Here is a 72,089-nt window from a genome sequence, read left to right on the forward strand (position 1 = left end):
TGACATATCCCGCAGAATCGCTAAAATAAAGTGGCAGTGGGCGGGGCACATAGCTCGTAGAGCTGATGGCTGCTGGGGCAGGAAAGTTTTTGAGTGGCGACCACGAGCCGGAAGACGTAGCGTGGTCAGGCCTCCCACTAGGTGGACCGACGATCTGGTGAAGGTCGCGGGAGGTGCCTGGATGCGAGCGGCGCAGGATCGGTCTTCGTGGAAATCCTTGGGGGAGGCCTTTGTCCAGCAGTGGACGTCTTTCGGCTGAAACGAACGAACGAACGAACGAAATTCAAATTAAGCAACAAAGTATAATAATGTAGTGTACCCCAGCTTTATCTGTAATATTTGAGTTTAGAGAGCACCCTCCAAGATTTATGTGCTCAACCTTGAAATTGGTATAAGATACCCCGAGTCATGGAAGAGTAATAGATTTTAACTTTGTACGGCTAGCAAAATAAATGAAGTTGGTTCTTTTTAAATAGTAAAAAAATTAACTATTGCACAATTTTTTCTGCCACAAACTAGGCAGAACTTTTCTATATTATACAGCACATAAGATTTTACAAATATGTTTGTTTTTCTTCATCGTCATCATTTCAGCCACAGGACGTCCACTGCTTAACATAGGCTTCTTCCAATGATTTCCATTGCCCGCCTGCATCCAGCGCCTTTTTTTTGTAAATAGTTGTATATTTTTACTGCTGGATACCCTCCCTTAGAATTTCCACAACAATTGGTCCCGCAATTGGTTCATCGGTCTACCAATTCGGATAATCTCCTTTGCTATAGGACTATTCACACAACTTGTTCCTACCGCTGCAACTCCTGTGTAGCCAGTAGGGTAATTCAAGTGCAATCTGTCATTTCAATCTATTCTATTTGTCATTTAGCTTGTTTAATCTGTGCTGAATAAAGTGCACAATATTTAGCAGGATATGGTTGCACGCGGATTTTTAGAGAGTTAAATCTTTTGGCCAATAGAAAACGTCATAATAGTTATTATATGAACTGGGATTGGTCAATGACTTTTGAAATTAAAATCCGATGGCCTGAAAAAATCGGTTTTCCAACAAACGTCAGTTACGCGCAAGGAGGTTTAGCTATTTATCCATCGAAGTTAATAAGGGAGAAGACAAAAGACTAATTTTATTATTTGCCTGCCGCGACCCGGTTTTTACGAACAATGACGATGACGAACGATGAACCAGTAACGAGGAGCACACTTAGCAATGCTTCCAGGTTGCGCCTCGGTATCAATTAAGTAACATTTTCCGTTAAGTTTACTTTATGGCCAACTAAAGGACTTTTGCCGTCTCCATGGACAAACTCGAAGTATGATAACTACAGTCATTGTCAAAATTTTGCACTGCCATTGCCGCTGGATACCATATATCGCTACTATATTCATAGATAATAGACTTTCAGTTAATCGTCAAAATTGACATTGTTTTTTAAATAACAACAAATGGTATGAATTTTTAAATGTGATATTTTTATAAAGGTAAGTCCCCAAAACAACATTTGATAGCCTATTTTCTTTCGTTGGCATCTAAGTTCCTGTTTTCTACATATATGTTACTACTACCTATTGGATAAGTAACTAAGAACTTTGTCGTTTATTCCATGTGAACAAAATCCCTAAAAGCCCATTTGTAATAATATTCTTACTAAACACTGCTGAAAAAGGACTAAACTTCTGAGCTATGAACGTATAATCCAGTAGCATTAAGTAGGTAGGTACGTATAGCGANAGTGTGGACAGCCAGGCCCGATTCGATTGTAAGAAACTAGTCGATGGTACAGCGCAATGGAGGCATGAGCGAAACAACAATTATGTTGACAATCCAGCTGGTTTTGGTGTAAATCTAAGGAATTATTTACTTTGACACTATCTCCCTGCTCTCAATGAAAGCTTGTTTTGTTTTGTTTTTTGGAACTAAGACTACTAGATTATTATTTTTTGTAACTAAGTTTGTAACACGTCATAATTAATTATTATAACAACAATGCTTATTTACTAAAGCTGTTTAACCCTACCCACATAATATTGAACATAATATTGAATTATCATTTTTTTTATGGTTTGCGGCTCAATTTATTCAACGCACAGGAGTATGTGTGGCATGGCATGCAATGAATCTATTTATTTTTACAGGTTACAGCTCATGATCTTATATGCACAACATGTTGGACCCAAGCCCAAGATACAACACAAATGCATCTACTTCAAATCTTAGCAGAAAATGTGTGCTTTGCAGTAGAACACTAGAGCCTAGTAGGCCACGCGCGCGAAGCCGCGAGCGAAAAGCTAGTGGAGTATAAGGTGACAATCGTTAAGTAATTTCACATATAAAAATCATTATTTCATTGCTTGGGGGTCTTGGGGCGAACGATGTATGGACGCAGAACAATATCCTTTATTTTCAAATTTAAGCAAAAAGCATTCTGTGGTTATAAAATACCTATGCTTATTTGCACCTAGTTTATCAATCACCATGTTAATTCCATGCTTTCTATCCAGTCGACTGCTCTAACGACAAGGGTGGGCTGTCGTTGAGATGACAGCGCGAAAATCGTCGGCATCCACTAATTATGACCCTTATGTACCACTATATTGACAAAGTTCTCCGGCTTCGTACGCGATATTGGAAATTTGGCATCTACCATCGGCTGATCTGACATTAGGCGTAGTCTGGCTTTGTTATTCAATTTTCAACTGTATTACCTTGACAATCAGTTCAAAATTGATTACTAGAAAATTATTTGACAGACGATTTCTACTCTCGACAAATGCATTTGAATTAGCCCACAGGATCTACAGCTTAACCGCCAATAAAAACCTAACCAGTGAAGATCAAGTTTGTCCCGGGGAAAATTGAACTGTCATTGGACCCGCAACGAAATTAATCAGAAGAACAGAGGAGGTTCAACTTCCTTCCAGTGTAATATGACAAGTGACAAAACAAAGGTTTTGTTTGCTAGCTGTAAGAAGCTATGTAAGTGTTAGACAGAAGATATTCAATATCGAACTTAAGCTAAACTAATAAAGACGACAGCACGTCAAGCTAAAGACCTGGAATCATGGATCATGAAGTGGCCTTATGTACTTGAGATAAGGGCTATTTTCCAACAAAAATGTACAACCTGACGTACTGTCGACAGTACATTGTAAGACACTAGACTCAAGGGTGAAGTTTGCCTAAATCTCTTTATCTAAAGTAGTTTGGAACTTGCAACTTAGTTTGTTGGCTATTTGGCTGTAAACGTACAAGGTTTCAAATCTTGGGAAAAAATGGATAATCGTTATGATGAAGAGAGAAGTTTTTGTTGTTACAGAAACTAACAAAATAAGTAAAATATCTTGCGAATTTAATGCGATAAAAAATTACAGATTTATAGTGTTAAATTCATTATTGTTTTGGCAGTTGCAGCCTGGGGAAACGTACTTATTTATTATTTACTAGCTTTCCGCCCGCGGCTTCGCCCGCGTGGAATTTTGTCTGTCACAGAAAAACAATATCGCGCGCGTATTTGCTCACCGTTTAGACCTACCCCGGATTACGACAAACATTTTAAAACCAAAATCAGCTCAATCAGCCCAGCCGTTCTCGAGTTTTAATCAGACTAACGAACATCAATTCATTTTTATTTAAATAGATTTTATTTTTTTATTCAGAAAACAAACAGCTTACAAATACATAGATACAGTGTAGTTACTTACCTACTTAACTTCTGCCTGATGGCCACTTTCCATCATGTGAGATGCAGGCCAATTGTGCCCAGAGTTTCCCCGTTATAGTTGAAATTCGTAGTTAAGTTTTTTAATGCCATAGTCATAGTTAAATATAAGTTATCCCAATACAATAATTAGAACAATGACTATACTATGCTGGGTAAAGTACCCAATCATAGACACTTCAAGAGTTAAACGTGACTAATTAAGATGAAATTGATTGTGTTCATCATACACACTCACATTAATTTGTCATGATATAAATTATTTACAACTTTCAGCCTACAGCCTAACAGCTGTTGAGCAAATTGATCCATCATCTTAAAACGTAACACGTTCAAACAAATCCCAACTTCAGATTCAGAAATCACAACATGTGTATCATGTTTAGCACTTAACTTAAGAACATAAGAAGCATCTCAAGCATCACATCTCGACTTGAGCGTTTTCAAAGTCATTCTCAGTTTTCAATCAACAAAGCGCTTTAAAAATAAAGACTCATTCCGTGGGGGGGCGCTGGAGTGTCGGACGAGCCACGAATGTCTGGAGACGTGAAAATTGGAGCAGGGACGGTGGTGTAAGTCACGAGAAAAAGCAACGTTACGCCATATTGTCTCCTTGTAATTATTTTTTGTTCATTCCCAACGAGGAAGCTCTTGGCCTGTATCTCACCTGATGGTAAGTGATGATCAGGCCGGAGGTGGAAGCGAGCTTCACCCGGATTCTTCAACCACGGAGGAACTGGCTATCTTACCTCTAACTTAGCTATGTTCAAGCCAAGAAATGAGAACGAAAGCCGCATCCATGTTTTTTTATCCACAAAGAGTAAGCTTTTGGCCAGCATCTCACCTGATGGAAAGTGATGATCAGAGGTTGGAAGCGAGCTTCAACCGGAATCTTCAACCACAGTCAGCAAATTCCAGAACACAACAATGCTGTGAACATTGTTATTATGGCGAATGGCGATAGACTAGACTAGGTAAGACGGTGGCAGCTAGCCAGATGGACAAAGAACAAGCCCTACCACCAGCTTAACAAAGAAGAAAAATTTGCCCCCACTGGAAAATGCACCAGGGGCCTCTGGGTCTGAAGCAGGCGATTTTACCATTTAAATCTTCACAAATGGTATTGGTAAATCAAACCATTTACTTCTAAAACACATTTTTTTTATCCACAACGAGGAAGCTCATGGCCTGTATCTCACCTGATGGTAAGTGTCGATTAGGCCGAAGGTGGAGGCGAGCTTCACCCGGAATCCTCAACCACGGAGGAACTGGCTATCTTAGCTCTGCCTGTAACTGCCGGAACACAACAATGCTGTTAACATTGTTGTTATGGCGACAGACTTAGGTAAGATGGTGGTAGCTAGCCAGGCAGACTTAGAATTTAGCACATATTTAAAACAATGAAAATAATGTGCTTCAAAAGTTTATAACTTACGCTGTGCCCTTCAGCGAGACGTCGTGAAAGTGCTAAGTCCCCTACTCCTACATATCTATACACGCGACATCTGTGTGGTCTTATTTACGAATGTAGGTGCTTCACTCTTGAATGAATTCCAGTTCTATTTCAGTGACAGGTGCTCTAATTGTTCATTCATATTGTGCTAAAGCAATTTCCAGTAACCAAGATCATTTACATGAGGAGATCCGTAAACGAACTAAAGTCGCCGAATTAGCAAGCTGAAGTGGCAGTGGGCAGGGCACATAGTACGCAGAACTGACGGCCGATGGGGCAGCAAGGTTCTGGAATGGAGGCCGCATACCGGAAAACGCAGCGTGGGACGTCCACCCACAAGGTGGACCGACGACCTGATAAAGGTAGCAGGAAGGCGCTGGATGCAGGCCGCTACCAACCGTGCGATGTGGAAGTCATTGGGGGACGCCTATGTTCAGCAGTGGACGTCCTGTGGCTGAAATGATGATGATGATGATGAGATCATTTACTCCATGAAATAACGATCTAGTGAAGATGGGAAGCACTTGGATGCGGGCAGAGCAGGACCGGTCGTTGTGAAAATCTTTGGGGGAAGCCTTTGTCTAGCAGTGGAGGTCCTTTAGCTAAAACGAACAAACGAGAATGGACAATTTTAAGATAGGTATGATGTCCTAAGAGTTTAGGGCTTCTAGGACTAGAAGCTTGGCTCAAAATGAAATCTGATAACTTTTTGACATCTGCCATACAGAAGAAGAAACGGCCATGCATGTTCTTTGCTCATGCGGCCCGCTTATGAGCAAAATAAGTATCCACCTCGGGCGACACATGCACCCGGATGAGATAGCAGATATCACGCTCCAAAGAATCTAGATAGACTCAACGGGACTAAGCAGTGAACTCTAAAGACAAGGGCTGCCACAATAGATCAAACCTGGTCGAGCTGGCGCAAATGAAGGCCCAAAAAAAAACAATAATAATAAATAACTTTTTGACAGTGCGAGTCATAATAAAATTGGATCAGGTAGTGCGGTGACTTGTGCAGTGGAATGAAAGAATGACGGTTTTAGTGCATATAATTCAATGCTACGAGTACCTGTTTGTATGTGAGAAGATTTGGAATATTATCATTACCAAGGAAGGAATGACTGTAATATTGATGTCACTATTACTAGTGTCAGGGCCGCTTTATGGCCTCTTACTAACATTTTGACTGACTTTTCTCGAAAGACAATATCTTCGTAAGTACGCAACCACATCGCATACAAGTGACTATATAAACTTTTATTCCACCGTTCCAACTCTTTCAAAGCTTGCTATTATCATAAGTATTATTGCACTTTGAGTGAAATCGCCCATTCCATGAAACGCACCGTTATAGGTGTGTGTTTTGAATAGGTAAACTTTATGGTTGAATATGATCGTAGGTTTTCATCCAGCTAATATTATAAATGTGAAAGTTTGGATCTTTGTTACTCTTTCACGTAAAACTAGAGAACAGATTTTGATGAAACTTTACAATATTATTGTTACATCAGTATAACATAAAGTAATTTATAACGACAAACTTAATTTCACGCGGGTAAAGCCGCGGGCAAAAGCAAGTTGATTTTATACCTTTAAAATGTAGCCAAATTTTTGGTATCCATTATGATGATAAGAATAAGTACCTAACAAAGATTTGTTTTTAGTGTCGAATTATTTACGAATTCAGTAACAAAAATCACTCAGTAAAAAAAAACTACAAATTACTTAGAGTCGAACATAGAACCTCCTGCTTTTTTAACTCGGCAAAAAATTTAATAAACCTATTTCATGGCGGGACTTCAACCTTCTAAAAACATATTTTCAATAAACAATCTCTATAGACTAACGGGAAGAAAAAATATTTTTTCATACACATCCAACTACATAAATGCGAAGCATTTGAATTCGCAAAACTTCTGCAGAACGTTTTGATGAAAGAGAAAAAAACATGTAAAATAAACAAGGAAGTTGGAGAATTCGCAAAATTACCTGCACGTTCGTAAAGGTTCGTCTACATTCTACGAACATGTTTTAGACGAGTTCTGAGAAACATTTTTATTAACGGTGACAGGTTCAAAGAAATAAAACATGTTTCATCAGTTAAAGCTTCCTGGAACTGGTAATAATAATCTTATAATGTAGGTTAAATTATTTTTCTCTATAAGTCATTCGTTCGTTCGTTTCAGTCGAAAGACGTCCACTGCTGGACAAAGGCCTCCCCCAAGGATTTCCACAAAGACCGGTCCTGCGCCGCTCGCATCCAGGCACCTCCCGCGACCTTCCCCAGATCGTCGGTCCACCTAGCCCACGCTACGTCTTCCGGCTCGTGGTCGCCATTCAAGAACTTTCCTGCCCCAGCGGCCATCAGCTCTTCGAGCTATGTGCCCCGCCCACTGCCACTTGATTTTAGCGATTCTGCAGGCTATGTCAGTCACTCTGGTTCTCCTACGGATCTCCTCATTCCTGATTAGATCATTATTATTATCTGGTTATTAAATACTAGCTTTCCGCCCGCGGCTTCGCCCGCGTGGAATTTTGTCTGCCACAGAAAAATATTATCGCGCGCGTCCCTGTTTCAAAAACCGGGATAAAAACTAACCTGTTTCAAAGACCTATGTCCTTTCCCGGGACCCAAACTATCTCTATGCTAAATTTCATCAAAATCGGTTCAGTGGTTTAGGCGTGATAACAATACAGACGGACAGACAGAGTTACTTTCGCATTTAAATATTAGTATAGATATTAGTTTAGATTTATAGATTTAGTCTCCAATACAGGAGAGAGACTCTCTCTAATTTACCAAAAGCAAATAAAGGATTTGGTCTACACTCCCCGTGCTGGTCAGACGAATTGGGAAAACCCGACACACACTGTCATTTAATCAATTCTTATGATATCCATGGAAGTAATGGGGTAGTCATAATATACTTATCAGAACTACAAAGAGAGTGGTATTGTTGGTAATAAAAATGGTTAATAGAACAGAGATTCCTTACAATTTTTTCCCCCAGTGGAAAACCAACCTGGGACCTCTGGGTCTAAGACAGGTACCTAGCTATTGGACCACAATCTTCTAGACTACAGAATCTTTTCTTTTTAAGGTTCCGTATTCCTGACAAGGAACCCTTATATTTTCGATATGTCTGTCTGTCCGAGGTTTTGCTTAGAAACTATTGGCACTAGAGAGCTGTAATTTTTTTCTTCTTCTCTCACATCTTTTGTTTTAATTTTTTTATCACCAGTGAGTCCCAAGCCTACTCACGTAATCTCACGACATATTAGCACACAGCATTTTCCCTTGAATGTAGTTGGGCATCGCATCGCTCGTTTGCTCAAGTATGTACCAGGCATATCAAGATTAACACTATACGATCTTATCTCGTTGCAATAGGAGTGAATTTGCAACAAAAATTACTAGTCTGATGTTATGTAATGTGTCCCGGTAAGGGTTTATTTTTGGCAGACCTCGGGGGCATCACTTAAGGTAATTCCTGAGGTAAGAAGGTCTGCTATTGTCTGGATTAACAAACCCTTACCCTATTATGATTTTCACATGGAAATTGAACCCACTCTCTGAGACGAGAGAGTCCAATTTTCTAAACTACTCCAACGCCCGTATTCACAAACGATGCTTGCTTAAGTGAAGCAGCAAATCGAACGCACAGCGTTGAATAGAGCTCTGTGATTAGTTCGTGTGTGATCCTGTGCGTCCACGCGCACTGTGAGACCTCATAGTAATGTTTGTGAATACGGGCGTAAGTAATTCAGAAGCGGCTAAGTACCTATTGTACTTCTATGTCTGAATGGATGCAACTCAAAACTTACAAAAATGATTTAAAACATCCACAATATCGCACTAGTTATTTTAAAATAAAATGAACGTTTTAATAAGTGACAAAAACGTTAGGTATTGTTATTAAATTTTAAGAGTAGGTGACAACAAGACATAAGTGATCCAATTATAAACAAGCCTAACTAGTTACTCCTCACAAAATAAAGCAACGATAGTTTCAGTAGTCATGTACCTTTAACCACACCTATAGTATCTTGAACGATATATTATCACAAACACGTGTAAACAAACCTCAGAACTCTGGCCATTCAAACACAACTCCTAAGTATCAGAGCCAAAGCACACGATGCGTTGCGGCCGCGGTGCGATGCCGGAGCGGTGTCGCTGCGTCGTCTTACATACAACGTGAAATATTAGTGGTTGTTTTCCCGCGGCAGAATGATTTACCTCTAGTATTACTATCGAATCGTGCGAGTCATTTTTGAAAAACTGAAGAACATTTGTTCTCAACTTATCAAAATAATATAATCAATTCGAAAGCGTAAGAAACAATATTCTTTTTAAAAAATGTGACGTATTTGGATACTGCCTGCCTCACAAAATCAATATTTAAAGTAAAAGAAGCTCTCGCACTAAGTAATACCATAATACTTACAGCATAAACTGAATCGCACACGCTCCGTACAGGCTAATTTTTTATTTGAATTAAAAAACTTCCTTAATCTATTGTACTAGTAAGATAGAATCATTTTACTGCGGGAAAACAACCACTAAAATTTCACGGTGTAGAAATATCTGTGGCGGGCACACGAGCGGTGCGGCGCCGCGTCGCGCAATACGGCGAAATCTTTGCGGTGCGGCGCCGCAACGCATCATGTGCTTTGGCTCTTATCTTGTGTCTTAGGTACACGAAATCCCAAGCCATAACTTAACTAATCTAAGTAGTTAAACCGTGTGTGTTTAAATTTTAAAACGTCGGACCATATTAAGCTTAAAACTGGCTCTGAAGTCTGGTCTATCTCCGCTTGGGGTGTAATAAAGAAGCGTCTTTAGTTATGTATTTCAGGGTATATTTTATAGTGCTCTTTATTAAGTATTCTAATATTTTGGTGTCTGTAATATACTTTTTTTTTATTCTGATATTCTGTTGTTAATTAAAATGTATTTTTTGTACTTTAGTAATTCTGGACCAAGGAATTTATGAGTCAAGAACGTGCAGTTTTTCACATATACTTACGTCACAAAGTATTTTTTTATGTATCAAAAGGTGTTTGTTCATAATCGCACCTGATGTTTAGTGTGATGGTACATATTATGTAAAAGCCTATTCACTCCATTAAAGTGTTCGGGAGAAGATATTAGCAGGAAATCTCAGTATTTAACTATTCGAATTGACAAAGAACTTTGTACCTACCATGAGTTTACGATAAGTGTGCTCGCTAGCGAGTACGTCAAAAATCTCTATGAAGATTTTGTTTCTTGAAAGTAGCCGCTAGGGGCGCTGAACAATATGTCATACAAGTAATGTCTTTTTTTTACGCAGTCGCTAGCGAACACACCTAACGTAAACTCATGGTAAGCACACTAATTGTCATTCTTACTCTAGTGTCATAGCATGTAATGGAACTATGGAACGCGATTAAATTTCATAGGTTATTTTTTTCGTTTGGATGTAACTTGAGATCACTCCTTTCTGACAAGGAGTGATACTATAGCGATACAAAGATAATCTTATATGAAACGCCATAAAGTCTAAAAAATAAAATCTAGACCGAAATGAACCATCTGAACAAACTTCTATTGTCCTCTTCCCAAGTTTTATTTGCCCAATCGGATTTAACCCAATGATCTGACTTAAGACTTATCTCGTTAGGGCTGAGAGTTACTTAAGTGGACCCTTTTTTGTGTGCCAAGCGAAATACAGGGGAAATGATTGTGTAACCTCTTAATTTAGAAGTGGATGGAACTGAGGGCTTAGTGTGAGTTTACATCAACTAAATTTTTTTAACGTGCTCAATGGTGAGGCCATTGAGCACGTTAAAAAAATTTAGTCATTGAAATTTTTGGCTAGGGGCGTTGTACAATCCGTCCTTAGATTAATAAAACCTAGATAGATAGTCAGTGCACGAAAGGTGAGGCAGTTTTTAGGGAGCCGGCACGGCTCATCCGTAAACGTCACATGAACTGTCAAAGTGAAAAATTGGTAAACACGTCCGACGAATTTTAATTAATTAAAACGGTTTGTGCTGTGAAAGGGTGTCTAAAATACATCAGAAAAACGAAAGAAAGTGACCAGTGTTACATTTCATAAGTAAGTACTACAATTCGACGCGTATTTTGCTTGAATTTGGGTTTCAAAAATTAAATACGGGAATGATACCAGTAACAAGAAAAATTACCCAATTGTTCGCCGTACAAATTCCTGTTTTATGAAATCGAGACTTTTAAGTCGATTTATCTTATTGTTATTAGGTAGGTACTTTGAATAAATAAGTAAGTACATGATGCGTTTTAATTTTGTTAATTATAAAATAATTAAAAACGTATTAAAAATTTCCCTACTTTCGGGAAAATCGCCTTCACTGTCTACACTCCCCAACAAAATTGACACTAATGACATAAGATTTTTGCCTCACTCTTGATGAAGCGTTTGTATGAAGACTATCCATCTAGGTTTTATTAATCTAAGAATCCGTCATACATTTAGGGCAGATTTTTCAATCGTCGGATAACTTTAAACTGAAGAATAAGTTTGGCAAATTGACAGTTTCAGTATAGAAAATATGTCAAAATGACAAGTTTTTTCTTCGGTTAAAAGTTAACTGATGATTGAAAAATCAGCCCTTATAGTATTTTTTTTACGCGCTCACTAGTGACGACGTTTGATTTAAACTTACACCAAGCCCTCTGAACATAATAATATAATAAAGAAGTGAGTGCCCATACTGCCTGAGCTTGAATTGATTCAAAATTAAGGGGGTGCAGCGCCGACGAAAAATTACGATTTGCTAGCCGAGATAGCGGTGGCGCAACGAACTAACACGATCGCACACAAACTACTTTACAGAGTAGAGACAAAAGAGACTCAATACAGAGTAAAAACACGCATTTCACTAATTTTGCTAAACAAAACGTGAGTTTATAATACTTTAATTAGGAAAAAGGAAGGATTTGATTTTTTGTTGGTATTGCTGCAAAAATTCTTACACAATAAAAATCCTAACTAATATTGATTCTTCTGATGAACAAAGGCGTTAAAAAAGTTTCGTAAAAGAGTATTTTTCCTAGACGTTCAATTCAAATAGGCTGTTAACGTAGCGTCTTTCCATTCTATACATGGCCAGAACGCAAGGGTGTGAAACTAATCGAGTATAGTTTGGAAATAACTTTTTTTTACTAAACTCTTCCAAACTATATATCTAGTCTTCAAAGCAGTTTAATCGATTTATTTTATTTTCAAAATCGATATTTTATTGTCTATGATGGCCGCAGGAACATCACTATACATGGACTCCCAGCAATAAAGTACGGTAATGCCTCGTACAGATTTTATCGGCAAAAATTATGGAACTTGATAGGTTTTAGACCATGCCACGCACCAAAACGTCCGGAAGTTGTAATAGTATTATAGAATAAACGTTAAAAGACTTATTTATTTAATTTTTCAATGCTTAAGTGTCCATTAGAATGAAAGGGTGCTTAATGTATTAAAAAAAATAGAAAATAATTATGATGGGTTAATGTTTTTGGGCGGTTTTTTAGGCGGTTTCTGACAATGTCCTTTAGGCGTTTTTTTAACGGAAAGTGCTGGTAACGTCACGTTAACTTTTATCGTTGTTTATTGCTACATAATAAAATGTCACGTAATAATTTAATAAATATGACAAGTATTTTTAACTCTGCAGAATAGAATATAAACTTTAACACCACTACACAAAACAATGCCAAATTGAAACGGCACAATTTAGGCAGACATAAAATTAAATAGAATAATGCTATGCACCTGAATATATTGTATGTCATGTAGGTACGAGTATAAATTATTTTCTTTCAACTCAGTTGTGGAATTTAGAAAATGCCTACTATACGTAAATATCTGAGAATCATTTTACAACATTGGGCACGTCAAAATCGTATAAGAAAACATTTCAAGCCATGATAATATTCCTAAAAGAGATGTTAAAAGTATCCATATAAATATTTTAATTTATCTCTACAAATAGACGTTGCTCCAAATGAAGTGAGTTATGTAAGGACAACATGCACGAATAAAAATACGTTCACCTCATCTTTTCAAATTAGTCTCGAGGCGCAGAACGTTTTCAAAAACATTTTTTCAATTTTAACAAAATATCTCTAAGCGAGTACTTTGGACGCATTTTATGAAAACGGTTATAAGACAAAATTCGTTACATTACCATATATGAAAATTTTAAAACCACTCAGGAATTTGATACTAAGTGCCTCCAGCGGATCTCCTCGGAGGCTTTTAAGATACCTCCGAAAGTGCTTCGTAATATCCTACATTAAAACTGTGAGGGTGACAACTCAGTTTTTTTTCATTTTTGAGTTTCACGACTGATAGAAAAAAATGTGAACTAAAATATTTTCAAATGGTGCTTAAAATATACGAGATTTCTATGTAAAATTTAAAGCAAAATTGCGATTCATTTCAAATATCGTATCATATAACTAGATTTTGGAATAGCCTAACTTAATTTCTACCTATCTCCTATTTAGCATTCTTCTACTTGATAAAAGATAAGTCCATTGAATTGAAGAAACAATATTTAATATTAATGCATTAATTTTACTCTGCTTAACACTATCTCCTAAAAGAATGACACAAATTAATTATAAATAACTTGAAAAAATCGAACTGCCTAAGGCAGGAATCGAACCCACGACCTTTCGCTTGCCGGACAACTGCTCTTCCATCTAAGCCACTTAGGCCCGATTCGACCAAACTTTTATCCGGGAATAACTCCTGGTATAACTGGCACATTGACAGTTTCAGTATGAGAAATAATAATTATGTTAAAACTGACGATGTATTCTGAGATTAATATTTACTCTTGTTTGGTCGAATCCACCCTTAGACAACGACACAAAATGAATTAAAAACGGCCATTCTCAGATTAGCTAGTTTTTACGTGTCCGGGCTGTTAAATCCTTAAAAATGACAAATTAGAGACATGCAAGTATTTTTATATGTTACTTAACAACCCTATCCAGTTGTGCATAAAATCATAGGCCTCTATTTTAAATATAAGTGGCTAAATTAATTTCATGAACCTCTGTTCTATAATTACCGTGACGCGTCCGCACACCGACTTAATGTTAAAAGTTGGCTGTAATTTTTATGTCGTATAGATTTAATTTACTCCATTCAACATTTTAAAGAGTTAATAAGATTGTCTTATGCTTGGCAAAATATCTATTCAATAGAACCATTCTGTAAATAATTATAATTAAAAAACCGCTTGTCCGAGCTAAAGCCCTAATTACCGTTACGTTTTCTGTTCGTGGCCATACTAGCCTAAATAATAGTATCTGACACATCATTACCGCGCGTGGCGCTAGCCCTTAGTTAGTGCCTTGACCTGTTAGCAAGTGGATGTCTATTGCGTTGGCGTAACCGTCGATGAATTGCATAAGAGTATAATTACCATATCTTTGGTTTTCAATTTTTCTAATTACCATGTTTTTATTTTTATACTAGATTTATAAAGGTAGATCCACGTTGTTAGTTTAAATAAAAACATTACTTTGGCTTCCGTACATTGTAGTAAGACAGTATTTGCATACCCTGCAGATTTTGGAAATTTTGAAGAAAAACTATCGTTTTATAATTTCCATGTACTAATTACCATATATTTATAATCACCGTTGTATGAAATTATTACCTACAAATTGCACTCACGATTGAATAAGTATAATGATAAAATATGAAAAAATACCTAGACTTTCGCATAACATCTTTACGGACTTTTCTTCCAATCTGACGTCAACATTTAGAAAAGCTTTCGTTAGAGTTACCTCGAAATAGATTCGATTTCATGACGAATGTTCAGCTTTAGTTGCTGCATGGTTGTTGGATTATAGAGTATATTTTAACTCTTAAGGTAACCCCACAAAAAGAAGTTAGCTGGAGTGAAATCGGGGCTTCCTGATGTCCATGAGATGTCACCCCTGCGTGAAACATGTTTCATACCAGATATTTATTTTTACTATTAATATCATTGATATTAGCATGTTAAATAATTAATTAATATTAATATAATACCCTTAAAATCTATCCATATTACCTTCACCCTAAGAAGAGGAGATTGTCCAACAGTAAAACTTACCTGGCGTGAACACATTAAGAACAAAAGGGAACAAATGAACAGATAATGGGCCTTTTCAAGGCTAGAGCGTATAGGCACTTTGTACCATGCTAGACTGCATGCCTAGACTACTGCCTTGTTATGCATAGAAAAAACTTCGTGATATGCAATGGATACTAGGCAGAAGAAGCTTGGAGAACAAACTATGTTTTCAAAATAAAGTATTAAAAATCTTGAGCTGTGCACCTTGGTTTACAAAGTCCACTGAAGTGATACCAAACGTCAAAGAGGAAATCTAATTGCTGCATATCTTCTGAATTCTGAAAACTCTACATTCAGGCTCAGGAGAAAGCGAATAGCATCAATCTGAAAACGTATTGTAAAAGAATCGAGGTGACAAATCATGGGTTGTGCAGAGCTGGTGGAACTGTCATTATTACAAATTCAATCCAATCTGATCATGGCTGATGTCTGTTAGCAGATAGATTAAAAAGAGGAAAAAAACGCTAATATCATTAATTAATTTTTCGATATATGCATATTTTATCCGAAAATAAAAATTTGTGAGACCATTTGAGATCCATTATCTGTATCCATCGTTTGTACCACATTTTACAAAAAAAGATGATTCAGATTCTGATTCAGCTAAATGCTCTCATTTGAAATGTGACACGTAGCCCCTTCTTGCTGAAACTAAGTGTTCCTGTTATAGCCTCGATTCTTGCAGTATACTGAAAATATCTTGATTCAATAAACAACAGAAATTAGTGTTTTTCTTCTTAAAAAGGGTTATTAAGAGTACCTACAGCGTTTTTTATGACGCTATATATTTGTATACAAATTTATCAATGCAAGATGTTGTTTTTTTGTTATTTTACATATCTTTTCTAATTACCGTTAGATTAAGTATTAGCCTTATCTAATTACCGTGACCATAAAATTTTTGGGTCTCATTTACGCGGAAACCGCTTTGAATAATTTGACGCCTTTACGACTGTTAAATTCGTACTTTTCAGGTGTTTTATATTTAAATGCGTTTAAGTCAATTAAGCCAAATTTCAAAAATGATATGGTAATTAGGCTGAGAACGCCTAATCGTGAGAATGACCGAAAAATTTCTCGTATTTATCATCATCATTATCATCATCTCAGCCATAGGACGTCCACTGCTGAACATAGGCATCCCCCAGTGCTAAATCAATGCAGTGATTAATAAATCAAAAACGTAAAATTTTGAGTTGGCACAATTTCACTTCAAGAGACGATATCACCTGCCAAGCGCAGACGACGAAAATGCACTTTGCCACGTAAAACGTTCTGGTTTTAAATATTCCCTGTTTTACAGCTGAAAGTTTCATAAACACCTGTGCCCAGTAGTTCAGTAGGAAAGTTGTGAGTTAAGAGAACGACCTAGTTCTCTGTACTAAACTTTAAAGTTTGAGATGAAATTTTTAAATTCTTTGATGTAGGAAGCTTTTATCACGATGCTAGTTGTGCCCCGTGGGACGTTCACCTACAAGGTGGACCGACGACATCGTAAAGGTAGCAGGGAAGCGCTGGACGCAGGGCGCTACCAACAGGGCAACATGGAAAGCATTGGGGGAGGCCTATGTTCAGCAGTGGACGTCCTATGGCTGATGTTGATGATGATGATGAGCTGTGCCCCGCGGTGTTACCCGCGGTGAAACGTAGCCTATGTGTTAATACAGGGTGTTAACTTACTCCATACCATAATAAAATCGCTCCAGCCGTTTAGGCGTGAAAAAGTAACAAACATACACAGTCACAAACTTTCGCCTTTATAATATTACATTGATTAGCTGTGCCCGCGACTTCATAGTTCGTACGCGTGAAAATAGTTTGAATAATATTTCCTGTTTTTGCAACATTTTTCTTTACTGCTCCGCCCCTATTGGCTGTAGGGTGATGTTATACAGCCTAAAGCCCTCCTCGCTAAATGGGCTATCCAACACAAAATAATTTTTCGAATCGGACCAGTAGTTCCTGAGATTAGCGCGTTCAAGCAAACAAAAACTTCAGCTTTGTATAGATTTGACAAGTTTGACAATTTTTTAAAACATGCTCTGACTCCAAAACATGTCTTAACTCGGATCCAGGTCAACCAAGTTTTAAAGTTAAGATAAACGATATCGTTGCCAAAGCGACGGCAGCAGATGCTCGGGAAATGTTTTGGGTTTTAAACGAATAATTTTGCAGGACAACAGATGGAACGACAAAATCATAGTTACTTTGTTGGAATATGAATTAGGAATTTTATTATTTTTATTCTTTAACACCATTGTCACGAATTATAAAATGTGAAAGATATAAACACATCGATGAAGAAATTATGCAATAGTTACATTAGTAAATTATTATAATCGCATGATATTAGTAAAAACTCTTTATATTTATTGTATCTAATCCTATGTAAGTATATTAACTAAACCTTCATATTTTTTCCACCGCCTTAGAATCTCTAATTGACTTGTGGTTGACTGGCAGAGAATGCCACCTGGCATTAAGTCCATCACTGTACTGTATTATGTGCAAAAAGTAAATAAATAAATAAACTTAAGTCGAACTTAGATTTTTTCAATACTAGATAAAATAAAACAAATATTGTACTTTAGTAACTTTTTTCTTTACTTTAACTTTAATGTTCGTTTGACTTTAAGATTTAGGTATGTATTTTTTGGCATTTCAGGACAAGGAATCATAATTTTTACTTTTTAGCTTGGAAGATTTAATGCACTATTTACTTAATTTACCTATTATAGTTCAAGGGATTCCAAAACCTTACCATTACTCACTTTAATCAGACAAATTAGCACGTCCATTGAAACTATCCCAATTCATAGTAATCTAATACAAACTATCGAAGCATGATTGATAAGAGAACCTAAGTTCGATGATTGATGATAGCTAAAACATGATTGGATTGGTTCCATTAACCCTGAGTGAATGATTCAATTTCACACTATGTTCTAAGAGATTGTCCCTCTATTGAAGACGAGATTGGGCTATGATACGCGCCATGATAATCTTAGCAATGATCTTAGACAAAAAAGTGGCTGTGACATACGGACGGACAGACTCACAGACAGACATGACGAATCAATAAGGGTTCAATTTTTTGCCATTTGGCTACGGAACCTTAATGATGGTCTCATCGTACTGAATCTATAAAAAAACCTCGATAACGGCTTAGAGCCTTCGATTTAGGCTGCTTATTTTACGATAAAACAATAGTTTTTTACTCTTAAGAGATCATCAACATGAAATTGTGAACTCCGTCAGTTTATAATATAACGCGTGTGATTGTAAGTGGGTTAGGTTAGATTAATTTGTAATCTAACTACGTCAGATTATAATCTGTTCACAATTTTGCGGTGACATAAGTATACAAAGTATAGGATATAGTTATACAACCATCATCATTTGGTGTCTGGAGCACAATGGTCTCAAGTCTGATGTGCAGACAATATAACATGTTACACAGTAGTTTTAAAAATAGAGGACCTATAAGTTACTTGTGTCGTATCCTGCGCAAAGTTAAAAAAATAAAGTGAAATTTTTGCACACATACAGAGTGAACTATAGTATTTAACGTTACTTTAATCGTATATAAAGAACACGTTATACATTATTTACCACTAAACTCCCTAACCCTGATCAATATGCCGGTCGGCGAGGCAATTTAGTGGAGTTGAGAGAGCTTCTAGGAGTAGCAATTACTTTATATTTCTTTAATTGGTTCACTTTATGTTCTGGAGATAAGATTTATTGGTTGGCAAAAATAACACGTTCGAATTTTATTGGAAAACATCTTTATTACTTTTATTTTTTCCCAACTACGGCGAATCCAAAGAAGGCTTATGATTTTAGCAGTCTATATGGTATGTAGTATGTATAACTCTCCGTAGCGCCTAAACTGGTTTCGAACGATACATTTTGATTACGGTTTTACGATGAATTAAAGTATTTCACTACAGAAAGTCAAAATCAAAATTATCTTTATTTATCTAGACTAATTAAATTACTACTTGCAAATCGTCAAATGCTCTTAAAGAGCCTATACATGTCTCATTCTTTTTTTGCCCTACCAGCGCTTCGAGACAAACATTTGGCAAGTGCTGAGAAGAAGCGCCGCAACAAACTCAGTCACCACTGTCTGCCGGTTTAAAAATATAAAAAAGTAGGAAGATAATACATTCAGAAGCAAGTTACTTACCACGCGCTCCCGTTGGTAGAAGGTGGCCTTTAAGACTCCCATCTAGCACGAGATCGCGTGGCAGTTTTGAATATATTTCTTTAGTGCCGTGCTAATTTCTAGTCAAATAAGTAACACAGTAGGTATCATCATAAGTCTAAAGTAAGATGTCAATTTTGACAGTTTCAGGTCTGTCTGTCACCGTCGCTCATGCTGGTATCAGAGAGATGACAACATTCGAAACTTCGGATAATGTTTTTCGGAGTAATCCTGCAGAAAGTCAGAAGTGTGGTCTTAACCTCTAGCCCTCGTAAAACAAAGGATCTCAGGAATGTTCTTCATTTAAGTATTAACCTCTTTGAACCTTTACGAAATTGAACTATAAATCATTGACGGAATATTGCCTAATTCCAAAGTAAGCCTTTACCTATATTAGAAAAACCAAATCATCCGCCTACTTGAAAAGTTCTTCGAAAAAATATCTTCATAGTTCAGTGGGTAGTTATCCAACCAGCAAATAGTAGGCTCAAGGGATGTTTATTCAAGACGATAAAGTTCCTACCAAATTCCGAACACACAAATTGATTTTACACTAGTTATGTGGTCTTCATAGTACCTACTAAATGCCCACTGCTTGCTATGTTTATCTTTTTTTCTTAGGATATTTATATCTAAAGCAGGGTCCAGACCTGTGTGATGCGTAATGGAATGTATCGTGTAATGTAATGGAAATAGTATGGGCAGCACTTTACATGTAACTAGCGGCCGCCCGCGATTTCGTACGCGTTGATCCCGTTTTACCCCCTTAGGAGTGGAGTTTCGTAAAATCCTTTCTTAGCAGATGCCTACGTCATAACATCTACCTGCTTGCCAAATTTCAGCCCGATCCGTCCAGTGGTTTGAGCTGTGCGTTGATAGATCACTATGTCAGTCAGTCAGTCACCTTTTATATATGTCGGCGCGCGGGGCGCAATAAATTAAATAACTTAATGTTATAGTTCTCACAACACTTTCAATGTGTTAGCTAGTTTATTGCTATGGAATTTTAAGCAGCGCCAAAGCTCTTATGCCAGAGTTAAGTGCGCGCCTGGGAACGAAGGTGACATAAATCTCCATGTTGCCTGACGTAGTTGTGGACCCGTTCAAGTGCAGTATTGATGGATTAATAGCTTTACAAAAACTTCAGGTACAGAGCCCTGGAACGTAGAGATTTTGGGACTCAGTGTTAGAGTCATTGGACATTCGGGTTTTGGACGTGGTGGTGACTGGGCGTGGTTCACAAATTCGTCAATCGCTCCCAATTTATTAAGTCTAGGCGTCTCTAGCTTTGTTAAAGTAATTCAGTAACTTTGATCTTTCTGTTAAATTTAACTGTGGACAATATTGATTAAATTAACGAACCAGTCTTTACATTCTAGTCTAGTAAAGTTAGTCGTTTATAAATCAGTGATTATAATTAGTGTTAGTATCCACTCGCACGTGTTCCCTATACGCCCACATAGGTAGATAGTATGAATTCAATGAGAGACCCTTCTGGTGCCGTCCGAGAGCCCGACGCTCCGACATATATTTAGATGCTCGATTCGCTTTAACTCTCCCCGGGCTAAACTTAGCCTGGACTGGTTATTTTATTGGCTTTCGAGCTTTTAATCCTGGTTTCACAGGATGTACAACGGTAGTAATGAGAGGTTTTATACGTAGGTACCCTTAAGGGAATCAAAAATCAGAACCTCATAAACTAGATGGTAGGGCAAGCTAAATTTAAGACGTGTGCCTATAATTGCCCTGAATTTGAAATTAAGAGAGTCCAACTTACCACAACTAAACTAGACTATCGTTATACAAGAATCATTAACTTAATCGATTTACGTAAAGAAAACATTTCTTTTTTTCATATGTAATTATTTTTATCCCCTGCGCCCGGTTTCAATATTGGTTCAAGTGGATAATTTGCTCCGTTCGTAGAAAAATACGTACACATAGTTAATTACAAAGCTTAATAAACGTAATGGTAATGCGAAAAAAAGGCTTGACCTTTTAAAAAATTACGATATGGGTACCCGCGAAGTAGATTTTCAATAATTTTTTTGGCGAAAAATACCGCGATTAAGAATAATTAAAATAATGTTGTGTTATTTACAATTTGTTTTATAGCTTATTAAAAAATTTGGATACTGATAACAAAATCGCCCTGTATAGTAGTCTTAAGATTGTTCCCTCAAACACAAGTCGTATAATCATCGTTATTCCTACACAATGATCATGTTGGGTAAACAGTCATTTAAATTCGCCCCAGTAGGGTCTAATTACGTCCCTTCGAATGAATTATACATGAGCCCTTAAAACTAGCCCATATCGATTGCTGATGGGCCATTACAATTAGGGCATGCTAATGGGTTAACGCTTCTGGTATTAAAAGGGAAGAAAACATTGTTAGGATAACTCTTGTTGCCTACTAAATTAAAGTAGTTGTCTACTAGTTTCAGGTACCTGAATCCTGAATAATTATTTGTATTTTTGTAATGAGGAAACACAATTACCCATTCCTATAAAACTATACAGGGTGTTAGGTAAATGGGTATATGAGCCGACACTAGCCCATGTTAACATGGGCATATAAATGGTATGGTGAAGTCAGGATATTATCATTTTTTAAAATTTTCATACAAAATATTTTTTATAAAATCCGTTTTGTATGAAAATTAAACATGGGCTAGTGTCGGCTCATATACCCATTTACCTAACATCCTGACTAAATCGGTAGGTAGGTATAAAAATGTGAATGTTTTTAAATTGAATTAAAGGTCATTTGAATTTAACAACACTTGAAAACATTATGTTACTACTAATAAACTACGTTATTTGTGTAAAAAAATACATTAACACAAAAAAAAAAAATCAAAAATCTTACATTTTTTTTAAGTGTAACACCACCTCATAACTTTTTTGTTATTTAATTTTTTAGTTAGGAAATACCCATTCTTTCTTATTTTTTGAGTACACTATACGTTTGGTCCCAATAAACTGCAAACTACTGCCTAGTTTCCTTATTATGCTTTGAAAGATGATATCATGGCATCTATGGGACTGAAGTGTTTGCCATTGTATTGGGAGCTCTTACACCTACGCATAGACTATGCGTCTGTTATTTATTGCTTAGCTAATACTTATTGAGGAAAAAAGTTTTTCCTGTTTTCATAGATTGTGCGAAAAAAGAATTAGTCCCTGCTTCAGAAGGCACGCTTAGGCTGGGTTCATCATCATCATCAACAGCCCTTTACAGTCCACTGCTGGACTATGAGCCTCCTCCACTATAGTAGAGGGTTTTGCCATAATCCCCACGCTTGGCAGGCGGGTTGGAGATCGCAGTTTTAAAGATTTATGTTTGTCAGAGAGCGCCTTAGGCTGGGTTGCACCACCTTATTTAACCGTAACAATAACAATGATTTGTATAATTTTTGACAGTCTTTTGACGTTTTTCAAAGTTAAAGTAATATGGTGCAACTAAGGTTGTGATTTTGTTAGCTGCAACCCACACGATCATCATTATCATTTCAGCCAAAGGATGTACAGTGTCCACTGCTATACAATGGCCTTCTTCAAGGAATTTTACAACGACTGGTCAGGAGCGCTGCCCGCATCCAGGTACTTTTTGCGACCTTCACCGATCACAGATCGTCGGTCTATGCCAATGAGGGCTATCGTTTTTATACTTAACAGTTGGCACCCCTGGCGATTGACAGGACCTTACTCTACAGTGGCGCCATCTTGATGAGTGCAAATGCGATAGTCCTCCTACCACTTTAGCGCTCACCAGTTGGTGCCACTGTCTTCGCTACTAGCAAGTGACAGGACCTTACTCTACAGTGGCGCTAACTGGTGAGCGCTAAAACGATAGCCCTCATTGTCCACATTTGTGTTGCTATCGTTCGTTTCAGCCAAATGACGTCTACTGCTGGACTGAAGGGCACAGGATCAAGGATTTCCATAATGACCGGTCTTGAGCTGCCCGCATCCAGGTTCATTCCACGATCAAAGATCGTCGGTCCGCGGAGTGGGAGGTATTTCCACATTGCTTTTGTAATATATTTGATTAATTGCGCCTATTCTCCTCAGAGACCAGCTATATTATGTAATATGTATATATCTCTTCCGCAATATTGCGTCTTGCAGAGAGCGGCTATTCACCAAGATATAGGCTACGAATAAATCTTGGATGATGCTCTACCTACTTTGTATTTAATTATAATTCTATCTTCTTCTTCTTCTTATCTTATCTAGTCTTCATTCTTAGTAATTATTGCAGAATATGGCTTTATTTGTTATACCAATATCACAAACTTGAAAGTCTGCAAGATTTGATGGATATTTGTTACTCCTTTACAGAAAAAATACCAGAAGAATTTTATACAAATTATACCCAAAAGCATGGTTCTATACGGTGCATGACACCCCAACAGGGCAAAGCATTTCTGTATTCAGCAAACTTCATATAAGTAAGTAACTCTTGTGACAAATTGCAATTGATTGATTGTGACGAGCTTAGTTTCAAATTCTATGTTATGAAAGCGAAATACCACTTACTGATTAATCACGAAATCTCAGAAACTTTAACCCCTAAGTACAAACTTGAAATTTGACAGGTAGGTTTCTTGTAGGGTGTAGACATCCGCTAGGATTTTACGAAACTCCACCCCAAAATGAGGTCCACGCGTTCTTATGAAATTTTCAGAAGTGTCACGAATGGACTGAATGGCAAATTGACAATATTTAGTAGGTAGAGTATCCATCCCTATCTTCGTTCGCACCTCGCGCCTGCATCTCTCCACTTTAAATCTGGCTGAGTATATTCCAGCCTCCAGCGTCTAGGTCAAAGTTAAAAGTGGGTATACAGGGTGGAATTTTGTAATGTCACCTGGAAGGAAAGTACTTTCAATATTGTAGATATAATTTTTTCCTCAAAGAAAACATTCCCTTATTTTTGAAATGAAATAGAACTGCATTCAAAGAATTCCAAAAATTTGCTTTACACACCCGGGATTCGAACCAACTAAAATCTGTTAAAAATTACACCCTGTATTTTTATTGCATCGATCGTTAGGGTTAAGTATAAGGATGAAATGTCTCCAACAAACAGGATTAATCAAATGAAAGAAAAACCATGAAATCTTAAATTATTTTTATTATGTACAGGAAATTGTATGGTATGTTAGAGAATTTTTTAAAAATTTCGAAAATCTTTCAATGCAGTTCTCTTTCTTTTCAAAAATAAAGGAAAGTATTCTTTCAGAAAAAAAAATCTATCTACAGTATTAAGAGTAGTTTCCCTCCAGGTGGCATTACAAAATTCCACCCTGTATAATACACATAGCTAAGAAAGGCGGCCATGTTGGTGAACTGAGAAGGATTGACAAAAATATACAGGGTGACCTATAATGAGTGAACATCCCTGGAAGGGATAGACATAACTAAATTGGTTGCAAATGACCTAGTAAAATTTTATTATTAATTATTACTTTAACCTTTAACTATGGACGTCGGGTCTCAGAGGCCCACCCCCCTTTTCAATTTCTCGGTTTAAATACCTTCCCGACACGTGCTGCTCTCGACCATCTCAGTAGCTTCAGTTTTAACTGTGTTAGGACCGAGGAGGCATAAAATCGCGTCTTCCGGCACTTATTACGTGAGTAATAACCATCCAAAATTTTATCGGGGTCTGGGAGACCCGATTACTATAATTTCCATACAAACATACTTGTATGGATGTGACTTGTCAACTATATTTTTTTTATAGTATATCATTATAATATGTTGTAAATTGTTTTAGTTTAAGAATACATAATGCTAGAAAGTATCTGAGTATATCAGCTATATTATTAGCCCAACTATCTAAGTAACATTCCAGAAGTAAGGTTTTACTTGTAGACGATCCTCCTTTTGAGTTTAGATGTCTTAGAAGGTACCATTGCTGCCGATTCCGATTCTGAATGATGTATATTTTGCCTATCAAAGCTCTCAAAGAAAGATGACACATGCCTGTAGAGATAATTTGTCTTTAGTGTTCTAGGCCACTGTTTATAATTTTTGTAAGTTTAACCCTTGTCAAAATTTTTATTTTATGTCTTTCAGAAATTCTGTTTATGTTTTTATGTTACACGGTTATTAATTAGCAAGGGAAAAATTATTAGTATGATTTATTATGAATCGACTGTAATTAAGGAGCCTATATGTGATGCTAAGTCAATTAACACTGAAAAACGTCTATGTTTTTTAAATTTGCCAAAAAATAATTAAATAATGATTAAAAATTGATTAATTTACCTACTACTAGATCCTTTATTAATAGTTATTAGATATATATCAACTCTTTGATAAATTCAAATTGGTTCAGATATGAAATTATGAAGAATTTTAGATAGGGGTCTGTGAGACCCGACGTCCATGGGAGTGTGATTATTTTTTCACGACTATAGTTAAAGGTTAATCCAAAAAAATCCTAATTAAAAAAACAGTGACAACTTATTCAAAAACCATTAAAAATTACTTTTAACAGTTTAATTGACATCTATATCTATAAAAGCGAAAGATCACTGACTCATCACGAAATTTCTGAAATTTCAAAAACTACATGTACTAGGAGTCCCAGTATGGGGTTCCTTTTAGAACGCAGGTTCTCACTAATACGGTATTTTGCAAAATTAAACCCCAAAGGGGGTAAAACGGGATCCACGCGTACGACCGCTAGTTACAAATAAACAGAAAAAAATGTTACAATCACACCTAAAACAATTGAAATTACACCCGACATAGCAAATAAACACGTCCACAGTCGGATTGTTCTCAATAACCGAGATAACTGACATTTCATTATGCGACGCCCGCGTTCGCGGAGTAAAAATGTAAATAACCAATGTGGATACCTACCCGCGTACCCGCGGGCCCCCACAAATGGCTCTATGAATTATTAAAGAACGAATAAAATTACGGTGGACCTGCTAAGACCATGCTTTGAGGGTATCCAGGACATTTTCCAACACCCACCCCCATACTTACGAGCCGGAAGACGTAGCGAGGGCAGGCCTCCCACTAGGTGGACCGACGTTCTGGTGAAGGTCGCGGGAGGTGCCTGGATGCGAGCGGCGCATGACTGGTCTTTGTGGAAATCCTTGGGGGAGGCCTTTGTCCAGCAGAGGACGTCTTTCGGCTGAAACGAAGGAACCCCTATACTTATTGGGTGCGTTTGGCGGAACATAGGCTTCCCCCAATGACTTCCACATCGCACGGTTGGTAGCGGCCTGCATCCAGCGCCTTCCTGCTACCTTTATCAAGTCCTGTGGCTGAAATGATGATGATAATGATGATTGTATTAATTAGGTTCCGAAACTACTGGATTTGAAAAGTTCTTTCACCAGTATAATGCTACATTATTGATGAACAAGCTAAAAAATATTTTCAAAAAGGGATTTTTATTGGTGTTTAATTTTTTTGTTTGTATATTTTAAAACCACAAAGAGTAAGCTCTTGTCCCGCAACTTACATGAAAAATAAAGTGGGGAAAAAATTGACCATACTGGGAATCCGTGACTTCTAGGTCTGCCCCAGGTGGTCTTACCACTAGACTTGGACTTACGTAGTTTGCTTTTTTATGAGTCACACTCATTCAATTCCTTTAAAAAATAAAAATCTTGGTCACACATTCGTACCTGCGCCGGCGATTTACACTTATCCATACTTAGATTCGGACCTCAATTCAATTTGAATTTTTTGTTTCTATTTAAAGAGTGCGAATTTGTATTTTATACAGTAATCCTCCGTTTGATAAATTACTTTAATATTCAGCAAGTAAATTGCAAGTTTATTTTGGGTTTTAAGAAGATGGAATAAGGTAAAAGATACTGTATTCGTACTTTAACTGGATACCAATATACTGTCTGTTGCATTTGATTTACGATTTATGTTTATCTTCAAATCATAATAAAGACACAACATCCACCTTCGGCCTAATCATCACTTACTATCTGTGAGATACAGGCCAAGAGCTTTCTCGTTGTGGATAAAAAAAATATCACTTTAATCGGACTAAAAAAGAACAGAACAAGGCAGGTATTTGACCGCAATCGCACCTGATGTTAAATGAGATGCTGTCTAGGATGGTACATAATTATCTGCCCTGTAAGTGCTTATTCACTCTCGCCTTGAAAAGGCCCTACCTTGATTGATAAAGCTTGTAAAAATCACGTAACGCTCATACCTATTTGTAATAAAATATATTTAATACATTTAGGGCGTAGGCGGAGATAGTTAATTAATTAATTATACACCCTAATTAGTATTACGGATCAAATAAAGCCTAAAGTAAGTGATCGTTAACCTTTTATAGTCTTCACCCTGCTACCCACGCTTTAGTATAGATTTTAAGATGAGTTTTGTACTAAACTCTGAAGCAAGATTCCGTAGTCCGTAGCAGATTTTGTATTTCGTAGTCTGCAGTAGCTTAGTACGAGGGATTAACGGAACTCTATCTATCTATCTATCTATATAAATAAAAATGAATTGTTGTTCGTTAGTCTGATTAAAACTCGAGAACAGCTGGGCCGATTGAGCTGATTTTGGTTTTAAAATGTTTGTCGTAGTCCAGGGTAGGTCTAAACGGTGAGCAAATAAGGAAAAATTGCGATGGCTTATTTATTAAAATTAACTAGTTTTTTCTTTTTCAAAAATCCTAGACTGCATCCCACCCACTTAACGTCAGGTGCGATTGTGGTCAAATACCTGTCTTGTTATGCATAAAACAAACTTTGTTATTTCTGCTTCTAACAACGTTCGTTAGCTATTAGCGAGAACCGAAGTTTATTTTCTTCATTTTAGTTTTTTTTTTCAAGTAAATGTAGATTTCTATACATTAAAAACGCTTTAATAATTTGGCGGATAAAAATAATAAAGGAAGACAATAAATTAGGACTTTATCCATCTAATAGGCTTCATCCATTTCATTCATTACTTTAGTAAAACCACAGGATAAATTCCAAGAAGTAAACCTTAACATTAGGCAATTATAACCTTTTAGGCGTTAAATGAATTACTATAATTATTCCTTAGAAGTCCTGAAAGTTAGTAGGTTAAAATAAATGGGTGGTAATACTAACTGGAAAGGTCAGAGTAACATTTTATTGTGATAAAATTATCATACATCAGAAAAAACTATAAAAAGGTCACCTAATAGGCAATTTTACCTTAATGTTCTTTTCCAGATAGTGGAATTGAGACCTTTTCGGAATAGAAATAATCTAATACGAAGAAACGTCTAAAATAAATAATGCATTATACATCCATTGACATTAAAATAAAAAACGTATTTTTCGCAAAACATACATTTTTATACCAACACAAAATACGAATAAAATGCTCATATGCAGCGCGGAAATCGAACTCGCGACCTTTGGCATAGGTACAGTCCAGTACGCACCACTCGGCTAGCCGGTTAAAAATCTCAAATACCTAAGAGACTATGTATTTCACAAAAGCTGTGCCATTTTGTGACCAACGATGTTAGTCACGGGTAAAACAAAATGAACTTTAATGTATTTATTTTTGTGACTCAAAATCTAAATTCAACGTTTTTTTTTTTCACCAAAATAACCTTGGCTAACGAATAATATCAATACGCTCAATTTATTCCAAACACATTTTGTTCAAGTCATAGCGGGTATTCGTATATTTTACTTTTTATGAACTACCCACATTTTCTAAAATATTCTGCCGCTAACGCTCGCTGCTTTCTACGCTAGTTCGCGATTTTAATCAAACGCTCCGGACGTGTCGCGGCACCGGACTCACGGTTTTTTTTCTGGAATATTCTACCTTTGAGAAAAAGTTTTTATAACGGTTTAGACAGCATTTGCCTACCGTGTCAACTCAGTTACCGATAAGTACTGATATGACTGATATCTTTTACAAACGGACGTTGGACTATATTTCCGAATTATTACCCGTGCTTAAAATTATCACAGTGTTCGGTTAATCTGCAGTCGTAGGTACTTTGAACTATTATTGTGTAGTGTGTGTGTGTGTGTGCCCATAGCTACAGCCTTCCACTTTCTCGAGTAAGTTCTTTCTGGAATATTCTACCGTTGAAGTATTTATACCAATTTTAACCGTATCTACCTACTCGGTCTTTGCAACAGTACATAGGGGAGAGTTCGGTATATTGTACCGCCGGGTAAATTGTACCACCCTCATATTTCGTAAAGTATTTATTGAATGTCTGTAATTGCAACACTCAGCGATACACAACTAAAATCAATTAATATCGGCCATGTGGTTTTTGCCGTGACAACAAACACGTGTGTTTTATTTTGAAAAGTATTTTTTCATTGTTTTCAAGCAACTTTTGACGATACATGTTTAGTTTGTAATTTTGTTAAATTTAATCACATGGTGTTTCTAATATATTATTTAGAAGCGTAAATTAGTGTGGATTGCAATTATTTGAAACATTTTTCGGTATTTATAAGCTATATTTTTTACCGATTTTTTAAAAGCACTATCACATAGTCGGCTAAATTGTACCACATCAAGTTGTATGGAACTTTACCAAAGGATTTTGAATTTTTTTTTAGTAAATCATATTTTGAAGTTATAATAGCGTAGTTATGTTTGACTAACAATAAATGAAAGCAAAAGACTGGCAAAGTAGATTAGGTACAAGTGTGCGTTACGATAATTGGAATTACAAAACTTGTACTCAAAATCGTGATAACGTGTAAAACAATATCGATTGTCTATGTTATTAACTACTGTTCCTTTTCGTTTCCTAATTTGTTAAGAATGTATCGTATAATATTTTGCCATAGTTTTTTTATAGGCTTGAAATTTATTGAAATCCAATTTAGTAACCCTGTGGTACAAATTATCGAACCGGTTGGCTAAATTGGACCGAAGCTCTGAACTCGTACTATGTTGATTTGTGCCAAATATACAACAATCATGTTAATTAATACTTATGAAATAGTAAGTTGAATAATGTATCTTTTATTATATACCATGGATATTAGCAAAAACAAAAGAAAACTATGTATAAAATGGGATTGAAAAAAACTGGTCCAAATTAGCGGACTCTCCCTTACCTTGTACAATGTATAGCAAACGGTACATGCGACTGTACGTATTTTTTGTAAAATTGTTATTCAATAGTGCTTATTTTGATGTGCTATCGGTCGGTACTTTAAACTACGAGTATTACACCCGTATTCACAAACGATTCTTGGTTAAGTGAAGCAGCAAATCGAACGCACAGCGTTGAATAGAGCTCTGTGATTGGTTCGTGTGTCACCCTGTGCGTCCACGCGCACTGTGCGACCTCATAGTAATGTTTGTGAATACGGACGTTAATGAGTTTGAGAGGTGTGCCTATAGTGTGCCACTGTCTTAATTGACTTGATAGTATTTTAACTAATATTATGGAGTGCTTGTTGGTGAGGTTTGTGAAAAGTGTCTTTATTTTTTTTACTTTTCCCACATCTCATTCCCACCGCTGCAACTCCTGTGTAGCCAGGATCTACAGCTTGACCGTCGATAAAAACCCAACCAGTGAAGGTCACGTTTGTGCCCATTACCTTCCAATCTGTAGATTAATCTGATAGTTATTTTGAACACATTTTGTGAAGCGTTTGTTTGTGATGTATGCCTATATTTTTCCGCTGTCTCATGATCTGATTCCGCTGATTTTTAACAACTTTTTTCCATTCTCCAGGGCTGATGGAGAGACAGAAAGGAGCAGTTCCTGATGCTGGTAGCAGAACTGGTGAGTCCATTATGTTTTGTTTGTAGAAGTAGTTTTTTTTTCTGTCATTTTATCTTTTTTGTGTATTACAGCAACTATTTTATGTGTTTTCTGTGCGAATATTACAGCAATTTATGATTTATAGTGAATTTATTAAACTACCCCGCTGTGTGAGTAGAACCTACCAACATTTATTTATCGCTTTTACACTATTTTCTTATTAAATTTAGATACAAGGTAGGTACATAGTGTAAGTACCTGTACTTTTACTATGTACTCAGCGAATTTTATATTGCGTAACATTAATTTTTTACTATATTAAGCCTTTAGTTAGTTACGAGTTACGACAGGGTCCTCTTAGAAAGTTATGTTAAACCGCCTCTGCTGTGTGAGCAGAACCTACTCGTAAGTTAGTTTATTTATTTATTTATTAACACCAACAAGACATACACCATTTTAGACAATATTATACATGCTTATATAATAGGTTAAGTGATATTAATTAAGTTAGGTAATTCTAATTTGAACTCGACACTAGTAATTTTTGATGCCTTATGACGGCCTTTTACGATCTTAGTATGGTAAACTAGCCTAGCTTAAATTACGCTGCTGCCATGCCAGCTGATATAATTTAATGCACTGTGTTTCTTACAAATTTTAACTTTGAGTTTATTTTTATTCATCTGAATTTATTATTAAACATTTTTATAGGGCTATTTCTGTAAATTCACTCCCTTAGTCTTTACATAATATTCTACTTTTATTTCTGTTGGTTTAAAAGGGTAGTACTACCCAACATTGATGAAATAAAACGCGGCCGTAACAGCGTGAAACTTGAAAATTTCGACAGGTTCATCCAATGTCTAAGTAGCTCAGTTGGAAGAGCAATTGCCCGGCAAGCGAAAGGTGGGTTCGATTCCCGGCTTACGCAGTTCGATTTTTTCATGTTGTTTATTTAAAATTTAATATTCTATTCTATCAATCCTCTACATTCTAGCACCGTTAGTAAGTTAAATAAAAAATTACAACCATGGCGAGTTAAGTAACCAAACGTTTACCTTTGATCTTTCAATAAAAGACGGTTCAGTAATCGTATTTCATTAGAAAATAATAATCTTAATCAGCTGTACCTAATCAGTGAGTGGGGTTCAAATTCTACGAAAACGAAATTCAATCAATTAGTTAAAAGATAAGCCATCTGGCTTGATTCTTGGAAGTAGGTAGCATTTAACATGGCGTCGGGTCTTTGAGACCCTATTTACCGTGTGATGGGTTTCGTTAACGGTTAAGTTAATTTTGGATGTACGTCTCTAGTACCTATTTACTCGTGGAGCTTGTAATTAATAGGTACTTATGTTAAATTAACACTGTTAAGGGATGATTTTTCAATCGTCAGAATAACTTTTAACTGAAGAATAAGTTTCGCACATTGACAGTTTCAGTATGGGAAATATGTCAAAATGACAAGTTTGTCATTCAGTTAAAAGATATCTAAAGATTGAAAAATTGGTCCTAAGTTTCCTGCTATAAGAAATCTTTTTATAGAAATAAATTAAATCGTGTTTATTGTAAAATTACAGATACCTACCTACATAAGTCAGGTCATAAAGTCTAATAATAAGGTTTATAAGTTCAGTTGAGCTGTCTGTTTTACGTCAGATTTGTGTCCGAATGTACTTTAAATAATTTAGGTACTTTACATTACATTAGGTAATATAGGTAGGTAGCTTAGGTAATATACAAATCAAGAACCACTTTGTTTTAGTAACTTTCATAATAAGATTGACCTTCTGAAAGTTGAAATCTCCAAATTGTTCTCTAACCGAACTTATCTTATGAAAAACTGTAGCTGTGCCCGCGACTTCGTTCGCGTGAAAACTCGTTTTCGCAACATTTTTCATTGTTGCTCTGCTCAAAGGTTTAGTAACCTGATATGCATCATGGATAATAAACATCATTAAAGGGGACCTGTCTTTGCTCATATTAAGTGCTCAATTAGCTACCTGCCAATAATATCTAAACTAATATTATAAAGCTGAAGAGTTTGTTTGTTTGTTTGTTTACTTGAACGCGCTAATCTCCAAAACTACAGATCCGATTTAAAAAAATCTTTCAGTGTTAGATAGCCTATTTATCGAGGAAGGCTATAGGACATCTGTCATCCGCTTTGCAATGGAGGGAAGTGGAACCTTAACTTCGAACTCCTCCTATGTTCTTTTTCTAATTTCATTGCGGGTCCAATGACAGCTTAACTTTGCCCTGGGACAAACTGACCTTCACTGGTTAGGTTCAAGCTGTAGATCCTGGCTACACAGGAGTTGCAGTGGTGGGAACGAGAGGTGGGAATGGTCCTAACTGTATCTTAACTCCACATAGTTAAAGCAAAGTCGCTCCTGCTGTCTGTACCCTTATCTTTTAAACTACCTACACAACGGATATAATGCAGTTTTTAGCAATTTATAGCTAGTAATTCAAGGTGAAGATTTACATGTACCTATTATATTACATAACACCCGTGTGAAACTGGGGCCGGTCGCTGCTATTATCTATACTAATATTATCAATGCGAAAGTAACTCTGTCTGTCTGTCTCGCTTTCACGCCTAAACTACTGAAGCGATTTTGATAAAATTTGGCATAGAGATAATTTTAGTACCGGGAAAGGACATAGGATAGTTTTTATCCCGGTTTTTGAAAAAGGGACGAGCGCGATAAAGTTTTTCGCTGACAGACAAAATTCTACGCGGGCGAAGCCGCGGGCGGTAAAGCTAGTATAAAATAGAGAAACACAACTCTCAACGCGACATTTTTATATGAGTTACTGAAGTACTCACGGCTTGACCTGACGGCTTAAAATAGACCTACGTTTCAACTGTCTAGACTTTTAAACATTGTTTGTCAGTCAGTCAGTTACATTTGAATTTCAAACTAAGGTAGGTACTCAAGTGTTATTTTAACCTCAATCTGAACTTCACGCCTAATCCATCGTCCTCCAAACACACCAACTTAAAAGTATTCATCTTAAAGAAATAAAAGTTCGCGAAATTCTCGTGTGACGTGATTTAAGTAGCGAGAAACTTGATGGAACTTCGCTAAAGCTCTGTAAAGGAGCTTTTGATTCCGAGCTTTTGAAAAGTTGCCGGGAAAAAATAAATAATTGCCGCTGTAGGTGACAAATCTTACGGTTCTGTGATGGCGTTTTAGGGAGTGAAATATTAACTAGCTTAATGATGTTTTACCTGAATTAATTTTGGTCATCACAGATTTTCTTTTATCTCTTGTCCCACGTCTAAAATGTAACAAATTCGTACAATCTTATTAAATTATTCTTAATATTAACTTTAAATCTATAGCACTTTGTGTGAAACTAATGACTATGCTAGGTATTTTAGTATGCTTGAATTAAAGGTCATTAGGGTCCCACCACTTAGGCCAGTAAGTTCTTCATAGCCATCATCACATCAATGTACCAAATCAGATATTCGCTTCTTACAATCAAAAATATTTCATCGAAATGTTAAAAAATTTCGACGAACAATTTTACAAGTCCTATTCACCCTTCAGTACACTTCAGCCCGATATTTACTATTTGTTCTGAGCAAGTCGACTAAATTTTATCGCACCAATATGGCATCGCTACATTGTCTGTGGCTGACCTACTTCCAAGCGCCGTGTACCTAAAGGACTTGCCACACTGACTGGCGGTCTGCGGTCAGGTCAAAGTCAACGCAGCCCGCATCATGAAAAAAAAACTCATTTGTTTTTACCGACTGCGCCAGAAGGAGGGTTATGTTTTTGCAAGCAGGCTTTTATGTATGAGCGACATAGTAAAAATAATAATTAAACTGACTGACTAAAGTACACTTTTTCTGTGTGTACCTACTCGTATAAACGATTTGCTTTGAAATAACAAGGTCGCTTGCCGGTTGCCTTGCCTAATATTGCGTGATGCGGGCTGCGTTCATTTTTCCCAGACCGTTTACCGCAGACCGCAACCAGTGTGGCTAATCCTTAATAGTTCGGATGGAGATGCCCGCATAGAGTGTACCTGTTTGGTTCGCCCACACAATATCAAAGCGTGCTGTTCATACATAATGTGGGCTGCGTTCAATTTGCCCAGACCGTTGACCGCAGACCGCATCCAGTGCGGCAAATCCTTAATAGTTCAGATGGAGACGCCCGCCTAGACTGTACCTGTTTGGTTCGCCCACACAATGTCAAAGCGTGCTGTCCATACATAATGTGGGCTGCGTTCAATTTGCCCAGACCGTTGACCGCAGACCGCATCCAGTGTGGCAAGTCCTTAATAGTTCGGATGGAGACGCCCGCCTAGACTGTACCTGTTTTGTTCGCCCACACAATATCAAAGCGTGCTGTTCAATCATAATGTGGGCTGCGTTCACTTTGACTTTACCATAGACCGCAGACCGCAACCAGTATGGCAAGTCCTTAATAGTTCCGATGGAGACGCCCGCCTAGCCTGTACCTGTTTTGTTCGCCCACACAATATCAAAGCGTGCTGTTCATACATATTGTGGGCTGCGTTCATTTTGACCTGACCGTTGACCGCAGACCGTAACCAGTGTGGCAAGTCCTTAATAGTTCCGATGGAGACGCCCGCATAGACTGTACCTGTTTGGTTCTCCCACACAATGTCAAAGCGGTTGTGTTTGCCGTGTACATTCTGACGCGGAAGTTTTGGGGCCGAAATGGTTAAGTACTTAAAGTACTAGTAAGCAGTGTCTGCGTAGTGTTGACATCTGCTGAGTTAGTTTGGTAATCGTTAAGTTAAATTACCAATTACTTTACTTAAGATCACCGGGAGCTATAAGAATAATCAAAAAGCCTTTGGTGACATTATTTTGTCTCATTTAACTGAGAAAATTAAACAATGGCTATTCGTTGCTTCAAGTTATAGTTTTACCTTCAAAATTAGAAACAGTGTTATTCATGTAGTGATTCAGATCTGAAAATATTTAAACAAGCTTTTGCCCGCAGCTTCGCCCGCTTTAATTAGAAAAATTTAACGTGCTCGCCCCTGTTTCAATAAGCGGGATAAAAATCTATCAAAATACATAGGCTGAGTTGCACCACTTACTTAATTAATTTTGACAGTAACTATGACGATAACCGGTGCTTTTTGTATGACATTTGACAGATTTTTGACGTTTGTCAAAGTTAAAGTAACATGGTGCAACCCAGCCATAGTCTTTCCCGAGATGCGATCTCTGTAAAAAAAATAATCAAAATCGGTTCAGTGGTTTAGGTGTGAAAGCGTAACAGACATAGTTACCGTATTTGTAATAGTAGTAGGGATGGCTTATGATGTTGTTAAATTTTTCATACACAAAGACGTCGGTATAATGTGTCAAAATCCTCACCCTCGCACTTATCCGTTGTCTAGTACCCATTTATTTTGTTTAGTTTGGGGCTAGCGGCGCAGTGTAAAATGTCCAAGGATATTTTATTTAAATAAAAATTTATTTATTATTTATTTATAACTCAACGAAATCTACCAGTTACTATCCCAGGCCATGTCCAGTATCTCAATATCTCATCCATCTGTCCTAATGAACATGTACAGAACACGCGTACAACAATAACTGGGAACTACCGAGGGGACTTGAACCAACTTTTGTTTCGCAACTTTGTTCATTTGGACAGTTTAGTACGCTACACACGTTCTTTTAGTGTTGTGTGGTTGTCGATTAAATATCGATGCATTGCGATAAATACGATTAATCGCTCAAAATGTAGTACACCAAATCCTCCATTTGCCTCTGGTAAATTATAAAGTCGTTCTCCTTTAATGGAGACCAAAATATCATGACTTTATGATGAACTAGCGGCCGCCCGCGACTTCGTACGCATGGATCCCGTTTTACCCCCTTAGGGTTGGAGTTTCGTAAAATCCTTTCTTAGCGGATGCCTACGTCATAACACCTACCTGCATGCCAAATTTCAGTCCGATCCGTCCAGTGGTTTGGGCTGTGCGTTGATAGATCACTATGTCAGTCAGTCACCTTTAAGTTTTATATATTTAGATCTCTAAGGGACTAACCCCAAATTAAGCATAAAATTATATGATTCTACCCACCTTACGGATCGCTTACCTACTCGACACACCCAGTCAGTCACTGCAGTCAGTCTATGACCACGGTCGGTGTAACCCGGTCGAAAAGTCAGGCAAAAACAGGTTTTAATTTTCAGTGTTATTTATCCACGTATCGCGTTAAATTAATTAAATTGTGCAATGAGAAAGTTTAAAATTAATTAAGCATAGCGTGTTCAATGGCAATATACAGATATTTCCGAAATCCTCTCTAGCTCACCATAAGTAAATAATATAGGTAGGTAGATAAATAAGTAAGAACAGGTAGCCCAAAGGATACCTTGCCGATAACGCATTATGGCATTAAAAGATTAAGTCCGCTTATTAATCTGGCATTAAATACTAAAATACGAATTACACAGTTATTTAATTGGACAAATAATGATTTTGCAGATTACCAAATATCAATTTGCATTCTAACTAAACGTTTCGAACATCCAATATCGGATTACACTCAAAACATTAATGGCGTATTAAAATATCAATATCCAAATCAGTACGTTTGTACCCAAAATCAATTTGATTACGATTTAGGAGTGGATAGTATGAAATTAGTATGACTGTTTTAGGCTATTTCTGGAGAGAGAGAGTACGGTCCGGTTTTCACCAAGGCAGAGCGGAGCGGAGAAGTATTTTGAATAACCATTCAAATTTCAATATTTACACTTCTCATCTCCGCTCCGAACAGCTCCGCTCCGCGGCCGCCGCCGGCACGCTGTCAAATTTTAAAGAAAAAATTGTCCGCCTGACACTTCTCCGCTCTGCTCTACTCCGCTGCGCTTTGATGGAAACCAGGCCTAATGCGGAGCGGTGTCACGGACTTTATCTGTTCATAGACGTAGCGGGGCGCGGGTAGCGGGGCAGAGCAGCTGTAGACTGTGTTTTACCATAGGTACGATAATTAGGCCGCGAGCAGGCAACAAGACATGTATTTTCTTCCCTCTACTTCGAGGTTAAAAGGTTTTGTATGAATTTTTAAATTAGCCACTGAAGTGGAGTGGAATCTCCGCTATGCAATTGGTGGATTTTTACCGCGCTGATAGCTCCGCTACCTCGCTTTGCTTCTGTGGACAGGCAGCCTTATATGTCAGCGTCCAGTGTTATTAGAGTTGAATTTGTATTAACTAGAATTTAACGGTTTATGATTTAAATAAATGGTTATTGAAATGATATTATTATGATGGCTTAATGAAAAATCTAACAAACTATAAAGGTGCGAAGATAAATGAAATTTCGATTTAATTCGAAACACTTTTTAAATAATTTTCAAAATAATCTTGTTTCTTCTGCCACTTCTTCTCAGCATCAGCCCATATGTTATCCCGAAGTGGTGGTATGAATAGCTTTATTTGGGATGTGTAAAGGCCTATTCAAACCTGAGCGATATTCGCTGCCGCTGTGGGTAGAGGTACACATACCGGACGGGTTTCGCTCAGGTATTTAGTATCAAGTACCGTGGCTAGAGCGTTTTCTCTGCCGCAGACGGTAGCGAATACCGCTTAGGTCTGAATAGGCCTTAAGTGTATACTAAGTAGGTGCCCTGAAAAGGGCTTTAATACTAATACATTATTATTTTCATTTTAAACAGATGTTAAAAAAACTAATGGACAAATTTTGGTGACATTAATGGTATTTTGTGTCTACAAGGTAAATGACCAACCTTTTTGTCAGTATCTAAACGACCTCACGACTTAGGCTGAGTTGCACCACCTAACTTTAACGGTAACTATGACGATAACCGGTGCATTTTGTATGGAGTTTGACAGATTTTGACGTTTGTCAAAGTCAAAGTAAAATGGTGCAACCCACCCTTAGTATGCGTCTAGGTCTAAGCCTAATAAATTGGAATGAAATTATTAATAAATGTTACCCAGATCTTAGAATTCGCTTCATTAACAATTTATCAAAGGGATCTACTACTTGGCCAAAGTGAACTATTATAATATTATATTGTAATGTAATATTTGATGGTTCTTTGATCTCGTCATTAGTTCTGACGTCTCAGACAGATTAGACTGACTTGATACAATGTAGGTGACTTTTATAGGTCAACTAGCTTTCCGCCCGCGGCTTCGCCCGCGTGGAATTTTGTCTGTCACAGAAAAACTTTATCGCGCGCGTCCCTGTTTCAAAAACCGGGATAAAAACTATCCTATGTTCTTTCCCGGGACTCAAACTATCTCTATGCCAAATTTCATCAAAATCGGTTGCGAGGTTTAAGCGGGAAAGCGTAACAGACAGACAGACAGACAGACAGACAGACAGAGTTACTTTCGCATTTATAATATTAGTTGGGATCTCAAACTTTACATTAAATTGTTAATATCTATTTATTAATTCACTGGAGATAAGAGATGAGAGGATAGTGTTTTGAATAACATCTCCTCTCTTCTTCGTCTCCTCGCGGTTTTGGTGGAGTCTAGGCTTAATTTTGGTTAGGGAAACTTATATAACTCATTTATTTTTGCAAATAGGCTTTTAAAAAGCACTTTAAGGCCGATTCACACATGTCAGTGAAGTCACAGATCAGGCTCAGTACCGGCACAGTGCGAAATATTCTTTCATACAGTTTCTATGAACGCATCCCCACTTGTCAGTGTCAGTGACGACACAGTGCTCTCAGTGTCAGTGCCGACACCGGCAATCACGGACGTATTCGTTGACGACGATATTTTTGTTGGATCATTGATGCCGCCGCAGCATCAAAAACAAAATAACTTACCTCATAGTTTCTGAACAAGAATATTGAAACAGCTCTCTGACATTTTAAAATATTTCACTGACGCAACACTGTAGCACTGAACTGAGCGGACACTGTGACGGAGCTGTGGCTTCACTGATATGTGTGAATCGAGCTTTACACGTCCCAGTATTAACCCTACCACTGCTTCGGGACAATAAGGCGATTATCACACTGCACCGCGCTCCGTTGCGGTCCGCGTGTTTACATATAACGAATCCCGCGCGCAAACGCGTTGTGTGTTGTGCCGCGCGTGTTTTTATACAAACTGAGGTACTTGCATACAATGATTAAATCTGTCGTCCCGCGTACCGCGGCGGAGCGCGGTGCAGTGTGATAGTCGCCTAAATGGACCAGTGCTGAGAAGTATTCGAATCTCGCAATCGATAATCTCGGAATATTTTTATCGATATTCGTAAATGTACCTTTCACAACACTAAACATTACAAGTCACAAACGAAATATGCGAAAGTAAATTCGTACAGACGTTTTTATTACGAATATTATTTTGGTCGCACATTATGTCACTTACGATTTCTAAATCGTGTTAAGGTCGGTTTTCTGCTAAGGTAAATTTATTTTATTTGCCGTACTAAATCAAATGGCTTTCCTTTATGAGGTTTTTGATTCAAAAGGTATTTTAATTCAAAGGAGGATGATAAGGAAATGCTTGGATAATTGGTCGTTTTTCTTTTTTTTCTGTTTCAATAAGTAGGTACCTACTCGTATATCACATGCAAAAACTGTATTTAACACATGTTTTGCAGCTAAGGGTAATATTTATTACGAGTAGTATTTATGTAAATGTAATTGGTACAATTAATTGTAATTGGAAGAAGGAGCTCCCAAATGGGCTTTTCCGATCTTTGTAAAATGTAACTGGCAGTTTTTGTATGGTGGTCAATTTAAGGACCATACATCTTTCTGTGGCTTTAATACTATTACCTACTAGCGGCCGCCCCCGACTTCCTACGCGTGGATCCAGTTTTACCCCCTTAGGGGTGGAGTTTCGTAAAATCCTTTCTTAGCGGATGCCTACGTCATAACATCTATCTCTTGGCCTGTATCTCATCTGAAAGCAATAAATAAATGTAAAAACAATAATTTTGCACTCAAACACTTTAAGAGTTAACTGTCTTGCTGTTTGTCGGTCAGTTTACTACTAAATGTTTGTTCCCATTTACTACAATAGGTACTCGTACACACCCTCATGACCACGTGTAAACTTAGGCTGAGTTGCACCACCTAACTTTGACCGTAACAATAACAATCGTTTCAGCCAAATAACGTCCACTGCTGGACAAAGGCCTCCCCCAAGGCTTTCCATAATGGACGGTCCTGCGCTGCCCGCATCCAGGCTATTCCCGCGACCTTTACCAGATCGTCGGTACCTACCACTTAGTAGGAGGCCTGCCCACGCTAGGTCTTCCAGTAACTAACAATCCCATCAAAAACAATACTTGTCAAAAAAATCAAGTCTCGCAACTCAGTTGTTCTACGGTAAAAAGTTGTAAGATCCATGTAATACCAAGTCCAGGCCAGGAAATCTTTAACGTTTTACCACAGAATACATAATAGTAGCAACAGAAATTGCACTCCTTTGTGTAGGATCAGATGCCGACATTTTAACGGTAATAATAATAATCTGCATATCCAATATGATATCCAACGCACATGGTGCATTCGAAATCGCACCTTACTACTACGCTCACAAGAGCGCATTTTTTTTGTGTTTAGAATTGATCTACGTCACCGCTCAAGCGTCAGGGTTGTATGAGCAAAGTCAAATAAATAAAAACTTAATTTTAAGAAGCATTTATTGTATTTACGATTAGAAAACTTTAATCTAGTGGAGTTTGTATAATCGTACCATCTCTAAAGTACCTATTAATAAACTTCAGTTTTAAAAGGTGTAGTGTCGGAAAATAGACACGGTGAAGTAAAGTTAATGTTTTTATTAGCTAAAGTAATTTTTTTGCTATAGTTTTTTGTCATAAGTATTTCAAAATAATTTATTATTTAAAAAGTGTAGTTTTTTTTTATTATTTAAATCACTACAGTTAATTATGATTCCTAAATATTACAATTTTTCATTAAAGAAGAATAACAGTGCTGTTGGAACAATAAACCTTGATTGAGACTATGATCGACCGAGCGTGTATAGATACGCGTGTGCAAACAGGCGCGTGGCGGCCCGGACTGATTTGCAACTTGAAGTTGTCGCGCGCTGTAGGTAATTATCTCGGCCGGCATAGGCGAGTGACGGAGGCCTGGTTTTACATAAATTATTGACTTGGCCATCGCACTAAATAATTTAATTTACACGTGTGTTTTCATGCGATGGCCAAGTCAATATATTTATGTAAAACGTTAAAGAGTTCCTGGCCTGGACTTGGTATTACATGGATCTCACAACTTTTTACCGTAGAACAACTGAGTTGCGAGACTTGATTTTTTGACAAGTATTGTTTTTGATGGGATCTCATTTCTTTTTGTATTTTGTAGACAGCAGTTATGTATCTAGAAAACTGGACCAAATTGAAAACATTTACTCGACTTGGCGGTTGCACTACCGTACCCCCAAATATTTTAGATATTCCTTGATTCATACACCAAACACTGCTTAAATTCCAAATTTGAAGCTTCTAGGTCTGCTAGAAGTGCTTTGGAATTTTGATGATCGGTGAGTCAGTCAGTCAGTGAGTCAGTGAGTGACAAAATTAAGTAACTTTGACCCGTTATAATTCTTAAACTACTGGTTCAAATTGAATGAAATTTTAAGTATACTTTACAATGCCTGCATAGCTAATGATAATTCAGCCTTCTAGTTTTATCCACAACGAAGTTACAGGCGGTCGAAAATGGCCTGAATTGCTTCGAGAAAAGGATGGTACGGCCGTGCCGCTTTTTTGCTCGACTTGTTAGGGGCACTGCCGTGCCCCCAGATAACAATAACCGGTGCTTTTTGTATGGAGTTTGACAGATTTCTGACGTTTGTCAAAGTTAAAGTAAGATAGCGCAACCCAGCCTTAGTGTTTACCAACTACATTGATTGTTGTAACTATATCCACTTCTGTTCCTCAAAGGTACAGCATATCAACCTTTTCATCTTTATTGTAAAGTGACCCTTATTCTAATAACATTAAGATGCCTCAAGTCTAGCTTGATATGCCGTCTATGTACTATGTAATAGACTCGCTAACTAGTTGTAATGTGGGCGATTGTTTGCGCGAGTGATGTTGTTTAGTAGCCACATGTTAACCCTTTCAGATCTGACGGTGTCCATGTATCCCGGTTTACCTGAGATTAATATGATAATATTGGTGGAACTGCTTCTTTGTTTTTTTTATTATATTCCACCTGGTAACTGGTTGGTGACTGAGTTCGATACGGTGCTATCAGCACTTGCAATGTTTGTTTCAAAGGCTCTGCCGGTGCAAGAACTATTATATGGAGACTTATTATTTTTTAACATACTTGCTGAAGAGTAGGAAATTTTTAAAATAAAAATATTTCATTTCAGTTGGTACATATGGAAAAAAAATTTGAACCAGTATTTTTCAAAATGTAAAAGCATTTTTGAAGTAACTTGCTGGTACAATTTATTTATTTTTGTCAATTCATTGTAGGTACCAGCATGCACTTGAAAAAAAACACTATTCAGTAGTAAGATATCGAGCTTTTAAGTAAACTTTTCTACAACGAAAACCAAACCTTAACAGTATTTCAGTTAGAAAGCCTTAAATTAGTTAATTCTGTTTTGGAAAGTCTAAACCCTCCAAATGTTACTTCATCAAACGGGCACTGTAGCAAATGCATCCTCTTTCACGTATTTTTCCAGAGCAAAAATGTTTTTGTATTTTATTTTAGTGCAGTCTGTTTTCGAGAGCCCAACGTTGAGAGATTCACAAACACACGAACTTTGAATTAAAAAGGTATTAAAAATCCTCGCTTAGTTTTAAAGGGTTGACTGGGAATCCAAAATTTACACAGACGAGGACAGTTAAGGGGAGGTAAAATTGTATTTGTTTCCGTGTAAAAATTATAAAGGGATACAATTTACGTATCGGCATCTAATCCCAAACTGCAATGCTCCATAAATATAAAAAAAAATCTAGGTCAGACTTGCAAATATCACGCGCAAAAATTCAATTACAAAAAAAGTCTCTCATATAAGGTCAAATGGGCGAACTTGGATTCTCAAAATGACCTTACCTATAGGTACACACCCACGACGACGTTTGTCTTAACCTTCTACTAAACCTTATTCTTTTCTCATTTATAAAAATAGCTCATTTAGGGTAAAAAATATGCGAATTTGTATTCTCAAAGTGACCTTACCTATACACCCACGAAGTTTTAATTTATTTTATTCAATAAGTACACATACAGGTTAGAGTAATTTACAAAACAAAATACATAAATAAAATAAACAGTGTGTAGACTCTAACCTACAAATTCAAATTAAAATCCAAAACATCGTCGTCATCGTAATTTTAGCCTAGGACGTCCACAGCTATCGGCATCGCTCAAAGATAGATAGAAACTCGTATTTTATCTCTAAAAGCGCTAGTTATCAACAGTTTCAGGGCAATTACCACATCAAAGATAAAGTTTATCCGACGCATCCGTTGGAAGTGCTCCTGAAAGCCATACAATGCATCTCGTTACACTACAGTAACTGAAGTTTAGAGGGCAATAGTGTTGGGAATGAATAATCGATTAGTTTTAGTCGATTTGAAGAATTGAGCAAAGTAAGAGTGGACAAAATTACATCACAGTTTTGTAACTAAGTACTACTAGTACGTTGATGCAGTCTTGCTTTATGCTGGTGTGCTCCAAGTCATTAAGGATTTAGCCACTTTTTGCGACCGTATGTGTTACGGTCGTCTGCACGATGCGCCTACCCGGTATGCTCGCGGGGAAGCATGCGCGGTCAAGATAAAAACGTTAGTTTTTTTTATGTGACAGGAAGCAAACGAGCATACGGATTTTATAAAAAATATATGTCTTGATTCGAAAAAAAAAACCTCTATAATTATCCTTGGACATTTAAACTTCGCTTCTAGTCCCAAATTAAGCAACCCTCGTACTATGAATTTACTTTTTTCCTTAATTCTTCAGATTAAACGAGTATGCTTGTCCTACTTGTAGAAGGTTGCATAACAATAAATCTGTTCGTATACGGTGTTTTATTGATGAAAACCATTAATTAAAATTACTTACTACTACTAATGACTCTTTCTTCGGGTGACTGAAATAAAATCGATTGACATTATTTCATTGTATCGTAACTCACTACATGCATTGTATGTAACCTTAGATGATACAGTACCTATCGTTGCAGCTCCTAAAACAATGATAACTTCCCCGAGGCATCCTTTGAAATAACACACAAACCCTTTGTTAGATTATATCTAGAATTTATCAGATGTAAATAGTGTTGGGACTAAATAATCGATCAATCTTAGTCGACTTCAATAATCGAATTAGCTAGTTAGAAACAGGGCAAGCGACGTCGCCAACTGGAGAAGGTTAGTGTTGTGGGAAAATTGTCGATAGTGTCTTGTCGATTGTTTAGATTTTTAGTATCAGACTTTAATAGTCGGTATATTCGTTTATTAACGTTTAAATACATCGATTGCTTAAGTCCTCCGATTTAAATCTAAGCAACCTGGCATCAATTAACACATCTGAATTTTAAATTTAGTGTCCCACTTATGACCCAAACATAAAGAAAGATGTTTTAGGTGAAAAGTCTAACACACTAGTCATTAGAACATGGAAATGACAGTTCCTCTTCGACGAAGATTTAGAGGAACCACCCCAACATCCACCCTGCTGCTCTTTGCTGCTTCGTTTTCAAATACATTAATCTGTCTATATCTCAGTACAGGTAACTAAACTAATTATGTCGAGTTTCCAATGTAAATTAGACTATATCTCAATAATCACATCCACTATTACTTAATAATATTAGCCTAATTAAACATACCCAAATAGAAAGACACGGGTCTTAACGCGACATTTATTGATGAGTTACGTTATGTTCTCACAGCTTGACGTTTCGGCTGCTATGCTGCAGCCGTGGTCACAAGCAGACTGGCGGCTCGCGGCGTCGTCCGTTCGGCGAGCTTGAAAATTTTATACCCTAATATTGTCATTTGTTACACCACTAGTAATGTTACCATGACACACAACACTCACGGTATCCGTATTCGTACTTTCTATTTAAGTCGAAATAAAACGCGAAAGTTTAAAATCTTATTTATAAACATACCTAACCCTCAGCCGATTCCCTATCAAAATTAAATGCTTAATTAAAACCATCGACAAATCCTACTGACAGCACAGCACTCAGCAGTCAGTTAGCAAACCCCAAAACGCATTCAGCCGCTGCGCTCGCAAATTGGCTGTTAACAAGACGTCCACGGGTCAAAGATGCAGCTGGATCTATGTAGATCTAGAATAAGGAAAATCTTAGCCTAGCCGTAGACTACATAATTTTTGTCGGCCGATAGTGTCGGGCTGTTAATCAGTATGAACATGTATGAAAGTGCGCACATTAGTATCGGCCGATTCTTCATACAATAAAAGTATGTAGTTTGTGGGGAGTCTTTAGGCCTGCGAAGACGAAGAATTCGTTTAATACTTTTTGTCGTCAATGTTAGATCTCTTCACGCTAGAGAGGCCGCCGCGCCATTTTGTCCCTACCGTGAGTTTGACCATCTTTACCTAAGTTTTATTTTTTTTATTTAGTTACGAAAAACATTATTAGTTTTTTATTAAAAAAAACTACCGCTGGGTCATTTTTGTCCCATCTTGTTTCGTAACAATAATTTGGTGTAGCAGAGAGAACAATGACTTGTTTTAAAGAGAAACGCTTCGCCTGTTAAAAATACTGTTTGTGATAAACAGAAAAACATATTTACTCGACAGTTGACACGTATCCTTGTGATTTGGTCTTTCGATTGAATTCTTGTCATCTGCGGACTAAAGTCCCTCGTCTGCGTTGACCTTTGGTAAGATCTTAGACCATTAAATTGTATTTCTCTCAAGCTTTTGTGAATTTATCGAAGCTAGACGGGAATTGGATCTAAGAGAGGGTACTAAATTAACTAGGTACGAGAAAACTACGTAGCATTTGTTAAAGGAGCCTTTTAAATGTTTACTTTAAGAGCTATAAAGACTTGCACTGCATTGTGAACTATTGTTTATTCTGCTTGAGTCAGGAATTAAACTAAAAAAATTTGTAGTACGTACCTAATTTATACATAGTTACCTAATTGGCCCATTTAATGTCCCGAAGTAGTGATAGGGTTAAAGTAGTACTGGAACGTAAAAGACAGACAGACAAACAAGACGAGACGAGACGTATCTATAAGGGTTCCGTTTTTTGCCATTTGGCTACGGAACCCTAAAAGCGCTTTTGAATAGCCTATTTGCAGAAAGTAACCTGAATTTTAAATTTAAATTGAAAAGTTCCTAAAATGCTATAATTCTACTATCTAATAATTGCCAAATGGTAGAAAATTGTAATTAATCTAGTCTATCCTTTGTACAAAATTGCGTCTAAATATTTTGCAAATGATTTCTAAAGCTGAGTTGCACCACGTAACTTTGACGGTAACTATGACGGCTACCGGTGCTTTTTGTATGGAGTTTGACAGATTTTTGACGTTTGGTCAAAGTTAAATTAAGATGGTGCAACCCAGCCTTAGTCTTTATTTTTCAATATAACGATTGTTCAAAATATTAATTTCTGATAAACTGAATAACATCAAACAAATAATATGATTGTGTAACTCCAAAGTCGAAGAAAATGATAAAAAAAGAAAGTAGATTTTTTTTCCTATTTTTGTACAAAATATTAACATCGGGTTAACCCGAAAATATAAATTTGTTTCGGATAACAACACGATAAAGCAAAATGTAGATAGAACAAACCGTGTAACTTAATAACTCAATTAATCAACTCTTTAAAACTTCAGAGTTTTTAATTGTAAATATTTTGTTTCGTAAACGTGTTAAAGAATACCCTTGTATGACTTTAATACAGCAAGTCCTTGGGCGTAATCTGTCTTAACTTCAGTAATTAACAACTCAACTTTAAACGTGGTCAAACTTCGTCTAAGTGGATTTAAGATAACGCTTTTGATCAAATTCGCTATCGCCAAACTTTTCGCTTTGACCACAGTGTGTGGAAGGTCAGTAGGCTAGCTAATACAATGGTTTCAATAGTGAGTCAAGCGTTGGTCATTTTACACTCCGCTATCGAGTCCCAAAGTGCCAGTCTTTGTTTACATAATGAACGAAAATTTTACTACTGTGCAAGATTGAAAGTTGTAATACAAGGCAATGTCGACACCACTTTTTTTGTAATGTATAATTTTTTAAACATAAAATCTCAAAGTTTACTCTGTAAGTCTTCGTCAAACACTAAGAAGAAGGTCCATTATGTATGGACCTAAATCCCAGAATCGATTGGAACAAAATGGGTTTTAACATTTTTAACATTTTAACCCATCGAAAGCTTAATGTTGAAATCTATGGGGTATAGAGGTACGAGTATGTACGTATAAAAAATCTTGGGTAACTTATTATTTTTTTTATCCACAACGAGAAAGCTCTTGGCCTGTATCTCACCTGATGGTAAGTGACGACCAGGCCGAAGGTGGAAGCGACCTTCACCCGGAATCCTCAATTATTACCAGTTCTTACAATATTAGCAGCTAGATTAAATACTTTATTGTATTGAAGATTTTCTAACCGACCCGTTTTCTTTGCAGTCCAAAGTATAAAGCCAAAACTAATGTTTTGAGTATTGATTTAATTGAAAACTGTAAAGTAAAACATAGCTTAAAATTTAATTTTATTAGTTGGAAGTGATCCTACTGAATATTTTTATCTGTATCCTGTTGAGGCGGTGATAAAAAACCTTTGTTCTGAAGTTAATTGAATTTGAACGTGATTGCATGGAATTTCGTTATTTCAATTTAGATTATATTGCATTTGGATAAGCTTGCGAGGGTAAAAAAGGGAAGTTTCATATTTATATTGTGAAAGATCTTCCTCATTATTCAAACTCAAATTGGCAGGCTTATTATGTAATGGCGACTAAATAAATAGGTACTTCAACTAAATCCGTTCAGTATTTTTTAAATTCACATTTGGTAAATTAATAAGTATAATTAAGTAGCTTGACTACTTATTAATAAATAATACATTTGAATTAATGCAACAGTACTGTAAAAACAATCGAAGTCAAAATGCTTTCAGTAGTTTTTGCTTAAAGAGAAACAAACAATCCGCCCATCAATACAATTAGTAGGGTCTTAATAGCCCTACGAGCCCTACGAACCGTGTGGTCCTTAATAGACGCAAACCTCAGCGTTCAGCGGAACTGTCAATCAGTGAATCAATAGCAATGGTCATCGAATCCAACGCTTAAGTCAACGCCAATCAAGGCTGACTTGCGTTCAATAGGTGGAGGGTGGGACAAGTGGCGAGATAGAGCGAGGTTAATCTAAATTATATAACTCAAAGGTGACTGACTGACTGACATAGTGATCTATCAACGCACAGCCCAAACCACTGGACGGATCGGGTTGAAATTTGGCATGCAGATAGATGTTATGACGTAGGCATCCGCTAAGAAAGGATTTTACGAAACTCCACCCCTAAGGGGGTAAAACGGGATCCACGCGTACGAAGTCGCGGGCGGCCGCCCGCTAGTCGATTCACAGAAGATAGCTAGTCGATTCATAGACAATTATCATTTGAACCATAGATAATGAAAGCCACAGTTCCAGCTACCCATTTCAGGTCATGTCGTATCGTTCTATCGCCAAGAGTAACATTTCATCATCATCATCATCATCTCAGCCATAGGACGTCCACTGCTAAACATAGGCCTCCCCCAATACTTTCCATGCCGCCCGATTGGTAGCGGCCTGCGTCCAGCGCCTTCGTGCTACCTTTATGATGGACCTTGTGGGTGGACGTCTCACGCTGCGTTTTCCGATGGGCAGGGCACGTAGTACGCAGAACTGACGGCCAATGGGGCAACAAGGTTCTGGAGTAGAGGCCGCGTACCGGAAGATTAACATTTGATGAGAACGAAATAAAAACGGAAATGGGTTGCTGGAGCTTTAGCCCACTGTAGCTGTCTTCTTCTTATTTGTTTTGGTCTTGGCAGAGCGGTTGTGGTCACATGAGGCGTTGTTCACATCGGTTGTAGAGGCGATCTCCCGCCATCTTTCTCTGTCGGCAGACTGTCTGGTACACTGTACTTGTAGGCTTAGATTAATAAAGTTAAGCTAGATGGATAGTCTACGTACAAGTGCTTCGTCTAAAGAGCATCCACGCATTCCTGAAAACTTTTCGTTTCTGCAGCTGAAAATTATGTATTGAACTAAAGATGACATGATGAATCCATTTAAGGGTTATAGTTTAATGAGATTCTCCTAGAGACAACTCATGCCTGGATTATACCCATCGACTCCACGAAAAAGAGCGAGCAAAAGCTATCTACTATGTAGAGTAGAGGATTAGGTACCTTATAGAATAGGGTATTAACAAACTAATAGGGTTGATTAAAGCACGCAAATCTCAAACTACCGCCAACCATGTCAAGTGTCTTCACCGATCTATAATTAGATCCCACAAAAAGGACTCCAGGCATAAGCTTCGGAAATTCTTTACACCACACCTCAAAAGAGCATGAATAGGGAGGTTCCGACATCAAAGTTAAGGGTCCCGTAACAAATGGGTATTTATATACCCTGCCCGGTGTTGCCAGGTTTTTCGTCACTGTCAAACCTCGACCTTAATCCCCCGACTTAAGGTCTGTGTAAAAATTATCTACACACGTCGTGTATTGATTTGTTTGCTTTATAGGGACTTTGGGACGCCTAAATTTGTGGGCCGATTAGAAGGCAATTATGCTAATTGGGCTATTATAGCAGCGTTTAAAGGTTTTATGACCAATAAATAGGTAGAAAACTTTATTTTTGTCACGAATTAAATTATAGGGGCTACTGTCGATTGTTACGAGAGACATAGATAAATACTCAAATTAATGTTGTTGTCACAAATTAAGGCTCTAAAATCTGTGAGTGCAAATATACCCATAAATAACTTCTCGTCTTTTCAGCCAAATGACATTCACTGCTGGACAAAGGCCTCCCCCAAGGTTTTCCGTAATGTATGGTTCCGCGCTGCCCACATCCAGGTTCTTTCCGCGACCTTTAACAGTCATCGATCCACCTAGTAGGAGGCCTGCCTACGCTACGTCTTCCAGCCCGTGGTCGCCACTCAAGAACTTTCCTGCCCCAACGGCCATAGTCTCTGCGAGCTATGTGCCCCGCCCACTGCCATTTTGGCAATTTTACGAGTTATGTCGGTCATTTTGGTTCTCCTGCGGATCTCATTTCTGATTCGATCATGCAGGGAAACTCCGAGCCATATGTTCTAACCTACGAGTATCAATGGTCAAAATATTGGAAATGAATTAATCTCAACCTTATATCTATCATAATATTTGTTTGAGTATCATTGTGTTTTGAGCTTCGTCCCATACTAAGAGAAAGATCTAGACTAGACTAAACACGACAAAACTTTACTACTATAACTAGATTACAAAAGCAAATAAATCCCAGTAATATGACAGAAGATAAATGTATATTGTTAATAGAGGAATGAAAATGCATAGCTCCTTGGTGCGGCTCAACCGACTTTCCTACAAATTGAGCACGTGGGTAACTGTCACACTGCGAATCCAATACTGAAGTACTGAAATAATAATTTTATACGTTTAGTTAAAGTTAGGTTCGTTAGTTTTAGCCAATGCTGGACAAAGGCCTCCCCATGAAATTCCATAAAGACCGATCCTGCATCCTCCTCTCATTTATCAAATTGTTGGTCCACTGAGTTAGTAGTAATCCGTTTTTAAAAGGAGCCTATATCTGTGTGGTCTTTATCCCTTTCGCACCTGAATGAAACGATCGTGAGTTTCTTCTTTGAAAAATTATAAGTTCGCGCCAAATTCCTTTCTCCGCGCCAAACCGACCTCACTTGATCGTGCGCTTATCGATCTAACCAATAAAAAACAGTTTTGGCGGCTAAATGAATCAGTAGCCGAGAGCGCACCGGAAAAATGGCTGCGTTTCTTGACCCCGTCACTGGACGTCGTAAGTAATATTTATTTTATTGCAATTTTCGTAGGAATTCATTGATATTTTGATTGTATTACATCATTAAATGTATGTTGCATCTGAATAACTATAAATTTCTTCTATATTCTTAGCAATTACCCATTAAATTTATGAAAAAAATCCCAGCTCACTATCGTGATATCTGGGTTGCAATTGTGCCAACGCATGATCGTGACTTTTAAGGTTTTTTTTACATTTGCCATTGAACAACGACCTCGTTTTGGGCTTCCTCGACGAGGGTGACTGTTTCGAGTTGGACTTTGTCGACAACGACCAAGAGTTTATCCCTCCGCAGCCGGAAAATGATGAAAAAGCTGAAGTTGAGCTATCTTCTCCGCCTCACCCATCTGTGGCAGCTGGGCAATTGAATATCTAAGAGGAAGTCTACGTCTGATAGTATGGATGGTAGAAAAGCAGACCCATCTTGTTCTAAAAAGTCAAAGCAGACACCTTCTTCAATAGTAACTTTCATATCCTAGGATCGCAATGAACTGGCGGTATTTCACTCCTGCCCATCGTCTGCAACTTTACAATGCGCAGGTTCGGCCTCATATGGAATACTGTTCTCATCTTTAGGCAGGTGCGCCCCAGTACCAGCTTCTCCCTCTGGACCGCATTGAACAGAGAGCAGCTTGAATCGTTGACTGCCAGGACATTTCGGATTTGCTTGATCCCTTGGCGCTGCGTAGAGGTGTATCCTCATTGTGCATCTTCTATCGCATGTATCACGGGGAGTGCTCCGAAGAATTGTCTGGACTTATTCCTGCCGCCACTTTTCGCCACCAATCTACCCGACAGCACTTCCATCCACTTAGATGGTTGGCAGTCCACAACAGTACGTTTCTCTAGAAACTTCCAGCCCCGTACAACCAAACTGTGGAATGGACTGTCGTCTGCGGTGTTTCCGGACGGATACGAGCTGGAAAATTTCAAGAAGAGAGCGTATCTTCACCTTAAAGGCCGGCAACGCACCTGTAACGCAAGGACAGTACTGGGGGCACCGCAATTGACATAGTAAAGTTGTACAGCCAGAAAGGCCTTTTAGTTAATTTCTTCGTTTTTGTGTTAAATTTTTGTTTCCTAAGAAACATGAGTTTATCTCGCAAATGAACATGAAAATGATCTCATATAAAATTATGTGAATTTCGTTTAGTTTCTAATTTGTCTGTTGAAAGAACATTTACATTCCTATGAAAACAAAATACTGTAATGTTGTTTAAGCTATAATGTTAGCAATTATTAAATAAGTATTTTCTAATAACCAGATGCATTTTATTTCATCATAAATATTTTTCTGATAAGCGGACATTATCATTGCATAAAAATCTCATCAAAACTTATAAATGCACGATCGTGAGTTGGTAGAAGTCAGCCCCAGAGCTCACTATCGTGATATCGACTTTCCAAAGTCCTGTTATACGCTGGATTTTTTTTACTATTTTTTACATTAATATTACCACTTCTTTGCCAAAATAATATAGTTTTCATTGCAAAACAAAGGAACGAAAATCTCAGGTGCGAAAGGGTTATAAATACCAAAAGGCTTAATTCATCGTCATGAAAGAAGAAAAGCCTTGTGAAATTATTATTTATTGTTGGTAGCCATTATTATACTCGTAGTTTTCATAAAGTTCAAATCTAGGATTTGGCAAACGTTGTGTAGGACGCCATGCACTCTGTTCGAATGCTTGATGATTTACAGAATCGAAAGATCATAACTCTTAACTTATCTGATAGAGGAAGACGTACTGACCTTGACAACTGTTCCATTGGATGATTATCGATTTATTTGACAGAAAATATTAAATATCAATTAATGGCAGACTCCAAGTGTCGCCTCGGCTCCCAGTGGAGCATTAAATCGATAGATGCAACCATCTGCTTCACTCCACACACCATCTACTGTACCACATACACAAGCTGTGATAATACCGACAATTTGCACGTATAAGATGTTCTAAGAGCGGTTTAGATTATACATGTCAACGTGAAATTGTGAACTCTGTCAGTTTACAATATAACGCTTTAGATTGTAAACTAACAGTGGGTTAGGTTAGGTTAGAGTAATTTAACTACCTACGTCAGATTATAATCTGACGGAATTCACAATTTTACGGTAAAATACACATAATAATTAGTTGTTAGGTGCAGGTTCATCATCATTAATATCATAAGGTAGTTAATTTAAGAACGTAGCACTCATCAACCCGGAAAGGGATCGTAACCGTATCAACTCGAACTGTATGAAACTCCATACTGCAACGCACACTTAAGTATCCACACTGTAACGTAAACGCCTCGCCTCGCGGTTCACAGCACGCACAAGGCGATGATAGCTCGCTTAAGACGATTCGGTGTTAAGCCCTTTCCAAGTTGGTTCTATGACCTTTAGTCTTCACTGCAGGAGTACAATATTTTTTAATTTACCAGATGAACATGGAGAATTTGTTAATAATTATGTTGGTGACCATAGAAGTTTAAAACAATATGGAAAATTTGGTCTATAATCTCCATGCTAGCCAGGCGGGTTGGGAAAACCGGATGTTCACTTATTTGTCTCTTGGTCGCCTATTACGACATCCACAGAAATTTATGGTGCATCTATGGTGCACTATCGTGCCCCCGCGTAGTCGAGCATAAGGCGGTGCGGAGCGGACAGAGAGGAGAAGTATCGGACCGTCAAATTTTTCTATTAAATATGAAAAGTTCAGCGAAGCTGTGCAGGAAGACAGCACGAAAAACTTTCGAGTTCGAATCGTTTGCGTATTCGAATCGCCATCAAAAGATTTAGTACGAAAACTACAACAGCGCCCTCGTGAATGGTGTCGTAAAGTGAACTTAGTATGAGAAATGGTTGCACGAAACTTATTTTGAGAATTAAAATTGTCACGCTGTTGTTAAATTCGAAGGTTTAGTATCAAATTATGTCGAATACGCAAACGGTTCGAAGACGAAAGTTGTTCATACTAGAGGTATTGAGCCAAGAACGGAAGTGGAAATAATGAAATCCGATTGGATATACAAAAATCTTCTCCACTCTGCTCCGCTCTGCTCCGTCTTGGTGTGGCACAGTCGAATCCTTTCTCGAAACTGTTTATGCCATTTTCGACCCCCTATAACTTCGTTTTGGATTCTTTTAAATTCAACATCTTTGAACACCACGTTTTACCCGGATAAAGACTCATTCACGTCATCGTAAGTGTATTCACATCAACTCAACATCTTCAAGAATGAAACCCTAAACTGCTGAGAGAATTGTTCCCAAAATTAACATCTTGAAGCATTGTCTTCTAATATTATCTGCACCAGTAATTCGAAGAAACTTAATACATTAAACGACTGACGTGGAGTGACGTGGGCTTCGTAATTTGCTTCGCAAAACAACACGTCTTGCCATAGACCTTCAACATATAGAAGTGACTTTCTAATATTATAAATTTCTTTATTTGAATTATACCCGTTTTCACCATCAATCCCCAATTTTTAAGTGACCCCTATGGTAACAAATAACAGGAATTTTGTTTACATAGGGGTCACTTAAAAATTAGGGATTGAAGGTGAAAACGACCACTAGACAAACGATTTTGACTTTTTCCGAATTAAACGCTTTTTAACTTTCTGACCGTACCTAGGTGTATATTTCTAGGGTACCTATAGACAAACAGTTTTGTATCTATTGGGGCCTAGACAAAACTACGAACGTGACATTTGTAATTCCAAAATCACTTCACTGCTTTTGGATGTAGTAACTTTACTCCAAGAAACCATTTCGAAAGGACATTTTGTTACGTTTATAATTTTGTCTAGGCGCTCTAGTCGTACGAATTTCTTGGACTCAGGCAACACAGTTTCTACTTTCTGATCGTACAGATATCAATAAATCTATACTTATGAACACTTCAATTAATTTATGTTTTATCGTCTTTAAGTTTGAATTGGTGTTACCTAGGTAGGTACATTCCTTTTACCTACCTAAGGAATATTCCTACGACTTGTTCAGTTTTTAATAAATTGTTATTCTTTAAAAAGGATTTTTCACGTCAATCTTGCTTCAATCCCCTGTCTACAATCTCGATCCAAATCAAAATTATAATATCACAGTGTCACTTCTAACCTTAAAAAACTATTTATCTAAGTAGCTCTATCCCTTCATAGCCAGAAACAAAGAAAGCCATATATTATCGGAGGGCAGAAGGTGAATGACATGATTTATGAAACAGGACCTTTAACCCTCCAGCGATAAGGGTCAAAATGGCCCGTCTGATGAATATCGTAATTGAGTTATGAGTGATCTTTTTGCTTCGATAACTCTGTCGAATGATATGTCGTTTCTTTTTAATAGCTTTTTGTTCAAGGAAAACGTTGGGACGATCGATGGCACGTTTATGTGTAAGCGGATTTCGGTGACGATACGATACTTAATGTTAGATAATTATCTAACATTATAATAAGTAACCGACATAACTCGCAGAATTGCTAAAATCAAGTGGCAGTGGGCGGGTCACATAGCTCGAAGAGACGATGGCCGTTGGGGCAGGAAAGTTCTCGAGTGGCGACCACGGGCTGGAAGACGTAGCGTGGGCAGGCCTCCTACTAGGTGGACTGACGATCTGGTAAAGGTCGCGGGAAGAGCCTGGATGCGGGCAGCGCAGGACCGTTCATTATGGAAAACCTTGGGGGAGGCCTTTGTCCAGCAGTGGACGTCATTTGGCTGAAACAACAATAATTTCTAGTTTAGACTGTCAAGCAGTATCTAGTCCTAGGCGCTAGTTTAGACGAAATAGTAAATCCATTCAACCCACATTCAAATATGATTCAATTACAATACGTATAAGTAAATAACGTAATGGTTTCAGTATCGTACTAGTTGATTCAGGGGTCGCTGTTCGATCCCCCTCGAACGCTGAACTATTCTAATATGTAATATCTGAATAATCTTATTTCATTATTCAGTCTCCAGTTCTCTTTAACCGTAGGAGAACAACCCTTTTACTTACAAAAATCAAGTAAATATGTACATTAAATATAACTAGGATTATGTGTGGAAATGGATTCCACACTATAACGTTACATTTGTTTTACTTTATTCACAAAAATAAGTTATAGACCTCAGACCCGGGCTCAGAGTACAAGTTAACCACAATCGATTGCACAAAAAGGTCATTTCCAGTCCGGCCGGGTCACATCTGTCCCATACCGCGTTGCAGGGTTAAAAGAATGCTCGGCAGGACACTTTATTTGGGCCCCTTTCACGTTACTTTTGGCTCGTGAAAATATATGAAGTTGGTAATATCTGAGGGTACAACAAAAACGAATTTGCGGGTGGCACGTTGAAATCACGGCTAAATAATCTAATAGTCAAATTCTAGTGTCACAGTGTTGGCAAGAAACCTTTTATGAAACGGCTAGACTGATTTTTGTGAAATTTCATGTGTACTTTCACTATAGTCGTATAAGTGTTTATTATACCTCTAAGGCTGGGTTGCACCAGTTTTTCTTTAACTTTGACAAACGTCAAAAATCTGTCAAACTCCATATAAAAAGCACCGGTTATCATCATAGTTACCGTTAAAGTTAGGTGGTGCAACTCAGCCTTAGTTTCTAAGGGAATTTCACGCGTGCGAAATCGGAGGCACTGCTAGTATGTTATTAATACCAAAAGCAACTTATGTAAGCAAAGTTTTGGACAATGGGTAACTCAGCAGCTCTACACTTATTGATATAACTCAAAATTGCGCATCGAACCAATATGTTTTTTTATTACAAATACGTAGTGAATTGAGATGGCGCAATTTTGAACCTGAAAACAATATTATTATACCTTACAATATATTATTTCTACAGTATATTTATACAATTAAAATACACCACCTACCTACTACGCACCACCCACTTAACATCACTTTGTTAATCATCTCCTTTATATGAGTCTTAAATGACAAATCTAATTATGACATAATCCCAGAAACTCCCAGAAATGTATAAACTAAGTAAGGTTAGGTATTCCAGAAAACAGTGAATAGGTATTCACTAGAAAGCTAAGTATAGGCGAAATCCGAAATAGTCATAAACATAATGTCAGCATGTTTAGCTAGATTTATACTATTACTAGCGGCCGCCCACGACTTCGTACGCGTGGATCCCGTTGTTCCCCCTTAGGGGTGGAGTTTCATAAAATCCTTTCTTAGCAGATGCCTACGTCATAACATCTACCTGCATACCAAATTTCAGCTCGATCCGTCTAGTATTTTGGGCTGTGCGTTGATAGATCACTAAGTCAGTCACCTTTGAGTTATATTTAGATTAATAATACCATTTTAGTGTGCCTACACTTGTCATCTCATGTTGGTAGATAAAATTCACTCCTAGCACAATCATATTTGTCCTCTGCTAGACAAAAGCCTCTCCATGTAACGTCAAGTAGTCCAGTCCTGCGCCACCCGCATCCAGGTATAATTTGTTAAAATACTAATTAGTATGTAGTACTTTTTCTTTAAAAAACTTACTATCTCTGAAATAAACGATAGTCTTCCAGTGACTAGACCCACTTTTAGCTTGGTCCACGGCCAAGTTCCTGGATTGTATTTAATTTTTTTTCTTCCGGCATCTGGACCCATAAATAAAAAAATTAAGTTGCGTGGGCAGGCCTCCCACTAGGTGGACCGACGATCTGGTGAAGGTCGCGGGAAGTACCTGGATGCAAGCGGCGCAGGACCGGTCTTTGTGGAAATCCTTGGAGGAGGCCTTTGTCCAGCAGTGGACGTCTTTCGGCTGAAACGACGACGAAAAAAATTAAGGTGGGCCCAGTTGCTGGAAGAAAAAATATTTAAATATTGAAACAAACGACTTGGACCGTGGACCAAGTTAAAAGTGGACCCAGTCGCTGGAAACTCCGAATCTCGTCACCCCAAAGTTAAACTCACCATAGCTTTCATAGTCACACACTTGATTCCGCTGACTGAAGGAGCCTTGATTCGCAAAAAATGATAAATAATACAGCAATATCTTACTGCTCGAGTGTTATGGTGCGCCCTCGCTACTACCCTTACGTAATCTAGCAGAGTATTTAATAACTTGAGTCGTAATTTACTCTCGCTCCACTGCGCTAGCGTAGGGCTGTCTAGGATGTTTTGTTTTATTCTTCGCAAAAGTATTAGCGATTTAAGAGAGAAAGAAAATAAAGAAAAAATGTTTATTTGGCACCAAATTACATGCACTTTTAAATATACCTACACACACATATTAAACTTATTTCTAATACAAAATAATAATATATAAAATTAAAAATGTTGGTACCAAAGTGGCCTCCGTTCAGTAAAGACATTGATGGCGCAGAACTCGTCACGGAGACTGGGTTATTCTGCGGAGTCCATTTGTAAAGAGAAAGAAGGCTAGATTTAGAGTGGACTAGCTTTCCGCCCGCGGCTTCGCCCGCGTGGAATTTTGTCTGTCACAGAAAAACTTTATCGCGCGCGTCCCTGTTTCAAAAACCGGGATAAAAACTATCCTATGTCCTTTCCCGGGACTCAAACTATCTCTATGCCAAATTTCATCAAAATCGGTTCAGTGGTTTAGGCGTGAAAGCAAGACAGACAGACAGAGTTACTTTTGCATTTAGAATATTAGTATAGATTCTGACGGATAAACAATAATACCGTAAAGTTTCAACACAATCTCTTTAACAGATTTATCAATCCATCCATCATCATGAATTTTATTGTCAAACTGTCAACAGATCGGATAGAATTTTACCACTAACTGAGCTTAATTATAAACTTAGTTTGAGCTGATCCTGCAACGATAACGAATTGTTTGCTGTCATTAATTTGCTGCAACAACAAAAAAAAGTTTACACGATAAAAAGATAACTGACGTTAACAACACTATGTCAGCTAGAAATGCTCCATAGTCAGGAATGACCAAAGTTTATTGTTTTTCGCGGGATCTGAACTCGCAACCACACAGTTAAAACTCAGTAGACACAACACCAGTTTTAGAATAAAGACACATTTTTAAATAAAACCTGCATAATCATAGAGTGGCAGCCCTAAGAGCAGACATTCATTTAATGTTATTACTATGAAAATCTCTATGAGGCGTGGAAAAATATTTTTTTCCCACTACTGCTTTATTGTAGACTTCAAGGCTACTTTCCAGTGACATTGTATATTATGTCAAGTATACATTTTTGAAGTAGGTCGTGCATATTTTTTAGCATCGAAAATAATTTCTTTGCTGTGTGATATGAAAGACATACCTAATACTTTCACACGATACTACCTATTGAATAACTAGGATTAACTTTTAAGAAACTATCTTCTAGCCCGCGGCTTCATCGTTACAGAAAGTAGCTTGCACCCGTATTCAAAAACTATGCTTTCTTAAGTAAAGCAGAAAATTGAATGCACAGCGTTGAATAGAGCTCTATGATTGGTTCGTGTGACACCATGTGTGTTTCGTGTGTCACCTTGTGCGTCCACGCGCACTGTGAGACCTCATAGTAATGTTTGTGAATACGGGCGTTGAAGTCTTTATTGTTCCCGAGTCCCCTTTACTAATCGATTAAAAATATGTTTTTTTCTTGTACCTATCTCAAACTCTATTTTTACCAAATTAACATCTTCTTTTAAATTCTAAAACGGTTAGGTAGTTTTTGTGAAAGAGTAAAAACATCCATCCATTCATCCTTACAAACTTTCACATAAAAAATATCCCTAGTAGGTAATTGTTTTAACACAAGTGATGATGCATTTACTAAAGACGTATTAAATATAGAATACTAGCCGTCGCCCGCGACTTCGTACGCGTGGATCCTGTTTTACCCCCTTAGCGGTTGAATTTTGCAAAATCCCGTCTTAGTGAGCACCTACGTTCTAAAAGAAATCGCCATGCAAAATTTGAGACTCTTAACACTTATGAGATTTCGTGATGAGTGAGTCAGTCAATCAGTGACCTTTCGCATTTATAGATTTAGATTCTTAGAATAAACCGCCAAGAATAAAATAAAACACTAAATTGTAACCACATCCAAAGCAAGACGCCATTTTATAAAATCACTCTAACATTCAGTACAACTCCAAGATCCGATGTCACGACACACCTTGTTATGTCGCGTATCAAATCGATATCTGATACCTTAAACATTTGGGATGGCGTGGAAGAAGCTTTTCAGGACAAATAGGTTAGATTTGAGGGATATTTTGATGTGGGGTCAACATTTTTATGGGAGGAGATTTCTTGAACAAATCGACTTCTCTTAGTTTAGTTTTGAAAAGTTTTTAGGTAGAAATCTTAAAGTTCCTTGGACATTTTTACTCGGCGCTATCATGTTTCAAGCTAAATTATTGGGCTAGATAAATTACTTCGTGTTGATTAATTAAATATGAAAATAACGAGTTATTTTATACAATCAACTGTACATCAAATTAATAGCGTTTAGCCTAGTTGTAATACGTGCAATTAAGTCCTAGTTGTAAAACTTGGCCTTAGTAACAAAAGCGTATACTTCTAAGGCAATTTAGCAAAGAATACACTTTTTGTATACTTCTACGGCGCAAAAAGTCATTGTATTTACCAGAACTGATAGATCAAAGTTAATAATAATTAATAGTAAAGCCAGCTAAAACTTCGGTGTCGGCAATGAATCTATAAATTTTGGTTTTTGAAAGATCTTGTTAGGTATGTGTCATAATTTTTCGGCCTTAAACTTGAAGCACGACACGACACACAAACGAAATGTATCTCCGTTACTAGCAATAAATCTCTAAATTTAGTTTTTTTTTAAGATCTTGTTCGTGTCATAACTTTTAGGCGTAAAAAGTCTCAAGGCACGACACAACACACAAGAGAAATGTGTCTCCTTTACCAGCAATAAATCTCTAAATTTTGGGCTACAATGGCGGCCGTCACTGGCCGCTATCTGAAGGCGGGCCGTTAATTAAAATATCCCATAAATTGTGGCGTAAACGGCTGAAGATGCCGCGGGCGTCGAAACGGGTAGTCGCCCAGCCATGGGGATGTTTTGCTATTTATTTCCATAGTAATCGTTTCAGCCAAAGCCAAATGACGTCCACTGCTGGACAAAGGCCTCCCCCAAGGTTTTCCATAATGAACGGTCCTGCGCTGCCCGCATCCAGGCTCTTCCCGCGACCTTTACCAGATCGTCGGTCCACCTAGTAGGAGGCCTGCCCACGCTACGTCTTCCAGCCCGTGGTCGCCACTCGAGAACTTTCCTGCCCCAACGGCCATCGTCTCTACGAGCTATGTGCCCCGCCCACTGCCACTTGATTTTAGCAATTCTGCGAGCTATGTCGGTTACTTTGGTTCTCCTGCGGATCTCCTCATTTCTGATTCGATCACGCAGGGAAACTCCGAGCATAGCCCGCTCCATCGCCCTTTGTAGTCCAGTCATTATAGTAAGTTCACCTCGGAATTCGAGATACCCAGCTGTAAGTCTGTAAATACGTGTATATTGACACCCTAAAAGTTGTCTCAAAACCTACATATGGTAGGGTGTAAGCAACTATTAAATTTCAAGGTCAACGGTCACAAAAATCGTTTTTTTGCGCTTTTTTTAGAAATATCTCATTTCCTGTGGGTTTTTTGCTATTTGTATTTCTTATCAATATTGTAGAATACTAAATTCTCTACAAATTTTGTTTAAAAACTTTTTTTACACGGTGAACCGTTTTCGAGATAGAGGGCGGAGAGCGCGCGGTCACTGCATCACTTCAGGTCTACTTAAGCGGTTTAGATTTTTCATACAAAAGGATTTTCCCGCTAATTCCTGTGGGAATTTCGGGAATTCCTTGTTGTAACTAAGCTTTGAGTTTACTAAGGTACCTACATGCCAAATTTCAAGCGTCTAACTTCCGTTAAGCGTTTAGATTTTTCATACAAAAGGATTTTCCCGCTAATTCCTGTTCCCGTGGGAATTCCTAAGTATACTATAACCTGCCCAGGTGTATGAAGAATAATTGTACCAAGTTTCGTTAAAATCCGTCGAGTAGTTTTTGTTTCTATAAGGAACATACAGACGGACAGACAGACAGACAAAAATTTTACTGATTGCATTTTTGGCATCAGTATCGATCACTAATCACCCCCTGATAGTTATTTTGAAAATATATTTCATGTATAGAATTCTGTCCGTCTGTATGTTCCTTATAGAAACAAAAACTACTCGACGGATTTTAACGAAACTTGGTACAATTATTCTTCATACACCTGGGCAGGTTATAGTATACTTAGGAATTCCCACGGGAACAGGAATTAGCGGGAAAATCCTTTTGTATGAAAAATCTAAACGCTTAACGGAAGTTAGACGCTTGAAATTTGGCATGTAGGTACCTTAGTAAACTCAAAGCTTAGTTACAACAAGGAATTCCCGAAATTCCCACAGGAATTAGCGGGAAAATCCTTTTGTATGAAAAATCTAAACCGCTTAAGTAGACCTGAAGTGATGCAGTGACCGCGCGCTCTCCGCCCTCTATCTCGAAAACGGTTCACCGTATAAAAAAAGTTTTTAAACAAAATTTGTAGAGAATTTAGTATTCTACAATATTGATAATAAATACAAATAGCAAAAAACCCATAGGAAATGAGATATTTCCAAAAAAAGCGCAAAAAACCGATTTTTGTGACCTTTGACCTTAAAATTTAATAGTTGCTTACACCCTACCATATGTAGGTTTTGAGACAACTTTTAGGGTGTCAATATACAAGTATTTACAGACTTACAGCTGGGTATCTCTAATTCCGAGATTCTTACCTAATTTAAGCTTAAATGACTGGACTATTGGGTGACCTTGAGCCTTCTTATGAGGCCCATAGTAATAATACCTAGAAACCGAGCCTAAATGAACTTAAAATATGTGAGAAAATCAGGTGGAGAAGGTTTTGATGACTTAAGTGTTTAGTTTTTCAGTTAAATAGAAGCTTGGTAGGTAGATTATTATCAAATAATTCAATGCTATCACATAGTATTTTAACAGGATTACAGCTATTCAATTTGACCCACTATTTCGATAGGAGAAGAGAACATGAAATGTAAAAAAAAGGTACTCGCTACGCTCACGAATCTGCTCGTCTTGCCTTACTTAAACAGTACACTTGGAAGAGAAAAAACTATTATAAAAAAAAAACACTCAGTTTTTACGCAAAGAATTTTAATTCGACTACTTACTTTTATTTATCTTTGTTTTTTTTGTACAAAATACAATAATTCTTCTTGTAGGCCTAGAATACGCGCCAACATCAACTTTTAGAGGCATTTTATCGATTTTACGTCATAAGTCCATTCATTCAGTCACATTAATTTGTCATCTAAAATCATCGATAACATTTTATCACGGCGCGCGTCCAAGTCCGGCTGAACGAAATTTGGTTCTAAATTATTTCATAGCAATGGCTGGGCCACTACCCTCTTTCACGTCGCCGCTTGAGGAACATCCCTAGAATTAATTTTCTGTGTCGCCGCCTACCTTAATTGCGAGTTTGCAGCCAACGCTAATCAAAGTTAACCCAACTATGTATTAAAATTACCATCAACGCTGAAAGTAAGCTGATAAATTAAATTACAGGTTGTACTGATATTTTTAGATGTATTCATATTACAAAAGATCGTGTGAGTAATATGCCTCAACTTGATTATTTAGGGCTGATTTTTCAATCGTAATCTACAACTGAAGACTTTGACATATTTCCCATACTGAAACTGTCAATGTGCCAAACTTATTCGTCAGTTAAAAGTTATCCAACGATTGAAAATTGGCCCTTACATTAACGGCAAGAGTATGTGAACGTGACGGTATGTCTCTAACTTTTTTTTTATAGGCGTAAAAGAACGAAACGTAAACATACAGGGTTGAAACGATAAGTGATCTCACTCGATTATTTCTAAACTAAACAAGATATCGAAAAGCTGGTTACTGATCCTGAAATTGTTTCACGAGCTCTTTTAAACGATATCAATGTTAGATAACAGAATAAACTGGTTCTATCCGAAAATTCAATGTTTACCATACAAGAGGTTATGTTTGTTACATAGTAGTCAGCGAGTTTATTGGTTGGAAGTCTAAATTTTGAAACTTAGACCTCCTTCTTTCTTTTTGAACGATTTCGAATAATCTTTCACCAGTAGGAAGCACATTATTACTGCCTGAGTGACATATACTATCTTGACGTGACTGACCAAACTAACAAGGACAAAGCCGCGGGCATAAGCTAGTAACAAATATAATTTTAAGTAAATAATGCCCGTTTTCACACTCANAATAACCCCTTTGAAAACAAAATCCCTGTTATGTGTTACCATCGGTCACATAGCAATTAAGGATTGATGCCGAAAACGAGCATAAGGCTAAGTTGCACCACCTAACTTTGACCGTAACTATAACAAAAATCGATGGTTTTTGTATGGAGTTTTACAGTTTTTTTTAACGTTTGTTGAAGTTAAAATAAGATGGTCCAAGCCAACCTAACTCTCTCATGTCTCTGCCTTCGATAAAAAAAAGAACAAGATAGTGGCCTAAAAATATATGTCACCGCTGTCGACTGTACCAAAAGGGTCAAATCCTTTGTTGATCTGCGAACTTTTTTGCGAACACAAAATACTTACAAGGGTATCAGAAGCTTGTTTGTCATATACGGTATTAGCACAAAATTATTTTCTGTTCAAACAACGCGGAGTTGATACGAACCCCTATTCGAGTAAGTCTATAACACTAAGTAAGCTTAAACAAACAAGCCGACTTAGATATGGATGTGCTGAGTATCGATTATCGATATATCGATGAACCTATTAGGAAAGAATGCACTGAAAAAAATGTTTGGTTACTGCTTACACAACAAAAGTGACCACCGAACACTTTGGTAATGGGGAACAAAATGTGTAAATTAAACAAATAATTATGTAGTGAGCTAGACTAATACCCATATTCACAAACATTACTATGAGGTCTCGCAGTGCGCGTGGATGCACAGGGTGACACATGATGTGGTCACTTTTGTTGTGTAAGCAGTAGCCAAACATTTTTTCAGTGCGATAAACTGCGCGCGGCATTGAAATGATGGCTGTTCTCATATTTGTCAAGAGACGCGAATCTCGGACACTAGATTCGATAGAACGCAACGAACGACTTGAAAAGGAACGCAACGCTCTTAAAGGGCCAATAACTGTAGCAATCACCCTAGATGGAGATAAAATTGTAGACAATTCATTAAGCACGTTAGACACCACGCGGCTCAGCGTTGAGCCTTGAAAAATATAAATTCTATTGTATGTAGTGTCTCGGCAGTCAAAGTTATGCCGAATTCTTTTTTTTTAGGGTTCCGTACCTCAAAAGGAAAAAACGGAACCCTTATAGGATCACTTTGTTGTCCGTCTGTCCGTCCGTCTGTCAAGACCCTTTTTCTCAGGAACGCGTGGAGGTATGAAGCTGAAATTTTTATCAATTACTCAGGTCTACTGTCCCTTGAAGCTGTGAAAAAATCAAACTTCTAAGCCAACGCAATCAAAAGATATAGCCGTTTATGCCGCAAATTTTCGACACTTGCAAGGGAATCAAAACCTACAGGGTGCTTCCCGTGAACTTAGAATCTTGAAATTTGGTACGAAGCAACGTCTTATAGCATAGATAAAGGAAAAATTACGAAAACCATAATTTTTTTGTTACATCACATAATATATTTTTTTTTAAATTTTAAACTTACTACCCATTTCCTCATAAATGCGTAGAGGTATTAAATTGAAATTCATACCAAATACTCAGGTCTATAATACCTTTAAGCTGTAACAAAATCAAACTTCTATGTCAACGCAATCAAAAGAAACAGCAATTTAAGCTGCATATTTTGAAACTCGCAAGTACTCGCAAGGGAATCAAAACCTATAGGGTACTTCCAGTCGACCTAGAATCTTGAAATTTGGCATGAAGCAACGTTTTATAGCATACATAAAGGAAAAATTCCGAAAACCTTAAATTTTTAGTTACATTACAAAATATATATTTTTTAATAAATATAAACTTATGAATTTCATTTTGCAATAAAAATACCATAGTTATGACTCGATTGTCGTAATGAACGAACTTTGTAAACCTTGCAGGTTTGTACGGAACCCTCGGTGCGCGAGTCCGACTCGCACTTGGCCGGTTTTTTGACATAAACGATTTTTTTATGTTTTATAAGACAACCTTCGAGTACAACCCTTGCAGGCCTTACACCACATCAATTGCAAGCTGTAGAGAATTTAAATGAACTTAATGAAATGTTCACTACACAGTCTGTCTACATAGACAGATAGGTAACATTTATCAATCTTGGTCTGGTAATAAACGACAAAAATTCGTTTATCGATAAAACCATTATCGACTGTTCAACAGCCCTACTCTTAACTAACTTAATCACTTAAGACGAGAAGTTAAAAGTTGGGAACTCTTGTTAACAGTTATTGAGGTATTGGGGAATTATGTAGGTTAAGCTTCCAAAATATAAACTGAAAAATATAAGAAAATAAATGAATTTATGAGATTAATTGCTTTTTGGTGGAGCATTAAAAGGTACTTAAAGAAGCAAAGTTTATTTGATAGGGTTATTAAATGTATTTAATGTTTTAACCGTGATTAATGGGTTGAAAAGGAGGAGGCTTCTATATTTCTTACACAAAGTGTGAAAAAACATAATATCTGAGCTTAGATAGATTCATAGATAAACACAATGTACACCTCACAAGAAAAGAAAAGAATGCCGTCTTATCGCTTTAAAGCAATTTCTTCAAGACAACTTAGAGGACAGGCCTTTATCCAGCAGTGGACTTCATTTGGCTGAACAGAATAACGAACGAACGAGATCAATAAATAATTGGATTTTGAACTAATACTTTATCTATCAAATAGTATTTTCTGTAATAATCAAAAACATATATTTCTTGCAACCTAAAACCGTTATCCGTATGAGATAACATTTATTGCCATTGTGCGAAGACGCCCTTGATTGCCCCAGGCGTACACGAGTAAATATTAATACAACATCGGGACTTAAGTTCGTATCGATTCCGACATTTTCAACTGTACGTGTAACGGAACACGATGGGCGTAGTGAAATTAGTTGTACTCATGTTACATTGTAACAAGGTGTGTTAGGCGAATTGGGTCTTATTCATGGCTTAAATCACTCTTTCCATGTAACCCGGTTGGTAGCGGCCTGCGTCCAGAGCTTTCCTGCTACCTTTATGATGTCGTCGGTCCACCTTGTGGGTGGACGTCCCACGCTGCGTTTTCCGGCACGCAGCCTCCACTCCAGAAGCTTACTGCCCCATCGGCCGTCAGTTCTGCGTACTATGTGCCCTGCCCATTGCCACTTCAGCTTGCTAATGGAAAGCATAGGCCATGTTCAGCAGTGGACGTCCTGTGGCTGAGATAATTTATTTATTTATTTATAATGATGAGATGATGATCAAATCACTATTAATTACATAAAAGTACTTAGGTGGACTGACAATCTGCCGAAGGTGGCTGGAACCTGAATGTGGGCAGCACAGGACCAGTCGTGGAAATCCTTGGGGGAGGCCTTTTTCCAGCAGTGGACGTCATTAGGCTGAAACGAACGAACTTACTACTTAGTCAGTGGAAATAATTATTCATTAGTTTCAGGACTGATTTTCCAATCGCCGGATAAATTTTAATTGAAGAAAGAGTTTGCCACATTGATAGTTTCAGAATGGGAAATATCTCAAAATGATAAGTTTATTTTTCCTCAGCCAAATGACGTCCATTGCTGAACAAAGGCCTCCCCCAAGGATTTCCATAACACCCTAACCTGCGCTGCTAGCAGGTTCTTCCCGTGACCTTCACCAGATCGTCGGTTCACTAAGTGAGAGGCCTGGTCACATTACGTCTTCCGGCCCGTGGTCGCCACTCGAGAACTTTTTGCACCAACGGCCATCAATCAGCTCTACGAGCTTTGTGCCACTAGCACTAGTAACAACTAAAGCTTAAATAACTAAAGAATGCGTTTGTTTTATAGCTGTCAACGCCATGAATGTATGCAAATTGGCTGAAGGTCTCGTATTTGATTTCCCTAGAGATGTTCTTGAGAAAAACTGGGTTTTTTGTGCTATTTTGTATGTCTACGGATATTTCAAAGCATTGATTGGGTAAAATGTATAGAATTTTGAATTGAAGGAATTTATGTTGTGAATATTATGTGCAAATTAATTTGTCCGCCTAGTAGTTCAGTGACAAGAAAAGGAATCCTTCAGAAAGTTCTCTGTTTGATACCTAGCTAGAGATATTTGTATACCTGCTCAAGAGTAAAATTGCTCGGGTGGAAACGAGGGGTTTATAATAATCGCCTTTAAACGTAAAAAACTAACTGACGAAAGAATAATATAACCTTTTGAAGCCGTTTTTAATAACTGTTTAACAAGTGGGTGGTAATAATAATAACTCATAAATATCAACGAACCCACTGAAATATTTATGAAAACATAATGTTAAGTTATTGGAATAGTAATCAAAGGGCTTCTGTAAAATTTTCGGTCGATCTTTGGGTAATAAATGGAAAATTCTCAAACGTTATTCCAATATTCAATGTTGAAACAAGTTTGTTCAATACAAATTGAGATGAAAAGAATAAATGAAAGGTAATTTTATGGGATTCTTGCGAAATCCATGGAAATATTTTAAGCTGTGTAAGATCAAGTTTGTTTTCGATTGAGGTATTTTTACTCTTAATTTAATGAGGAGAAAAACGAAATGCCACAATGCTTGAAGAGGAGGTATTTAGGGAGTCCTTGATGTGAATGACCTTTGAAGCCGAAACATGTAACATAACAGGAATGTTGACAAGTCACTCAGTGAGGTATGGAAAAGTAAATGCTTGTGATTTTTAGGCAATAAATGAAAATAATGGATTTTTGATCACAATCGCACCTGATGTTAATTGAGCTGCTGTCTAGGATAGGTACATTATCTGCCCTGTAAATGCTTATTCAACCTCACCTTGAAAAAGCCATATTCTGTCACAGAAACAAATTAAAACTCAAAACTCATTTCATTTTTGCAAGTAGGCTTTTAAAAAGCACTTTTACACGTGTCACGGAGAGAAGGGAACAGGTTCTCAAGTGGGAGAACCATGTCTTGAGAACGATCTTTGTTATTACAGATAAGTTTCCTTTGGACTAAGTCTAAGTAAGATCTTTGTTTTGGTTTAGGTTACTAGGGCACAACCTAAAAACCTTGGCAATAGTGTTAGTAAACATATTTATTTTATAAGTTAACTAGATCAACCATTAGCGCAAAAGAATAAGGTTTATTTTCCACTACTTCCAAGTTTCATTTCTGAATCTTATAAATTGATTTTGTCACTGCATTAATGTAAATACAACACACTCACTATAATCGTGAAACTCTATAAGCACTGACATCAATGCTTATCCTGCCTCGATCTGGAATATCTCGCGCAGACAGCTCCAATTCCAAATATTGCTTGGAACCCGCTCTGGAACTTTTGAACGCAAAATGGAATTGCTATTTCGCTTTTGCAAACTTTTATACTGGCACGGAGACGCAAACTGAATCCAATGTGTTGATTCTAAGGGCTTCAGTACCGTGGTGTAGGTATGAGTGGCTGCATTTGATATTTATTTTGATATACTTGTAGGTTTATACGAGCACAGTTTGGAAAACTTGTGAGCAGTAACTTTATTATATGAGTAGGTACTTAATACGTTGGTAGGTAAAAAAGATGATTTAAGTATGTTTATATAGGTAAGTTGTCTAGTAGTACCTAAAGTATAAACTTTGCTTAGTTTGGGACTAGAGGCGCAGTGTAGAATGTCCAAGGATATTTGTCACAAACAATGGGACTTCCTGTCATGGCAGCGAAATGTTGTTCAAAATAAAAAAATACAATTATTTATTAACTTTAGTAATTTAATAAGTATGTTAATATTATGCATACATAGGTACTTATGTGCATACATAATTATTGTGGCGTAACTATGATTCTAGCAGCTCTAGTTTTCGGAACAAAAAATTAACTTCCTATGTTTTACAAAAATCAAAACTTTCGTTTCGTTGTGTTCCGGTAGTTGGAGGTAAGGTAGCCAGTGACTGAGGATTCCTGGTAAAGCTCCTCTTAATCCAGGCCAATTTATGTAAACCTTCAAAGGTAGAAAAATATAATGTACCCACCATAATATTATTTTAAAACCCTTTCGAAGCCTACCTAAATCAATATTCCAGCCAATGGCTGAAGTTCTCTCAAATACGTAACACTTTTTCTCCAAATTTCCAAGTTTTGCATACGGGTGTTCGGAGCTTGAAATGTTTCCAACGTAAATGGCATTATTCATGGAATCTGGAAATGTATTAAGATTATGTAAATTCACTCTGAATAATCGATTGTAACCTTACGGATGTGTGGAAGGTCGAACGAATGAAAAATACGACATGTTTTCTAAAGTCATTAGACGATAGAACCAGAGTAAATCCAAATGAGTAGGTCATCTTCATAGAAACGCACTGACAAAATTGGGCGCAACCCCGCTAATCCACGCTAAATTTTGTCAGTGTGTGCGTGCGCGCCGCATACGTATTGGCCATTTTGACACCTGCACATTCCAACCGTTGAGCGTTTTTTCGCATTGACTACCCAGTCCCAGAATGCGCGCTCACATACAAACCGCGCTCGGTGCGTTTCTATGAAGATGACCT

This window comes from Ostrinia furnacalis, unplaced genomic scaffold (assembly GCF_004193835.3).
Source record: "Ostrinia furnacalis isolate ACB-3 unplaced genomic scaffold, ASM419383v2 OfSCF0664, whole genome shotgun sequence".
NCBI lineage: Eukaryota > Metazoa > Arthropoda > Insecta > Lepidoptera > Crambidae > Ostrinia > Ostrinia furnacalis.